A 72,089-nucleotide genomic window follows, 5' to 3' on the forward strand; every position below is an offset into this window, starting at 1 on the left:
AGCATAAAAACACTCCACCACGATGTCATATTACTGCGGAAGCTGGACCCATAAAGAAGACTCAGCACACAAAAGGCTCTTAACTAAAAGAGGCTTATTACAAGGAAAAGACTTAATAAGGGTTTCTGGCCGGAGAGGCTGAGTGACTTCGGTGTGATAGGGAGCATGGGAGCTCTGTCAGAGATGAGATATGTTGGTAACTACTGTAGTCAACAGTAAAACATAGAAACAGGAAAAATCACTCTTTGGCACAACACCAGCAGGTGTGTGACTACAGGAAGTTAGATTTTGACTTATCCAGGTAAATATTGGTTAATATTGGTTTGTACTACTGTACAAACATAATTAAGCTTGACAATCATGACGCATTCACAGCACTAACAGGCACACACCTCCATCTAGTGGTCACAATAAGTTCAAACACATAAAAAGTGTTGGCTACTTCCAACACAGTCCTGGGATCCCTTCCAGGCCATTCAACTACCCACTCACACCTTGACCCATGTGACCTCAGTAACTCAGTTGACAGCAGGGTGGGTCAGCCACTCTCAGGACCACCGCCAGCTCACAACCTTACTAGGGGTTAAATACCCGAGACTCTCCATCAGCTGTCAAAACTAAAGAGGTGAAGCATCTTCATGTACATTAAGAAAAGGTCCACTTGTCTTCAACTCAAACTCTTAAAAGCAGAGCTGGACTGGCCATCGGGCATACCGGGCATTTGCCCGGTGGGCCGCTGGCGATTTTTTGTTTTTATGGGCCGATGGACTTTTTTTTTTTTTTTGGAAGGGTATATATAATGAAAGGTGTTGGATTGGCCAATTGGTCATGATCGACTCTGGGCTGGACCAATTACAGCCGAGGAGGCCGGATGCACCCGCCCCCTTGTTTAGCAATCTTATAGACGAACTAAAGAAAATGGAGAACAAAAAAAGGAAAGGAGGTGTTTATGAAAATATCACTAAATCTGTCATTTATTAATTTTAATATTAATTAATGATCATGTCTCACCTCTAGTGTTCTTGGTCTTAATTTAAGGTTTTTCTAGCGATTGACAGATCACGTGACTTTCGCGCATTGCATGCCGGGAACTCGAGGCAAAACAATCCAAGTACCGCATCAAATGCAAGCATTTGCAGCACCGCAAAACGTTCATTCTCCGGTTCCAATACCTTCTTGGTTTTCTTTTTGCCGCACAAAAAGGAATGTACAAAACTAAGGAGAACAATGCCGGACCGTACAAAAGACAGACTCGACGAAAAAGGCAAAGAAAAGATACGAGGAAAAAATCAAAGGAGTGAAAGGGTCAGACCCTTACGAGCACACAGAGTGGACAAAAGACGTTAGCCTGCTGCCCAACTTTCACCACGCTCAGATTTATAATTATACGGTTCTTGGAGTGAGTGCATACACTCATGAAGTTTAGTAACTTCAGGTCACTGCAACAAGCCCAGGTACAGTTTACCGACGGATGGGTACAGGACCTTGAAATGCACCGTGTAGAACGAAAGACCATCGTAGAACAAAGGTAAGTTTACCAGTCTCACAAATCGTCGTCATAAATACACATTCGTTAACCGTTTATTAATATAACCTTTGAGCTCAACGGTAATTAATTAGTAGTGGAAATAATTTCTGGTACGCATTACAGAAATGTAGCAGTGACAATAATATTGTATGTTGTAATCGCACTGGACAATTAGTGATACAAAACAACTGTTTTATCCTGTGAATAAAAGTATATGTTTTTGTCAGTGTACCGTGGTAATAACAGAAGCGAAACGCAATATTGTGTCAGGACAATTCACTATTTATGCACAATAAATAAAGAAGCATAGCGCGACAATTTCTGTTCAGCGACAGACTTGATTGTAACCTATATCACCAATTATGTTAAGAAAAATGACATATTAACTACTACAAAACACTGACCTTTGTGGGAATGCTTGGAGCAGACTAACATGTGAGCAGGAGTGTTCTGAGACGTTATATTTGGTATATCCAGACCATCCGTCGGCTCTTACTTCAGAAACATGGCTTAAAAAATTTCTCTTCAATGACGTAATCCGATAAAAAAAAAAACGATCTCTTTACCCGTCGGCTTCCCGTGGCTGTCAGGCGACCGGCTTTTGCAGTTAATAATACAACAGCTTCTTGCCATTTTTGGGGTTTCTTTTTATCGCTGTGTAACTGAGTTTAACTGAAAGCCTGCGTGCGCTAGTACCTCTTGCCTCAAGTTCCCAGAATCCTTTGCGGTTTTACCCCTGAATGACGTCACATTTTCAATCTCTATCCTGGTGGGCCGGTCTCTAGTCAAAATGCCCGGGCTGATTTTTTGTCCCAGTCCAGCCCTGCTTAAAAGTACCATGACCTGGATGACCAAGAACCTTCACAGACATAAAGTCTGTGGCTAGGGTTGCCAACTCCCTGAAAAATAAATAAGGGACACCTCGTGGCCAGGGCCGGGCGACCCAGTTGTCTTCACCCTTCCCAGTGTGGTGAATTTTGTAGCTCTTTGTTTTGTGTGTGAAATTATTTTTTTAACCATTTGACTTGAATTTGATTTAAGTAGATGCATATTCTTTGTGATATGAACACATGGGAAACAAATGATCATTTAGCCATTTATTTTTAGCTCAAAATGACAACATTAACACAATAAAACAGGTGTCTTTCTTAAACAGAAGCCTGTCATGCTTAACTTTTGAGAATATAAGTAAATCTTTCTTTAAAAGAACTCTGTCCTGCTTAACTTAAAATTATATAAATTAATAGAAAACAAGAGAACAAAAAACATTCTTGTAACAGTGCACATATAGTGTATTTAGTGCAATTGGCTTCAGTAGAGGTATTATTTCAGCTTTTGCTCCCGTTTGTAAACCTGCTTGTTCCCATGATTACACATCATAACTCATCATCATTATTCATCTATGTATTACTTTTATGTATTAGTCATCTATTTGTTGTAATCATCTATCCTTGCAGTTGTTTATTACACAAAATAAATTATATTATCACACTTCCGGCCACATAGCGCTGATATTCACTGCACATGCCCATATTAACCTTAACCAGAGGGTTTAAAAAAAACAAACCAGTGTTTACACACCATATCTGCTTCTGCCGTGGCCTGGTGGACAAAAAAAAATGGTTAAGGGGTCCCCCTATGGAGTTAAATCAGGGCCATAATGTTTGTGTAGTTAAAAGAAAAATTTGAAATCGAAAATATGTAAACTGAAAGCAAACTTGTCCCTCAGTGAACGATGGCGTCGTCTTCCAACAACACTGCTGGCGCGAACAATCAGGTGAGTGTTTAAGTTTGGAACAATTACACTGCAGTCTGTGAATACTACGAATTTAAGAAGTGGCTATTGTTACGGTTAATTTACACACACACACACACACACACACACACACATATGTATATATATATATATATATATATATATATATATATATATATATACAGGTCCTTCTCAAAAATTAGCATATTGTGATAAAGTTCATTATTTCCTGTAATGTACTCAGTGGCGTGCACAGACATTTTGGGGGCAAGTGCTCCAGGGGAAAAAAGGGCACTTTTTGCATATGTGGAAAACCTTTTCTTTTATAATAAAAAAAAATCGCACAGGTTAAATGCAATTTGACTTTTATTTCAAAACATTCTCTAAAAATCAAAAATCACACCACAAAAAGATAAAATCTGTATCCAACTCTAAACTATATACATACATATTCTCAAGTGTCCATTAAATGGAGTGTACTGCTCTAAAGAAGCATCCTTCTTGGTGCCATGTCTTTGTAGATGTTGATGACCTCGTTGTAATTGATCTCCACATCTTTCTCAATGGCCAACAAGAGGAGATCAGACAACCTTTCTTCTCCACATAAACTTCTTAGTTTATTTTTGATTATTTTTAGCTTTGAAAAGGATCTTTCAACTGTCGCAGTTGTCACTGGTAGTGTTGCGTAGATCTGAATCATTTTGACAAAGGCAGGAAAGATCAGCTGGCCATTGTTTTCCCTCAGTATCAGAAATATTTCTCTGAGGTCTTTTGAACTAAAGCTGGAGTGGAAGACCTTCACTGGCGTGCACAGATAGAGACGAGGTGGTGCTGAAGCACTTGCCCTTTTGCCCTCAGTCCAAAAAAGTGCCCTTTTGAAAGACGTGATTTTTTTTTTTTTTTTTAAAGCTGCGCGATTTAAAAGGTGTGAAAATAATGGCTTGATTTGTGCCCTTCTTCAAAGACACCCGAACCCTGTCGCTTTTCACTGTCACCGTGTCACGTGAACACGCTTGCAGTTCATTTGTTGTGAGGCGTGTAGCAGCGGCATGACATAGGACTACTTGGAGTAGGCATAGTAGGCTAACTATAGCGACTGGGAGCCACGGTGGACAACACGGCAGCTCTTTCCTTCCCAACCAGTCAGGTAACCCATGAATCGAGTGAAATTATTCTGTTTGCCCTCTAAGACCAACCTGCAATTGTTTTGTTGTGAAGTAGCCTGTCAGAAACTGCACATGACAAACTTTGCCAGCTTGCCCCCTCCATCCATCCATATGGATAAACAAAAAAACGACACATTTAAAATGTAACCTAAACCATTTAGGCAACCCCACTCTCCATCAATTCCGACCTTTTTGCATACACTATTGAAAATATCACGTTATGCTATAGGCTACATGCCGTTAGGCAGAGGGCTCTTTGAGCCCATTTTTCGTTACAAATTTTTAGGATGATCTCACGGAAATCTGTGAATAAATACAAAGTTTTCAAACTGAAGTCAGTGACGGAAGACATCACACTTTTAGAGATGGAACTGCAGAAAACCTAAAACCTTGACATGATTATGAATAATAGAATTATGGACGTTTCTCCGTTTTTGTGGATTAGCCTTTCCATAACTAACGTCAACTACTGTCCTACTTTGGTAAGATTGAAATTAATGTCTTTGACTGTCTTTAGTAGGTGTCTCCTGTGAGAAAGTTAGAACACCGTCCAACTGTCTAAAGATGCAGTCTTTAGCCTAACTGGTTGTTACTGACTCAGCGATGCTCGCAGAACATTTACGCACTGTGTTGTGACCTGATTGTGACAGAACAGTGACGTTGTTATTGGTAGTTTGAAGGGTACGGTGTTGGGGTGGTGCATGTTAAAAGTTTTGAGAAGCACTGGTTAGACATGTTAATTTTTTTTTGGTGTAACATATTGGCAACATTAACACATTAATTTGCTAAAGGAAAATAGGCAGTTCCCAATTGCCTGTGAAAACGACCATTCTGCCCTGTTCTTGTAATGACCACAGTCAGTCTTATTCGTTCTCATACATTTTGGTCTATTTATTTACTAATTTCAGCAAGCATAATGCCTAGGAAAGAGAGGCTGAGAAAGGAGAAAGAAAGGGATCTACAACAGGCAGCCCAGGAAGCAGTTCTCTGCTCTCCTGGATGAAAGCAAAGGAAAATGAAGATGAAAGGTCAGAGTCAAGGGCAGAGTCAGGTTCTATTTTAATGTTTTAATGTAACCTGCTCCTTGCAGTTAATTCTATTGAAAAATCTTAAAAGCTGTTCACACTTAGTTTTTAATGAACTTAATCAGCAGGCATTGAGCTAACTATTATTTTGTACCTACGAAAGTTATTTCTATGTTACAAGACTTGCAGTATGGGTTATTATTAAAACTATCTGTTTAAGCTTATTATTATGATAAATAATAATACTATTATTATTATTATTGTTCCATTGTAGTCAGTCACAGCAGGAAGCAGCTCTATGCCATCTACCAGCATAGCAGAAGAGGAGATATAGAAACAGATGAAGCCGCGACCAATGCAGCAACAGGTTCAGTTAGGCCTACAGACACTGATGTAGTGCTCTCTGAAGACCACAATGAGGAAGAACAGATCGATCACATAATGTCAAAGTTAGCAGCTTTACAATACCCAACAGATCCAACACACATCCATACATTTAAAATAAAGCGCAATGACAGATACGTTTCAATGTGCTGCAATGTGGGCCCATGTCAGCCTGATATACCTTACCCAAAAACTGAGGGGAGATCATTCCAGAAACAGTGGTTTTCTGCTAATGTGTGGCTGGAATACTCACCCACTGCTAATTCAATGCATTGTTTTAGTTGTCGGCTTTTCCTCTCGGATGAAAAATATAAAAGCAGAACAGCCTGGACAACTGATGGCATCAGAAAGTGGAGTACTGCTCTTGAAAAATCAAACAACACTCCAGCGCAGAGATGCACATGACAAGCATGGTTAGATGGATCAATTTCAGAAAAAGGCCCTTCAGTCTGCATTTGATGTTTCAGACGTAAAAGGGGTGGAAGTTAGAGAGCGAGAGAGGCAGACAAACAAAGAAATCCTGACAAGATTAATTGACCTAACAGTGTATCTTGCACGTCAGGGACAAGCATTCCGAGGTCATGATGAGAGTGAGTCCAGTGATAACCGTGGCAATTTTCGTGAATTAGTCAATGTATTTTCCCGCTACGATAGTGTGCTGAAAATGCATTTGGAAAAAATTGCCACAGTTAAAGCCACCAAGACAAGGCCCCAGGTGTCACTGCTTTCCAACAGAAGTCAAAATGACATCATTGCAGCACTAGGAACTTACATCAGGAAGGAGATACAACGTGAAATAAAAGAGGCTGAAATGTATTCCATTCTACTTGATGAAACCTCTGATGTTTCACACAAAGAGCAAGTGTCATTTGTTGTGCGATATTTTCATCATATGCAAATAAAGGAGAGATTCATCGAAGTGTGCAATGTTGATACAACTACAGGCCAGGAGCTGGAGAATACAGTGTTCTTGCTTATGCAAAAGAATGGCCTAGAGATGAAGAACATGTATGGTCAAGGCTATGATGGAGCAGCCAACATGAGTGGCATGTATAAAGGTCTCCAAGCTAGAATCCGTGCACACAATAAGAAGGCCCTCTATGTGCACTGCAAAGCCCATTGCCTCAATTTGGTACTAGTGGAGGCATCAAAGTCCAGCAAGCATTTTGTGACATTTTTCAACTTGGTGGAGAAATTGTATGCCTTTTGCTCAGGCTCCCCAAAGCGTCATGCTGCCTTGGTCAAATTTCAGGAGTCTCTCTTTCCTGGACAACGTGTTATGGAGCTCCAGCAGCTGTCAGATACTCGATGGGCTTGCAGGAAAAAGCACTGAAGGCACTTCAGAGAAATTTGAAAGCCATTTTGATGCTTCTTGATGACATCAGTGACAGTGACCCACCTAACCTGGCCCAAGGTGATGCTCAGATGTACAGAAATGCCATTAATTTTATGTTCATTCTCTGCATGGAAATCACCACACCAGTATTCAAGTCACTGCTTTGGCATCAGATTCTCTGCAGGAAGAAGGGTTGGACCATTCCACTGCCTACAAGGTAATTGATGGTGTGCTTCACACATTGCAAACCATGAGGTCTGAGGAGAAATTTGGAGAGATATTTAGATGTGCATCAGAGAAGGCAGAGAGTTTCAACATTCCAGTACCTACCGTGGTGCCTGGTCAGGAGAGAAAGCGGAAAGTTCCAGTGCGTTTCCAACACAGCACCACAGTGTCTCAAGTAGGTGCTCAGTTTGAGTCAGTGGAGGCATATTTCAGGAGTGGTGTATATTTCACCTTTCTGGACATCATGACTGGGGAACTGAACAGGAGGTTCAAAGGGGACAATACTGGAAGCCCAACGGCCAGAATCATTCAGTCCTTCCAGCCCTTAACTGTGCATGCTAACTGGGTAGGCCCACCAAACCCAGAAGCCATTGAAGCTGTCCACATCCTCTGTGAATTCTATGGAGAAGATGAGGACCAGCTCAAAACAGAATTAAAGGTCTTCCACTCCAGCTTTAGTTCAAAAGACCTCAGAGAAATATTTCTGATACTGAGGGAAAACAATGGCCAGCTGATCTTTCCTGCCTTTGTCAAAATGATTCAGATCTACGCAACACTACCAGTGACAACTGCGACAGTTGAAAGATCCTTTTCAAAGCTAAAAATAATCAAAAATAAACTAAGAAGTTTATGTGGAGAAGAAAGGTTGTCTGATCTCCTCTTGTTGGCCATTGAGAAAGATGTGGAGATCAATTACAACGAGGTCATCAACATCTACAAAGACATGGCACCAAGAAGGATGCTTCTTTAGAGCAGTACACTCCATTTAATGGACACTTGAGAATATGTATGTATATAGTTTAGAGTTGGATACAGATTTTATCTTTTTGTGGTGTGATTTTTGATTTTTAGAGAATGTTTTGAAATAAAAGTCAAATTGCATTTAACCTGTGCGATTTTTTTATTATAAAAAGAAAAGGTTTTCCACATATGCAAAAAGTGCCCTTTTTTCCCCCTGGAGCACTTGCCCCCCAAAATGTCTGTGCACGCCACTGAAGACCTTTAATTCTGTTTTGAGCTGGTCCTCATCTTCTCCATAGAATTCACAGAGGATGTGGACAGCTTCAATGGCTTCTGGGTTTGGTGGGCCTACCCAGTTAGCATGCACAGTTAAGGGCTGGAAGGACTGAATGATTCTGGCCGTTGGGCTTCCAGTATTGTCCCCTTTGAACCTCCTGTTCAGTTCCCCAGTCATGATGTCCAGAAAGGTGAAATATACACCACTCCTGAAATATGCCTCCACTGACTCAAACTGAGCACCTACTTGAGACACTGTGGTGCTGTGTTGGAAACGCACTGGAACTTTCCGCTTTCTCTCCTGACCAGGCACCACGGTAGGTACTGGAATGTTGAAACTCTCTGCCTTCTCTGATGCACATCTAAATATCTCTCCAAATTTCTCCTCAGACCTCATGGTTTGCAATGTGTGAAGCACACCATCAATTACCTTGTAGGCAGTGGAATGGTCCAACCCTTCTTCCTGCAGAGAATCTGATGCCAAAGCAGTGACTTCGAATACTGGTGTGGTGATTTCCATGCAGAGAATGAACATAAAATTAATGGCATTTCTGTACATCTGAGCATCACCTTGGGCCAGGTTAGGTGGGTCACTGTCACTGATGTCATCAAGAAGCATCAAAATGGCTTTCAAATTTCTCTGAAGTGCCTTCAGTGCTTTTTCCCTGCAAGCCCATCGAGTATCTGACAGCTGCTGGAGCTCCATAACACGTTGTCCAGGAAAGAGAGACTCCTGAAATTTGACCAAGGCAGCATGACGCTTTGGGGAGCCTGAGCAAAAGGCATACAATTTCTCCACCAAGTTGAAAAATGTCACAAAATGCTTGCTGGACTTTGATGCCTCCACTAGTACCAAATTGAGGCAATGGGCTTTGCAGTGCACATAGAGGGCCTTCTTATTGTGTGCACGGATTCTAGCTTGAGACCTTTATACATGCCACTCATGTTGGCTGCTCCATCATAGCCTTGACCATACATGTTCTTCATCTCTAGGCCATTCTTTTGCATAAGCAAGAACACTGTATTCTCCAGCTCCTGGCCTGTAGTTGTATCAACATTGCACACTTCGATGAATCTCTCCTTTATTTGCATATGATGAAAATATCGCACAACAAATGACACTTGCTCTCTTTGTGTGAAACATCAGAGGTTTCATCAAGTAGAATGGAATACATTTCAGCCTCTTTTATTTCACGTTGTATCTCCTTCCTGATGTAAGTTCCTAGTGCTGCAATGATGTCATTTTGACTTCTGTTGGAAAGCAGTGACACCTGGGGCCTTGTCTTGGTGGCTTTAACTGTGGCAATTTTTTTCCAAATGCATTTTCAGCACACTATCGTAGCGGGAAAATACATTGACTAATTCACGAAAATTGCCACGGTTATCACTGGACTCACTCTCATCATGACCTCGAATGCTTGTCCCTGACGTGCAAGATACACTGTTAGGTCAATTAATCTTGTCAGGATTTCTTTGTTTGTCTGCCTCTCTCGCTCTCTAACTTCCACCCTTTTACGTCTGAAACATCAAATGCAGACTGAAGGGCCTTTTTCTGAAATTGATCCATCTAACCATGCTTGTCATGTGCATCTCTGCGCTGGAGTGTTGTTTGATTTTTCAAGAGCAGTACTCCACTTTCTGATGCCATCAGTTGTCCAGGCTGTTCTGCTTTTATATTTTTCATCCGAGAGGAAAAGCCGACAACTAAAACAATGCATTGAATTAGCAGTGGGTGAGTATTCCAGCCACACATTAGCAGAAAACCACTGTTTCTGGAATGATCTCCCCTCAGTTTTTGGGTAAGGTATATCAGGCTGACATGGGCCCACATTGCAGCACATTGAAACGTATCTGTCATTGCGCTTTATTTTAAATGTATGGATGTGTGTTGGATCTGTTGGGTATTGTAAAGCTGCTAACTTTGACATTATGTGATCGATCTGTTCTTCCTCACTGTGGTCTTCAGAGAGCACTACATCAGTGTCTGTAGGCCTAACTGAACCTGTTGCTGCATTGGTCGCGGCTTCATCTGTTTCTATATCTCCCTCTTCTGCTATGCTGGTAGATGGCATAGAGCTGCTTCCCTGCTGTGACTGACTACAATGGAACAATAATAATAATAATAGTATTATTATTTATCATAATAATAAGCTTAAACAGATAGTTTTAATAATAACCCATACTGCAAGTCTTGTAACATAGAAATAACTTTCGTAGGTACAAAATAATAGTTAGCTCAATGCCTGCTGATTAAGTTCATTAAAAACTAAGTGTGAACAGCTTTTAAGATTTTTCAATAGAATTAACTGCAAGGAGCAGGTTACATTAAAACATTAAAATAGAACCTGACTCTGCCCTTGACTCTGACCTTTCATCTTCATTTTCCTTTGCTTTCATCCAGGAGAGCAGAGAACTGCTTCCCTGGGCTGCCTGTTGTAGATCCCTTTCTTTCTCCTTTCTCAGCCTCTCTTTCCTAGGCATTATGCTTGCTGAAATTAGTAAATAAATAGACCAAAATGTATGAGAACGAATAAGACTGACTGTGGTCATTACAAGAACAGGGCAGAATGGTCGTTTTCACAGGCAATTGGGAACTGCCTATTTTTCCTTTAGCAAATTAATGTGTTAATGTTGCCAATATGTTACACCAAAAAAAATTAACATGTCTAACCAGTGCTTCTCAAAACTTTTAACATGCACCACCCCCAACACCGTACCCTTCAAACTACCAATAACAACGTCACTGTTCTGTCACAATCAGGTCACAACACAGTGCGTAAATGTCTGCGAGCATCGCTGAGTCAGTAACAACCAGTTAGGCTAAAGACTGCATCTTTAGACAGTTGGACGGTGTTCTAACTTTCTCACAGGAGACACCTACTAAAGACAGTCAAAGACATTAATTTCAATCTTACCAAAGTAGGACAGTAGTTGACGTTAGTTATGGAAAGGCTAATCCACAAAAACGGAGAAACGTCCATAATTCTATTATTCATAATCATGTCAAGGTTTTAGGTTTTTCTGCAGTTCCATCTCTAAAAAGTGTGATGTCTTCCCGTCACTGACTTCAGTTTGAAAACTTTGTATTTATTCACAGATTTCCGTGAGATCATCCTAAAATTTGTAACGAAAAATGGGCTCAAAAGAGCCCTCTGCCTAACGGCATGTAGCCTATAGCATAACGTGATATTTTCAATAGTGTATGCAAAAAGGTCGGAATTGATGGAGAGTGGGGTTGCCTAAATGGTTTAGGTTACATTTTAAATGTGTCGTTTTTTTGTTTATCCATATGGATGGATGGAGGGGGCAAGCTGGCAAAGTTTGTCATGTGCAGTTTCTGACAGGCTACTTCACAACAAAACAATTGCAGGTTGGTCTTAGAGGGCAAACAGAATAATTTCACTCGATTCATGGGTTACCTGACTGGTTGGGAAGGGAAAGAGCTGCCGTGTTGTCCACCGTGGCTCCCAGTCGCTATAGTTAGCCTACTATGCCTACTCCAAGTAGTCCTATGTCATGCCGCTGCTACACGCCTCACAACAAATGAACTGCAAGCGTGTTCACGTGACACGGTGACAGTGAAAAGCGACAGGGTTCGGGTGTCTTTGAAGAAGGGGCACAAATCAAGCCATTATTTTCACACCTTTTTAAATCGCGCAGCTTTAAAAAAAAAAAAAAAAAATCACGTCTTTCAAAAGGGCACTTTTTTGGACTGAGGGCAAAAGGGCAAGTGCTTCAGCACCACCTCGTCTCTATCTGTGCACGCCAGTGAATGTACTGATAAACATTAGACTTTCATATATTTTAGATTCATTACACACAACTGAAGTAGTTCAAGCCTTTCATTGTTTTAATATTGATGATTTTGGCATACATAACTCATGAAAACCCAAAATTCCTGTCTCAAAAAATTAGCAAGGCACCGCTCCTCTCTTTCCCTGAGTCCTTAGCAAATCTCCTTCTCACGATGACGTTTTCATCGAGGCCAAGGAAAAGAGTTTAGGAAAAGGAGATAGGCGCTAATTTCGAAATAACACCCCACGTGGTTACGTTGCGTAGCTGAGTCACGTGACCGCACAGTAACAAATCGCCACAGAGCCAGGAAAAGGGGGCGGAGGAAGTGTGTGTGCAGGAGAGGACTCGAGCAGAGAGAGCTGCTTTTGCATGAAACGGGAGTAAAGTAGTGAACTTACAGGAACATATACCACTACCAACGTTTGGATCGATATCTGCATCGATCTGCACCCTTGTCTCCTGGATTGTAGCTGAGATCAGCGTGAACCATGTGGGTCTCTGCTCCCTCAACTGTTTCCTGTTTGGAAAGACTTCCAGCTTCATCACGGAGTTTCTCTCGGTTTGTGGGCTCATCTAAAGGTAAGCATCGAGCTAACTTTAATGTGGGTTCAGTTTATGTTGAGTTTAGCTCTGTTGAGAATAATAGATTGCTTGGTATACACTGGAGTTAGACAGACTGTAGAGTTTGTGATTGTCTGCAACAATATAATACGGCGGTTGCTAGAGGGAAAGAATACATACAGAATAATAGTCTTTGAATATGAACAAAGGGTGCAGGGCAGGAGAACAGCCAACCCCCAGGACAGGAAGCCACAGGTACAAGTGTGGGGGAGGACAATCAGCCTTTAGAATAGGACTTCATAGGATGATCTCCAGATGCATCATTTTTTTATTTTCTTCCAGCGCAAATAAAGACGTCCTATTCTTCACCTGGAAGTAAAAGTCTCCAAAAGGTCGCTACCATCAAAAATCCGTGAAATCGGCGAAGTGTGTTCACAGTTTATTGTGAACACGTTGACATAGTGAGAAACTGTTTGCAGAAAAACACCAACTAATCATTAGCTCAGCATGCTGGGAGAAGATGATCCATCTTGCTTTGACTGCAGCTGTAACCTGACGTATTCCAGCATGATTTGTAAAAAGAGTTTTGATAAACACAAAGCTGGACAGCTTTTGTTCTGAGTCTAAGAAGCTTAGAAAGAAAGTGACCGGACTTTTCGTGTGGCTAGGTGCACACACGCACACACACACACACACACACACTTTATGGATTTTTTGAAGCTGAGCTTTTATACATGATGAATTGCTCTCTTCAGTTGGGTGTCTTCCCTGCTGCCTTTAAAACGGCGGTGGTGAGGCCCCTTCTGAAGAAGAGCAATTTGGATTGTAATGATTTTAATAACTACAGACCTGTATCCAACTTACTATTTTTAAGTAAAATTTTAGAAAAACTTGTTTTTGCTCAGATTAATGATTTTTTGAATGACAGACAGATCCTGGAGATATTTCAGTCTGGATTCAGGGTGAACCACAGCACAGAGACTGCTCTCCTCAAGGATTAAATGATATTAGATGTAACTGGGACTCCCAAAAGCTCTCAGTCCTGGTGCTACTGGATCTAAGCGCAGCCTTTGATACAGTAGACCACGCTATTCTTTTAAACAGACTGAAACACATGGTGGGCCTCTCTGGTGCTGTACACAACTGGTTCACTTCCTATCTCTCAGACAGAACTTTTATGGTGTGTATGGATACATGCTCCTCTAAGATCCATAAAATGACATGTGGTGTGCCTCAAGGGTCGGTTTTAGGCCCTGTACTTTTTAATTTGTATATGCTCCCTCTTGGTGGCGTCATCAGGAGGCATGGAGTGAACTTCCACAGGTACGCTGATGATACTCAGCTGTATATCTCCGTATCTCCTGATGACACCAGACCAATGGATGCCCTTTTTAACTGTATTCTAGATATAAAATCTTGGATGGCAGAAAACTTTTTACAGCTTAACCAGGACAAAACTGAAGTTTTAATCATTGGTCCTGAGGCTCAGAGAGAGAAACTCTTGTCTAAATTACAGGCATTTTCACTATGCCCTTCGCTACAAGTGAAAAATCTGGGTGTTATTTTTGACTCTGAGCTTGGTTTTATCTCACATATTAAACATGTAACCAAAATTGGATTTTATCATCTAAAAAATATAGCCAGAGTCCGCCCTATTCTCTCTCGGGCCAACACGGAGATGCTGATGCATGCTTTTATTACCAGTCGCATTGATTACTGTAATGCCCTGCTCTCTGGTCTCCCCAAAAAGAATATTTCACCTTTGCAACTTTTGCAAAACTCTGCAGCTCGTGTGCTGACGAAGACCAGAGGTGTCTGTCTGTGTGTGCGGGGGGCGGGGGTGTTTTCATGATGGTTTATGTTAATGAGAGTGTGGGGAGTGAGTGGGAGGGTGGGGTGGTGTGGGCTGCTTTTAACCATGTAAAGCACTTTGTGCTACATTTTTTGTATGAAAAGTGCTTTATAAATAAAGATTGATTGATTAAAGATTGATTGACATATAATACGTATATATACATACATATGTGTGTGTGTGTCCCAGCTGAGTAACAGGAGGAGAGTCTGGTGGTGCAACAGAGGAACAATTTCAGCCATTTGGACTCAGCTCAGCCACTACAGAGGAAACAATGACTTCAACACAGAAGGTGAGAAAAATATCACAGTTATACTGTTATTGAAACTGTGTGCACAGCTGGTTGGTTTTTAAAAACCCGTTAACAGCAGCTTTATCTTTTGCATCCTGGGCTCATCCATATATACAGAATCTACATTCAAAATCAGAAACGACAGAAGTTACAAGAAAATACAAAGATCATATTTTATAAGCACACATTGAAACAACAATATCATCAGTTGAACTTGCAATTTCGTAAAAGATTTTCAGAAAAGATTTTCTTCATTGATCAATATTTCTTCAATAATGTCATTTTAATTATACCTCTCATTGTGTCACATCATTGTAATGTGATACTGCCACCAGAAGGTGGTGGAAACACACCTACAATGTGTTTGTTGACATGTTTGATTCCACTGATGGAGGGAGTTTCAGTTTGTTCCACGACTGCATTTAACTCACTGCCTCTGTTTGTATCTCTGTCACTGTAGGACCAACATGGAGCGAGAAGTCAGCGCTCTCAGGAGGCCGACAAACGTCACAGAAGAAAGGGAGAGAAAACCTACAGCTGTGATGAGTGTGGGAAGGATTTTACCCAGGCTGGACACTTAAAAAGACACCAACTCATCCACAGTGGAGTTAAACCTTACAACTGTGACTTGTGTGGAAAGTCTTTTACTGAGGCTGGAAGCTTAAAAAAACACCAACTCATCCACAGTGGAGTTAAACCTTACAGCTGTGAATTGTGTGGAAAGTCTTTTACCCAGGCTGGAAGCTTAAAAAAACACCAACTCATCCACAGTGGAGTTAAACCTTATAGCTGTGACTTGTGTGGAAAGTCTTTTACCCAGGCTCAAAGCCTAAAAACACACCAGCTCATCCACAGTGGAGTTAAACCTTATAGCTGTGACTTGTGTGGAAAGTCTTTTACTGTGGCTCAAAGCCTAAAAACACACCAGCTCATCCACAGTGGAGTTAAACCTTACAGCTGTAAATTGTGTGGAAAGTCTTTTACCCAGGCTGGAGGCTTAAAAACACACCAACTCATCCACAGTGGAGTTAAACCTTACAGCTGTGACATGTGTGGAAAGTCTTTTACCGAGGCTGGAAGCTTAAAAAAACACCAACTCATCCACAGTGGATTTAAACCTTACAGCTGTGAGTTTTGTGGAAAGTCTTTTACCCAGGCTGGAGACTTAAAAAAACACCAACTCATCCACAGTGGAGTTAAACCTTACAGCTGTGACTTGTGTGGAAAGTCTTTTACTGTGGCTCAAAACCTAAAAACACACCAACTCATCCACAGTGGAGTTAAACCTTACAGCTGTAAATTGTGTGGAAAGTCTTTTACCCAGGCTGGACACTTAAAAACACACCAACTCATCCACAGTGGAGTTAAACCTTACAGCTGTGAGTTGTGTGGAAAGTCTTTTACCGAGGCTGGAAGCTTAAAAAAACACCAACTCATCCACAGTGGAGTTAAAGCTTACAGCTGTGAGTTGTGTGGAAAGTCTTTTACCCAGGCTGGAGGCTTAAAAACACACCAACTCATCCACAGTGGAGTTAAAGCTTACAGCTGTGACTTGTGTGGAAAGTCTTTTACCGAGGCTGGACACTTAAAAACACACCAACTCATCCACAGTGGAGTTAAAGCTTACAGCTGTGACTTGTGTGGAAAGTCTTTTACCCAGGCTGGAAGCTTAAAAACACACCAACTCATCCACAGTGGAGTTAAACCATATGGCTGTAAATTGTGTGGAAAGTCTTTTACCCAGGCTGGAAGCTTAAAAACACACCAACTCATCCACAGTGGAGTTAAACCTTACAGCTGTGACTTGTGTGGAAAGTCTTTTAACCTGGCTGGAACCTTAAAAAAACACCAACTCATCCACAGTGGATTTAAACCGTACGGCTGTGACTTGTGTGGAAAGTCTTTTACCCAGGCTGGAAGCTTAAAAACACACCAACTCATCCACAGTGGAGTTAAACCATATGGCTGTGATGAGTGTGGAAAGTCTTTTACCCAGGCTGGAGACTTAAAAAGACACCAACTGATCCACAGTGGATTTAAAGTGTACAGCTGTCACTTGTGTGGAAAGTCTTTTACCCATCGTAAAGGCTTAAAATTACACCAAATCATCCACAGTGGAGTTAAACCTTACAGCTGTGAGTTGTGTGGTAAGGCTTTTGCTCAAAATAGCAGCTTACAGAGGCATCTAGTTACCCACTCTGGAATTAAGGCGTACAGCTGCGACTTTTGTGGAAAAAGGTTCAGCGACAAACACTACCGAAATATTCACCTGCGGAGTCACACTGGAATTGATGTTTCCTGCTGTGATCAGTGTGGGAAACTGTTTGCAACAGATGCACAGTTACAACAACACATGTTTAGCCACACTGAGGAGAGACCTTACAAAAGTGACCTGTGTGAGAAGACTTTTAAAGCTCCACATCAGCTGAAGAAACACCAACAGATCCACACAAGAAAGTAACTCTAGAAGTGCAGTTACTGTGAGGATGTATATATGTTTTATCTTGTAATTGTAACCTGAGTGTTTGGAACAAGTCCAGTAAGCTCAGTGTTATAGTGTAAATAGTAAAACGTAATTGCACGTTGGCAGAGATGCTTTTTATTTCAGGCGACGTTCAGGATAAAAACGTTGAAGGAATTCCCTGATTTACACTGTCTTTTTTTAGAAATGGAGCAAAGCACATGGATCCATTTCCACTGTAACATCCAGTTTCACCAGTAGATGACAGCACATTTTAATCCTCTGAGGTTTGATGCCCCAGTAGTAATGTCTCCAACTCATAATGTGAACAAAATAACAACATATAATGGTTTTTATATAACCATTTTTAATAAATGTAATTAATGTGTTTAATAAATGTGACTTGTGTCTGCTTCAGGCTTCACTCAGAGGTTGAACAGGATGAGCTCTGAGCTGGTTCAGTTCAGTCTGAGTCACATGTTCATCATGAGTTTGTAATTCATCACCTCTGTGCTTATGTCTCAAACTACTGGCTAAGAAACTGAATATTTTTCAGAGGGAGGGACAGTAAGTAAAACAGGACAGTTTGAAATAAATACACTGATGACATTTTCAACGTTTCCCTGTAGTGGCTCTGATTTAAAGTCTGAACAAACACACAGTTCAAACAACAGGGAACATGATTTCAAGCTTTACTGGGAACCAGTTCAGATACAAATCGCACAGCTTCCATACTGCTCACACTTTTACTGCTTCTTCAAACCTGGAGCCCACAGATCTGTGCTGATCTTTAACTTTGATCACATGATTTCTTGTAGTGTGGGTTTAGGGTTTCTTTCTCTCAGCTTCAGTTCTTACGTTGAGTTTGTTACTTCTGCCCCGCTGACAGCCAAATCCATCTGTTCTCCGATTGGAGTGTTACATTTGTGATTGACATGACACTGACCAATCTGCTGAAAGGAAGAAAAATTGGGCCGAAATTCATACTAAGTTAAAACTGACACAGAACCCAGGAACTTGAGTGCAGAGTTTTACACATAGCTTTTTGCTTTTATATCTGTAAGCAGATCTTAACAAAAAATAACTTATGTAAATAGTTTTTACACACACAAATTCTCATCTATAAATACACAAACATAACATTTTGAGATATTTTACAGGTTTACAAAACTCAGTTCATAACTATGTATTATGATTTACAAGTAAAAATATAAATGAACCCTGCAGACGTTCTCTGGTCTCGAGGAACTCACTCTGCAGGTTTGGGAGAAATATAGGAGAGATGGAGAATGAACTCAACCTGGGCGTCTATTGTCTTCTGTAGTCTGGGAGATGAGTGGATGCAGTTTTCTCTGCGGTGGGGTCGGGTGGGCTGCCCCAGATTCTGTGGGGCTGGGCGGTGCTGCTGCTGTGAGCCCCGCTCCAGATGAGCCTGGGCCCCCTTGCCTTGGTGGATTCAAGGGTATGGGGCTGCCTACTGGGGTCAGCGGGCAAGCTGGACCCACGGAGGTGTAATTGAGTAATTTAGTGGACGTCCCCCTCAGTGAGAGAGGCAGATATGAGCTGAAACAATCAAACCAGGGACGCTGCTGTTATGGAGCTTCTTTTCTCTTTAATGTATCAAAGAGGTGTGACACACAGGTACAGCATACAACCATGGAGGGAGGAAGAGGTTGTATGCAGCTGGGCTGCACCTGCTTTCCACTTAGATCCTTGTTTCCTTTACTCCTCTCCTTACATCTGAGAAGGAGTGAGTCGTGATTAGTTTAGGATGCATTGTAGGAAAAAAGAAAAGGGAGCATTTAAAACAATCAGTGAGTGTTTACGTAACTGTAACTACTGACTGATGTTTCATGTGTCATTTACTAATATCAAAGTTTCATTAAAGAAAAGAAGAAATCTTTGTTTAATAAACTTGTAATAAAAAGGAAGACGTGTTCATCCTCCAGCTGTGGCCTTCTAGTAAAACTGAAGGTTAAACTCTGCTGCTAAGGACACATCTGAGCTTCCTCTTATCTCCTCCTTCAGACGAGGAGACACAAACACATCAGAGAAGAAGAAAAGCCCTCCGACTCCTTGTGTTTCAGTGTGAACCAGGAATCAATAAAAGTCACTTATTAATAAATAGCTGAAAAAGAACATGTGCAAGAAGGGTGTAGCTGTTGCAGTAAACAGTGTGTTAAGTGGATGAGTTGTACAGGCAGATGGCCACAGGCAGGAATGATTTCCTGTGTCGTTCAGTGGTGCTTTTCGGTAATCTCAGTCTCTCACTGAACGTGCTCCTGTGACTGACCAGCATGTCAAGGATCCTAGAAGCAGCTGCAGATGTTCATATGTTACAGTGGTGTACATCAGTCTGCAGTCAGCTGTTCTACACTGTGCTCTTTGAATTTGTCTCTGTAGTTTTCAGTGTTTTACACAGAGAAATGAGGCCCAGAGTTCCTGTAAATATCATAATGATCTGAAATCATTGTTACATCTGAGATCTGAGACTGAGGACGATGGAAACACACGTTCACTTGTGCACATTAAAAACAGTGAAATGAAAGAGCATTCAGGAGGTTTACATAAAAACCTTTATTGACACAGAAAACCTGAAGAGAAGCAGAGCATGAAGAAGTTGACATCATTCAGCTTCATATATCTGTATGTATCTACAAAGCCAGGATTAGATTCTGCTGCAGACACAGACAGTCCTTCCTGTTGGACTTCTTTGAAGTGCGCTGCCTGGCTGCACAGTTGGGTCACTGTAAAGTAAATTCTCTGCAGACTGCATATATTTACATATTAGTGTTGTAGCTGGAAGATCTGGTAAACTGGATTTACTCAAAGATTATGTACTGATCATGAGATCATAGTTCATAAATTCATGTAAAAATTTAGGAACAGCCTGGAGATGAATAGACTGTAGTTCAGGGTCCTTGACAGACAGCACAGACACACTGTTGGTCTGCATCTGAACATGTTGATCATCAGAAAAATGAGAAATAACATCAAACTCTGGATGCTTGACATGTACAGACGTCTGCTGGATGTTCATGATAGATGCTCGTAAATCTGACTGTGTGAATCAGGATGTGCACTCTGTTGATCAGCAGGACGCTTGTTTGAACCTCAAGACTGTTTTCTGTAGATCAAAAAAACTAAAAACAGAAGCAACAAGAAGAACAGCAGTAACTGACAAGCCAACGATCAGTCCAACAGATCCTCCTGTCTGACCTGCAGGTGAGAAACAGGTGTGAGGTGTCAGCTGTCAGGTAGGTGATGAGTGAAGAACAGAACAGAATCCATTTCCTCTTCAAACTGCTGTCAGACATTATCTACTGCACTCTGATCACATCACTCAGACCAGCTGCTTTCTACAAAGTCTCAAAACATATGAGCTCTCTTTCTGAGAGACTCTTTAAAAATCAGACAATGTGATATCCTGGATTTCTCTTTTACATTCTGTTTCTCACAGCTGAAGTGAACCTACACTGTTCCAAAAAATAGTAATGTCAAAGTATCTTACTGCATATTTTACAGTTTTGTACTGTCTTTCTAGAATATCATTCAATTCACATAAGTAGACTGTGATCTTACATGTCAAAGGTAAAATAACATAACATCACTGTAAATATAGTAAAACACAATTTACTTGTTTTTTAAATATATTTTTTTGTATATATGCATATTTAGATTGTAAAAATACTTTCAGAAATGTATCATAATTTCACAAATATTTTTCTGTTATGTGAGAGAATGATCTGTTAAATTCAAATGTAATACTATGGAAAGATATATAAAAAGATCGAAAATGAATGAGAATAATCAATAATTAAAGGAGTATTTGAATTAAAATTTTGCTGAAAATTTCATGTCATCTGGGTCTGATTCAATAATTCAGAGGTAACAAGTGAAAATATAATTAATAGGAATAAAAAAAACCCAAAACATATAAAACATTGCACGGCCACGCTGTGCTAATTATACATTTTCAAAAATAAATGTAGAGGTAGGAATTGCAATTAATATAAATCTCAAAGTATTCACAACATTCCTGAACAGAAATAGGCCTCTGCACCTGGGGTGAGGGTGTGGCCATGAAAACAATGTGACATGCCATTGGATGTTGGGACACATAATAACATGACGCTAAGCATCGGCCAATGAATGTGAACTAACAACAACAATGTCGCGGGTATAGCTGCGACCGTAGGAAAGAATCGTGCATTTTACAGTTTTGTTCTGTTCTTCTAGAATATCATTAAAGTTACGTAAATAGACTTTGACTTCACATTTCAAATGTAAATTAACGTCAAATCACTGTAATGTAATGAAACATAATTTCCATGATTATTAAATGTATCTGTCTGTACATATGCATATTTAGATTGTTAAAATACATTCACAAATGTATCATGGTTTCACAAATATCTGTCCGTTATTTGAAAGACTGAACTGTTGGATTCAAATGTAATGCTATGGAAAAGTATATAACATGATCCCTATAAGCTTGTGTGACATCACATAAGTATTATTATCATTGCTACTTAGGGCGATCGTGGCTCAAGAGTTGGCGGTTCACCTTGTGATCAGAAGGTTGCCGGTTCGATCCTCGAACCCTCTCGGTCGTTGTGTCCGTGGTCAAGACACTTCATCTACCGCCTGCTGGCGATGGCCAGAGGGGCCGATGGCGCGATACGGCAGCCTCTCCTCTGTCCCAGAGCATGCAATCAATCCATTATTATTTAAACCAACTGTTAACTGTATATTTCTGTACATTTACGTATTATGATTCATATTGCCACATTCATTGACCTTGTTCATAGGTAATTTCATTGTTTGATCACGTTAAAATGTTCCTAATTTAACATCTAAAAGCACTTGGAAAAGGCAGAATCCCATGTAACATTAGCGCAGCAAACTCTATTTTCATTACTGAAAATAACCGTATTTTTATAGGACAGTTATTTTCTGTTATTTTATGGTAGTAGTATTTTATTTTTTAACAGTGTATGCTAAAAATTACAGACTTCTCTCATCTTTTTAAGATGTACCAAAACTTGTTTGTTTATCTGGAATCAATAATTTGTAAAATCCCAGCAAACACTTCCATTTTTTAAACTCCAGACACCAGATCAATTTAAGAGTTTTTATTTGATTCCAGGACCAATTTTCAATTCTCAGAAACAACAACTGTACACAGACCATCCATCCAGTTAAACCAAGAGATCATAAGTGCAATTAAATATAACAACATAATAATTAAGTATAATCCGCAGCAGCTTCTGTGCGTGGCCCCCCAAGTGCTACATTTTCTTTCCCGATCCCCCTCCATTACAATCGCTCTGGGGCAATCATCCATCCAGTTAAACAAAGAGGTCATAAGTGAAATTAAATAAATACCACTTCAATGTTTACTGTCGACAAGAGAGAGAGGAGCACTGTGCTGTAAATGTAACTTATAGTCAAGTGAATTAAATATGATAACATAATAATTAAGTATAATCCACCTGCTTTCATAGAGAAAAATAGAACCAGCTCTAAATTTGTTCTTTTCTCTTTGTTCTTCTTATAGCACAAAATGTTTTTGTTGCTTTGACATCCACCAGGTCATCCATTCTGCAAACAAACATCAACAACCAGGAAGCAGCTTCACCTCTGATCACACACACACTCAACTCTACTCACTCACCTGGAGGAACAACATTCAGGGAGATGATGTTGACCTCCCGTGAGAGTGATTCTAGAACGAGTGCACGACACTCGTATGTTCCAGTGTCATTAATCGTCACATCCTTCAGAATCAAAGACACGTCTCCATCCTTCATCTGTCTGTCCTGGACATCCACCCGGTTCTTAAAAGATGGATGCTGGACTTGTGGAACAAAGTAACCATCATGGTACAAAAGCACATATTCATCTCCCAGATCAGCTCTTTTCCACTCTAAAACTAGGATGGTGATGTTACTGTGTCGAACTCGACATTGCAGAGTGACGTCCTGTCCAGACTCAGCTGTGATCATTTCCTGATCTGAAAGAGGAAACAACACAGAGCAGAGAGGTTAAAGGTCAAAGTACAATTATGATCAGAATGATTGACTTTAAATATTTTGTTTATTTCCTTTGACATTTGAGTTTTTAGTCATGTTGGATTTAATGAATCTCTGAACATCCAGCAGGTCACCAGTGACCCACTGAGGTGGAATTTTAGCCTCATGCTAAACATGCAAAGTAACAGAAAATACAAGATGTTAGCTTCCACAGAACAACAACATGTGCTGATAATAAGTGAACATAATGTGTGAGAGAAAGCAGCCTCTCATTATAAGACACTGTGAGTCTCTGCATGCTGCCTTTATGGAGCTACAGCTGTTTGTATACACTGAACAAAAAGCTTTGTAGCTGTATACTGACTCCTGACACTACAACACATCACACTTCTTTGTCTCTGTCACAGCTGGACTACAGATGTTAAGTGTCCACACAGACTCCACCCAGCCTCGTGTCTCCTTCACACACTGAAACAATATGAAAATAATGGTTTTGTTAGTAAAATGCAAACCAGCTGATGTTTATTTGTATTTATCTCGGAGACAGTTTAGTTTCTAGAAGTTAAATCTCAACACAAGAAAGAAAACACGACAAACAGAAAAGCAGAGCGGAGTGACGTAATTACAGCAATTACGCAATTACAGACGTATCTGTGTTCTCGAGTTCTGCTGATCTGACTCTTATTTTGTCATAAACCCCCTTTTTTTTTTGGTATTTTAGTGAATGACAAAACCCGAGTTTCAAACCTGTGTCCGTGGGATTTGAAAAGAAAGTTTCCAGTAAAGCTGAAAATGACAGATGACAGTAACGGATCTCGCCGATCCCCCATTCTGTGACTTACAGAGCAGCAGGCTGGTAGAAAAAATGTGCAACACCAAAAAGAGACGATTAAAAGTGTTTCTACACGCAGCTGTTCTTTAACCAGCTCCACGGAATAAAATCAAGTCCTGACAACTGAATTTATTATTCAGAATATACAAGAGAAAGACTTTATTAGACTTTGAATGACTCCATCCAGTCTCTGCACACACGGACAAACTGAACCAGTATGAAAGTAACTCTGCTGCAAACTGTTCATCTCACAGGAAAATCTCCTTCACTTCTATAGCAGTCAAATAAATATTAATATTTTACCAGGCCCGGCCCTAACCAATCTGGCGCCCTAGGCAAGATTTTAGGTGGCGCCCCCCTACATCGGCAGTGTAGTGTATGTACTCACAAGAAACCGAATAGCTTTGTCTTTGACCTTTTTTTTTTACTTAAAGAAAGCAAATTCACAATCAGAATAATTAACAAGATAAAAAATATATGAATAAATAAATGAATACAAAAATAAAAATGAATATATGAAATACAATAAATTTTACATACATAAACACAATAAAACGTGTCAACAAGTTGGATAAAATAAATTAAAAATACAATATAAATAAGGCACTGCACAAAACAAGATATTAAATAAACCAGTATGACTTTAACAACTATATTACAAAAAAGGGGATCCTACAGAGTTCTCTAGTTGTGCTTTTTAATACTGCATTAACTAGAATGACTTACAAATTACTGTACACCACCCCCTCATCAACCTCACATCACCTGCTACAGCCTTACTCTCCTAGTCTTTCTTGCAGCAAAGTCATCTACAACATCATCATATGACAACTGATTTGAGACCACATGATTTATGCTTATGATGGAAAGTCCACTGAGACGTTCTTGCATCATAGTAGATCTCAGGTAGGTTTTAATGAGTTTGAGCTTAGAGAAGCTTCTTTCAGCAGCAGCCACTGTAACAGGAAGAGTGGCAAAGATTCTCAGAGCAACCCACATGTTGGGGTAAATTTCTGCCAGCTTCTTCTCATGCAGGAAGGTCAAGAGTTCCATGTTTGTCATGTTCTTTGATGGCAATGGTGGGAAATTCTGCATTTCCATTGCAAGTTCTGTGCCATTAATGTCCGGCTGGCTGTCATGGGTCAGAGTAGTACTCAGTGTTTGGCACTGCTGTAGCAGCTCTTCTTTTTGTAAGTTGTGGAAATTGAGGAGTACTCCAAACTTGTTGTGCTGCTGAGGTGGAGGCAACAGGAACACCGCTTGATGCTGCTGCAAAACTGGTGGGTTGTGCTGCTGAGGTGGAGGCAACAGGAAGACCGCTTGATGCTGCTGCATCATGGCTGGGTTGTGCTGCTGATGCTGCATCACTGGTGGGTTGTGCTGCTGAAGTGGAGGCAGCAGCGGTAGATGGCCCAGGGGTGGGATTTAGAAACTTCAACAGTGCATCTGAAGAGAGGAGTATGTGACACCACTGAGTATTAAAGTCTAATAATAAAAACATATGATTCCAGGAATAAAATGAAATGATATAATATAAATGAAAAACCCAAAGAGATATATGTATGATGTTAACTGATATGCAAATTAGATTAGATTCAATTTATTGTCATCATTACAGTGAAATGCTGAATAGCAGAATGCAAAGTAACAGTATAATATCATATGAGAATGTTATGTTATGATTATCTTTGACCGAATCACAGCAGTGCTCATATTAAAAAACAGCATTCCCTCTCATGTGATATTGCTTAATTAACATTAATGATGTGCACTTTAACAACTAGGGTTACAATATATACAGGGGTGGAAAAGTGACTATTACCTGCAGGGTAAACGTTAGCTAACCAGAAGGCAATAACAATGTAAACAAAAAACACCTGCTTAAAAGATGAATACAAATGAGGAATGGTGGGAAAGGTGGGAGTACTGTAATTACCTAACGTTACATTATTATTTTCCATAACAATTTAGCCCCCTCCACAATATTAACTGACGTTAAAACAGTTAACTAGCTATTTATTGATTAGCAATTAGCGAATCATGTAACATTAGCTTAATGCTAAAAATTTAGGTTACTATCACATTCAGACAAATAATTTCATGTAGGCTAACGTTACCTACCTCTGTCTTTTTCTCGTTTCTCCTCCTCTTCTTTTCTCTTTTTTCTTCCCTGGGCACCTGACAGTTTTGGCCGTTTTGACATCTTGTGTTGATTTTTTGATGTGGTGACATCCAAAAGGAACCATGATACGGGAAGGGAGGGGCACCGTCTTGGGGGCGTAATGTTGTAACAAATAATATTTCTATTAAATAAGCTTTACTTTGCATTTTAATTAACGTGGGATTATTTTTGTATTTAGAAATAATAGTACCAACTTTTTCTTTTTTTTCAACATTTGTGGCACTGGCGTGGCGCCCCCTGATGGACGGCGCCCTTAGCATTTGCCTATACGGCCTATGCCACGGGCCGGCCCTGACTACGAGAGTTCAAAATCAGGACTACTTAGGACTTAACCAAAACAGAAAATCAAAACTAGATGATAGTAGCACTAAAAATCATCATAGACCTGCACTACACTTATTTTTTAATTCTACCAAAGTACAGTATTTAGATTCAGAAAAGTTTATATAATTATTTAGCCTTGTTGTGCAAACAAGCCTGCATAACTTAATAAATATAGAATTTGAAAAATAACAAACCTAAAAAGAAACACTAGGTACGAGATACATGAGTACCTATGATACGGTGATACTTTTGGTAAACAACCATTTGACTAACATGTGTGTCTCACCTGCTTTTGTTCCATCTCTGTTCTGTCCTCATTCTCCATCCCCCTCTCTGTTCCTCTCTCTCCTCTCTGTTCCTCTCTCTCCCTCTTTGTGCTGACAGTCAAGCCAAACACCAACATCATCAAATACACAGTGGAAACCAGATATTTACACACTCTTCAGATCAAAACACAAACACTTTTTTAATTGTAACATCAAATCAGACTAAATGTTTATTCTTTTAGATTGATAAATATAAAAAACACATTTGTTAACTTTAAGAGTAAAGAGAGAAACTATCTGTATTTCTTAATTGTAAATGGCACCAAATTGTATTCAAAATTGATCCACACTTATGGAGCTCAATTCTTTTCCTCCTGGTGTTTTGGTTAACATCTCTTGATTTTCCCATGTCAAAGAAACAGGCTCTGTGTTTTGCCTTATATGCATCCACAGGTGTGCCACCAATTTACTCACATGGACTCTACTAACCTATCAGAAGCTTCTTCAGCTCAGAATGGAATCGTCTGGAGTTTTCTTATTAATTAACAATAAACTTAGTGTATATGTACTCCTACATTTGATGAAAGTGATAACAAATAGACAGCTCTGTCTCTCTTTATTCTGACATTTAACTAATTCAAAAGATATTTCAACATTTATTTCTCCAAAACAAAACAACTTTACTCTAAACTCATTATGTACAGTAAAAAATGTTCTTGTGTTTTCCATAAAATGTATGTAAACATCTGGTTTAAACTGAATATACTACTGTGTATTGAAATTCCTCTTGTTTTGCATAGAAATATACTGAACAAAATACAAAGCATACTATATAAAATAACATCTACATTAGTTTTTTTTTTTTGAAAGAAGCACCTTATGTCCATTCTTGCATATCAGTACATTACTGAAACCGATTTATTTAGCCGTGGAGGGTAACAACTGAAAATATGAAATAAACACACATGTAAGCTAAGACTCTCTAAAGAAACAGCGTTGTTGTTGTTCGGCTTTTTATTTTGCCATTTGTTGATTCACTTGAAGAGCAAGTAACGTAATATGGGTCAAGTGATCAGTTTGATATTGTAACGATGGTTAAATGTTATTTTACAGTGACATGTTGGTTATCTCTGCACACTGTTGTTATTTCTTTAAGATTCATGTTTGGTTGTGCTGCAGGGAAAAGGGGAGTTAATGTGTGCAGGAAGGGGAGGGGGGGTCCTCGTTGTTGTTGTTGTTGTGTGTGACTGTGCGGGGCTGGAGTGGGGGGTTGTATGAGAGCACTCTCCCCTGAATAAACGGACAAACTGAGACCAACGTCTGGTTCTTGAGAACGTTACACTGGTGTCAGAAGTGAAGAACGACCGCCTGAACCGCCTGACACCCTGTTGCTGGCGACGCTGACCGTCACGAGACCGGAGGATGTTGCCGGACAAGATTAAGAGGGAGACGGAGGAGAGGGAGGTTAGGCCGCGCTCGCCTGCCCATAGAGTGAGGGAAACGGCGCTGCGGCTGTCTGCTGAGGCTGGATTTTCTCCAGGTTTGGCTAGGCTCGGGACATTTTCGCACCGTGGCCGCGATTCCGGTGGGAGGGAGTCGACCTCGCTTGGCGCGCTGTCACGTGATGTAAACAAACATGGCGGCGCCCAGCAAGCTGCCGTGAACATAAAAACGCCTAAGTTCAGCGGCAAGACGCCATGGGAAGTGTTTATTGCACAGTTTGAGCTGTTAGCTGTTGCAGCTGGCTGGTCTGAGGAACATAAAGCTCTCCAATTGGCTTTGTGCCTGTGTGAGGATGCAGCTGCATGCCTGCTGCTGCTGACCGAGGAGCAAAGGGGAGATTATAATGCTCTGGTTGGGGCCCTTCAGAGACGTTTCGGGCAGTATAACCAACCGGTGCTGCTGAGGTCGGAGTTCCACAACAGACGCAGGTTGCCAGGAGAGCCCCTTCGCATTTTGGCCCATAAAGTCGAGTGTCTCTGCCGGAGGGCATATGACAGCATGCCACCATCAGTGCAGGCGGAGTTAGCTTGGGACCAGTTCCTGCAGGCCCTGAGCCCTAAAGAGCTCCGTATGCAGACTCAGCTTGCTCGACCGGCCACGCTCAGTGCTAGCGTTGGAGAGGGAGATGCTTGCAGGATCCTCTGGGGGCGCTGATGACACGCTTGTGGTGAGGGCTATGTCAGCACCTGCAGAGCGGATGGAGATGCCGGCGGGCCCGTGCAGTTTGGTTCAGACGGCTTCTCTGGAGTCGCCTTCCCCTCGGGCTGGCCCACGCCGCCAACCACAGAGCTGCTGGGGATGTGGACAAGTCAGACACCTCATCAGGCAGTGCCCCAAGCTTGCAGCGGTTCAGGGAAACGCCCACGGGCCCGTGTAGGTGGGAGTACACGGGCCAGGGAGAACGATATCCCCACACCGCCGCCATTTCCACCCAGTGCGGTCATCGCTATGGGCTGGACCCAGGTTGGCGACTTTTGCCATGTTCCAGTGATGATTGCGGGGGTGTCCTGTACGGCCCTTCTAGACACGGGGTCCAATGCAACGCTGGTCCGACCCGATGTCGTCCCAACCGGGGCTGCTGTGCAACCGACTAATGTGCAACTTAAGACTGTGACCGGTGATCTGGCCCCAATTAGAGGGAGGGGAGTGTTCCAGTTTAAGGTGGGGGACCTCGGTGTGCCTTATGCTGCCTGGGTGGCTGACGTGCAGGACGCCTGCATCCTTGGGCTGGATTTTTTGCGAGCCATTGGTGGTGTACTGGACTTGGGCAAAGGCTTCCTCATACTCCCTGATGGGAAGAAGGTGCAGCTTATTCCTCCCCCGGTCTGCCCAGCATCTGCCGCAGCATCCACCTCCACCTCGGAGAGCCCCGCAGACCCGCCAGCAGAACAGCAAGCGGGGAAGGAGGAGAGGCTCTCAGCAGTGAGGAGCATCTGGTCCAAGAACTGTGAGGGGCTGACTCCACAGCAGCAAGAGAGTCTATGGCAGGTACTAAGAGAGTTTAGTGACATTTTTGCCCTGAAAGAAAGTGATGTTGGCTTGACACACTTGGTAGAGCACGTCATTGAGACCAGGGATGCCCAGCCTATTAAAGTGCGCCCCTGCCGCCTGACCCTGGCTCATCAGGAGGCTGCTGACAGAGAGTTGTGTGAAATGATGAAGGCGGGCATCATAGAGCCATCTGATAGCCCGTGGGCCTCCGCTGTGGTGATGGTGCCTAAGAAAAACAGCCCAAGGATGCGTTTCTGTGTGGACTACAGACCACTCAACAAAGTGACAAAAAAGGACTCTTACCCCCTTCCCAGGATTGACGAGTCTCTCGATTTAGTAGCCGGATCCTCCTGGTTCTCCACCCTTGACCTGCGGAGTGGCTACTGGCAGGTGCCACTGTCCCCTGAGTCCAGACCGAAGACAGCCTTCTGCACCAACAGGGGACTATGGCAGTTCAAAATCCTGAGCTTTGGTCTTTGTAACGCTCCTGCTACCTTTGAGAGGCTGATGGACAGTGTGCTGGCTGGTGTCCCACGGCAACGGTGTCTGGTCTACCTGGATGACCTTCTAGTACACGGGAGCTCCTTTGATGCTGCCCTGGATGCCCTGAGACAAGTGTTGGGGAGGGTGGCGGCTGCAGGCCTGAAACTGCACCCCGACAAGTGCCACTTCATGAGGAGGGAGGTGGAGTTTCTGGGCCACAAGCTGGGTCAGGAGGGCATCGGCACTTTGGAGGAGAAAATTCACACCATTACTGAGTGGCCCACACCAGCGGACCAGAAACAGCTCAAAAGCTTCCTAGGACTGGCGTCTTATTACAGGAGGTTTGTGAAGGGCTTTTCCTCTATAGCTGCACCATTCTTCCGCCTGCTGCAGAAGGATCGTGACTTCATCTGGACCCAGGACTGTCAGCAGGCTTTCAACACCCTCCGCAGCAGCACTACTGTGTCACACGACGAGAGCTGCTGGCCGTGGTGGCAGGGGTGAGACACTTTAAGTACTACCTGTGTGGCACATCATTTGTTATCAGAACTGATCATGCCGCCCTCCAGTGGCTGATGTCTTTCAGGGAGCCAGAGGGACAGGTGGCTCGCTGGCTGGAAGAGCTCCAAGCCTTCAATTTCACTGTGGAGCACAGAGCAGGGACGCACCATTCTAACGCAGATGCCCTCTCTCGCCGCCCATGTGCTGCAGCTGGCTGCCGTTACTGTGAGAAGCGACAGGAGACAGAGCGGGAACTCACAACAATGGATGGAGCAGCACAGCTCACCTGCAGGGCTCTTCTGGTGGTGGATGCAGTGGAGTGGAGGGCACGGCAGGAACAAGACACTGACCTGCTGCCAGTCCTGCAGTGGCTGGAGAAGGAGGAGCGACCCCTTTGGGATGAGGTCACTGGTTTTTCCATCTGTACCAGGGGGCTGTGGGCCAAGTTTACAGCTCTCAGGCTGAAGGAGGGGGTGTTGGAACGTGCCTGGAAGGATCCTGCCACAGGGGAGGAGAGGTGGCAGGTTGTGGTGCCAAGGTCGCTGAGGTCAGCTGTGCTGGAAGCCTGCCATGGGAGCACTGGCTCCGGCCACTTTGGGGTCTCCAAGACCCTCCGCCGCCTCCGCCGCCTCCGCCAGGGCTACTACTGGGGCCAGCAGCGGAGGGATGTGGAAGACTTTTGCCGCAGCTGTGATGCATGTTCCTTGCACAAAGGGCCACAGGACCAGTCCCAGGCTCAGCTTCAGCAGCAACCAGCAGGAGCTCCAATGGAGCGAGTAGCTGTGGACGTGATGGGCCCATTTCCTCGTACAGACAGAGGAAACTGCTATGTCCTTGTGGCCATGGACTATTTCACCAAGTGGCCGGAAGCATATGCCATCCCGGATCAGGAGGCTGAGACTGTCACTGATGTATTAGTGGAGGGGATGTTCAGCCGCTTTGGAACAGCAGAGACCCTCCACAGTGACCAGGGGCGTAACTTTGAGTCCAAGGTATTTGCTGCCATGTGTGAACACCTTGGGATTAAGAAGACCCGCACCACCCCACTTCACCCCCAAAGCGATGGACTGGTGGAAAGGTTTAACAGGACGCTGGCCCAGCAGCTAGCCATCCTTACCTCAGAACACCAACGGGACTGGGACTACCATCTTCCCATTATCCTCATGGCCTACAGGTCGGCAGTGCAAGACTCCACCCAATGTACACCTGCCCTGCTCATGTTAGGGAGAGAGCTGAGAACTCCTGCAGAGTTGGCTCTTGGGAAGCCCCCGGACGCGCCAGAGTTACCACCAGACCGGGACTACGCAAGGAGGCTGCAGGACCGGCTGGATTCTGCACATTCCTACGCCCGGGAGCAGCTGGCGAAGGCAGGCCTGCGCCAAAAGAGGAATTATGACATCACCACTAAGGGGAGGCACTTCCGTGCTGGGGAGCTGGTGTGGGTCTACAGCCCAAAGAGAAAGAAAGGATGGTGTCCTAAACTGGATAGCAGCTGGGTGGGGCCCTACAGCGTCCTGGAGCGAGTGGGGGAAGTTGTTTACAGGGTGCAGTTGCCTCCTAGAGGGAGGAAAGTGGCGCTGCACAGAGACCGGATGGCCCCCTATAGAGGGCAGTCCCTCCCCTCCTTCCCTGAGGGACGTGTACAGAGCTCCCATGACCCTGCATGGAGGGACCCCCGGCCGGAGCTGCGTTCCCCTCCCTCGGACTCTTCACCTCAAAGCCCCGAAGCTCTGTGTACACCCCAGGGGCTCAGGAGGTCAAGGAGGGAACGTAGGCTACCACCCCACCTCAGAGACTGTGTTGTTCCCTCGGGGACGAGGAACTTATTGCTGGGGGGGCAGTGTAACGATGGTTAAATGTTATTTTACAGTGACATGTTGGTTATCTCTGCACACTGTTGTTATTTCTTTAAGATTCATGTTTGGTTGTGCTGCAGGGAAAAGGGGAGTTAATGTGTGCAGGAAGGGGAGGGGGGGTCCTCGTTGTTGTTGTTGTGTGTGACTGTGCGGGGCTGGAGTGGGGGGTTGTATGAGAGCACTCTCCCCTGAATAAACGGTGTTATGGGTCCGAAATTGAGGACGAGAGTAAAACAATGATGGTCCAGAAGAGGTCGGTCAAACAATTGATTTTAATGAATACACGCAGCGTGGGGAGATGTAAACTGCAAAACATCAGTTGTAAATCCCCGTCCGAAAATACACTTCAGATTGCTTTTATACCATCAGGGTATTATAACGCCCCCTCTTGCGTTTACAAGCACATTATTTGCATCTTAAGAACATTGTTTGCCTCCTCTACAGATAATGATCTATTCTAAGAGATAAATGCAGACACAGAAGTTCCCCTTTCTGGCATCCTCTTCCAAATATAGTGATGATCTCAGGCCTTTGAGGTCCCCATGGACTTGTCGTCCCTCTGTCACCTGTTACTAGGCAAACTCAAATGCAACAAGAAGCTGAATACATTCAGGCCTTTGCTCAGCTACTATTTTACTGTAACAATATACTCAGCATATAAGCTTTTAAGATTATAGATTTAACTCAACGATTTAAAGTGGTTGTAACTGCACCTGTAATAAACATGTTAATATTTGATTATGATAACACCTGTAATACAAATTATAACATAATGCCAGCAACTTCAATAAATGCTTGGATGAAATGATAATTAATGCAATGATAAAGATGATGGTTATGTAAAATAATCCCTGTAATTCCACAACGGACAAACTGAGACCAACGTCTGGTTCTTGAGAACGTTACAATATCAATCTTTCGTGATACACCGTCATATTTACATTATTTGTACAGTACGAATTATTTGCTTTGGTACCTTCTGGGTCTTTCCATCTCAAATCCTCATGTGCCTCCTGCTCGATTTCCCTCATTTGCTTTCAGATGTTATGCTACAAAAGTTTAACATGTATAAAGATTAATGTGAATTTTTTTTTTTTTAAGTCAAACACTTTTCAAGATCTGTCTTTTTAAAAAATGGTCAGCATGTCTTTTTTATTTTTTATTAAAGAATGTTATTTGAGCATGAGTATCTCCCAAAATACATGAAATTAGGTTAAAGAATGAAAAAAACATCTTGCAGTCTTGTAAAGTCTCTATATCAGTTTATCAGTAGTACATTTCACAATACACAAAATAAAAAACAGATTATTTTTTAACTTAAAATGTTTTGCTACAAAAATAAAAATGTTTTTGTTTGTTTTTCTTATTTGAATTTCATGCTGGATTGAGTAAATATGACAGGTTCTACCACAAAAACAAAAATATTTTCAGACAATTCAAACAGAACAAATCCTGGAGTTTTCAGATGTACTCTAATTACACATGAAAAAAAAAAAGATATTTTTTATATTTTTCATTTCTCACGACCTGATCAGTCCTGTGGGAGTCTGATAATACAGGTGAAGTTTACAATAAATTAGGAGAAATTTAAAACTCTAGTACAGAAAAACAATTAAGAATAATAAAAGTTGCATTAGTAGCTCATTTCATGTGAGAAGTCTTACAGGTCCAAGTCTGTCGTCTGATACAGGAACCTAACAGTAGCCACATGAAGCAGCAGTAAGAAAAGCATGTAATGCAGAGCTTGGAAGGAGACTCGCCCAGTTTTAAATGCTTCTGAATGCCTCTGAATGTCGATGCTGCTTCCTGTGCAGGCAGACCTGCCCCCTCTCTCCTCTATTAACCATGCTGGGTTATAATGTTGTGGCCTGGAAGATGGGCCACAAGGGTCTGTTGATTTTTTAAGGCTTGAATAGTAGGAACCCATAAGTAGATTAAGGGTTCATAAAGGTTATTATTTATACATAAGTTTTTACTATTACAGTTTCACTGACTTAAAAAGGGAATGTCCACAATTTAGACTTTTTGAATGCAGGATGTTTTATTAAAGCAATTCTACAACTTATATCTATGATATTAGCAAATCTAATATACAGAGGGCCAAAAACTTTAAGATCACAATACAACCAGGCAAAAATGATCAGCCAAAAATTATACATGGAATTTCTAAGTTAGCTGTGGTTAATCCTCTGTTTTTTCTTGGTGTAATTTTCTTCTGTCAAGTACCAGGGCCGGATCTTCTGATCCTCAGATGCCATATAATTATTACATCACAACCCTTACATTTTCTTATCCATATGCTGTACTTCATTGTACATTTATCTCCCTCATGCATGAGTAACACAAAGAACTTTGCCTACTTGTGTCTTGCTTTTGCTGTGTAGTAAATCGTCCTGAACGTTCCAGCAACATTAAAATGTTGTTTTATGAAACATACACACACACACATACATGAAGAGAGAGAGAGTATGCATTGTATGCAAACGGCTACTAAAGTGGAGAGAATGTTGTCTCCGGGAGTTTAGCTGGTTTGATTTAGAGAGGCAAGGTATGGTGGGTGTGTTCCGGTTAAAGAACACAGAGGCAGCTTCCAAGTTTAGGAGATTTATTCAGCTGTGGTCTGTAGTAACATACACAAAGCAACTATCAGTACAGCACACATAAAACATTCAACATGCCCAGACATTATTCTAGCACAGAGATAGCACAAGGAACTGTATTCAACACTCATATATAACAATAACAACAATTACACAAGATTTACAATTAGCATTAACTAGCTTAGTAGCTTATTAGCGTATTAGCATATTAGCATAGGATAACATTAGCATAGTCACGAGGGAACAAATACACATAATAGCAGCTGACATCCTCAACATCATGTAAACAGAACTCACCTTCTGGCATTCACACACAGCAATAAACCAAAACCACGAGATGCTGGTGAGAGGACACAAGGAAAAATGCTGGCTATTAGCAGCTACAAAGGCAGACTAGCAGCACACGGCACAGAGTGGTGCATTCAAGGAGCGTCAGCATAGATATGGTGAGTTCAGTGACGTAGGACATATCAATTTCCACAGCGCAAACACTATCTATAAACAAACCATAACACTTCAACCAAGCAAATAACGTGTAAACAGTGGGCTTTCTAACACAGCCGCCCCCAACTGTCTGCACAGACAGTCGAATCCAAGGTAGGAAGGCCACTCAGGTACGTGGATCCTTATCATCTTCAAGCATAGGGAGTGAGACCAAGCGGGCTACTGGTCGAATATACGTTCGATCTTTGACCTTAACGGCAGCAGTCCGGACGCGTCCATCAGCTCCAGGGTAAGTAGTCGTTACCTTACCAACAGGCCATAAAGCTCTTGGGAGCTGAGGATCAACTATGAGCACCACTTGGTCCGGTTTGAGGCACTCGCATCCTTCTGCCACTTCTGTCTCTCTTGCAAGATAGGCAGGTAGTGACGGATGAATCGGGACCAGAAATGGTCGACAAGAACTTGACTATGTCTCCATCTGCGACTCCTGATAAGGTTACTGGGATTGTAAACCACTTGAGGGAGTGATGCATCATAGCGTCCCATCAGCAGGATGTTAGGTGTGATGGGGTCTGGATCTGCTATGTCTGATGAGACGTAGCCGAGAGGCTTAGCATTTACGATGCCTTCCACTTCCACAAGGACCGTACGAAGCACAGCTTCAGGGACCGTCTGCTCCTTGAGTACGACCTTAAGAGCAGTTTTCACGGACCTGACCTCTCTCTCCCAGGCGCCACCGAAGTGAGGAGCACTGGGGGGGTTGAAACAGAAAGCAATCTGCTGCTCTGCCAAACGCTCCTTCAACTGAGGCGCCATGGTCTCAAAGGCCTCATGGAGCTCTCGGGCTCCACCGACAAAATTTGTCCCGTTGTCACACAGGAGCTCGAACGGCTTGCCTCTTCTGGCAATAAAGCGCCTTAACGACATCAGAAAGGAGTCAGTGTCAAGACTCTCGAGGAGGTCTAGATGCACACAACGGGTCGTCAGGCACTTGAAGACTATGCCCCAACGCTTCTCTGTTCGACGTCCAATTTTCACAGTAAAGGGTCCAAAACAATCGACTCCAGTCGAATAAAAGGGTGGTTTATACAGACGCAGACGAGCTGGTGGCAGATCTGCCATCTTTGGGATGGAAGGATTGGCACGCCAAGCCTGACATTGCCTGCAGTCCCTCTGATACCGTCTGACTGCTTCCCTCCCCCGGAGGATCCAGAACCGGCGACGTAGTTCAGCCAACACTCTTTCTGGTCCAGGATGAAGGAGGGTCTCATCAAAATCCTGGATGATGAGCTTAGTCAGAGGATGTTTTGGGTCTAGTATGATTGGGTGGATGGTGTCTAGCTCCAGCTGCTCAACCCTTCGTAACCTTCCACCAACTCTGATGAGTTCCGTATCCTTATCATATTCGGGTGATAAGGAGTTCAAACGGCTGTTGGTTCGCAATGGTCTGCCAGACCTGAGTGCCTTGGCCTCCTCTGGGAATGATTCTGACTGGGCCTTCATCAGGAGGAGTTTCTCAGCTTTGATGTAATCGTCTGCTTCACTGTGCGAGCTTGAGTTTGGGTCAGCCGCCCCATGTAGGGACCACGCTGTTGTCTTCATGAGATCCTTCCAGGTGGAGAACATGCTGATTTCAGGAAGTTGAGGGCAGGAGTTGACCCTAACCTGTCCACAGAAATATGATTTCTTCAGCTCACCATCCTCTGGCTCTGGATATGCTGGTGGACTGGTCGGCCAATGCTCCTCGGATCGCCGTAAAAACTCAGGGCCTTGGTGCCACCGGTGTGGTCGTGACAGATCCTTCAAGGTCTTGCCCCGGGTAATGTCATCTGCAGGGTTATTCGCGCTATCCACATATCTCCAGGTACTCCCATCTGTAAGACTCTGGATCTCTGCCACCCGCGTGCCCACAAAAACTTTATAGCTGCAAGATTCTGACTTGATCCAGTGGAGAACGGTAGTGGAGTCCGACCAGAGAATAACCTTTCGGATGGGCAGCGTGAGCTCAGCTTGAAGGAGACCAGCTAGTTGTGCACCAGTGAGAGCGGCACTCAGTTCCAACCGCGGCATGGACAACTGTTTCTTTGGAGCCACCCAGGATCTAGCCATTACAAAGGCGACATAGACTTCCTTCTGAGCAGTTTCTGTCCGCAGGTAAGCGACAGACCCATATGGTCTCTCGGAAGCGTCGCAAAAGATGTGAAGATCTCTACTTGAAGCAGATGAATCAGCAGATGCTGGTGCATAACATCTGGGGACTTCCACGTGGATAAGATCAGGAATCTCCTTTTCCCAGGCAAGCCATCTGTCACGAAGGCTAGGTGGCTGGATCGGGTCATCCCAGCCGAGCTGCTCCTTCCAAAGATCCTGTACCAGAATCTTGGCCCGTGTGGTGAACGGTACTATATAACCTAGCGGATCGTACTGACACGCAAGTGTTTTGTAGACGTTCCTCAGTGTGGGTTCAGTTCTCTCCCCCATTCGATGTCTGTATTTGAAGGAGTCACGAAGGCAATCCCATGTCAGTCCCAGAGTTGGCTCCCAAAGGTCCGTGCTAGACTGAGAGAGCCATAGGTCACTACTCTCAGACCTGACATTGGATGGAAGATGTTCAATGACAGCAGGGATGTTGCTGGCCCATTGACGTATCTCAAAGCCCCCGGTCTGGAGCAGCTGGCGCAGACTGTCAACTAGGACCTTAGCTTCCTCTTGGGAGTGGGTGCTGCAGAGGCAGTTATCCACGTAGAACGACTGCTCTACACAATCGACGAGGTCATGATTGGACCTACAAGTGTCCCAGACGTGCTGCTGCAGTGCATAGATGGCGCAGCAGGGGCTGCATGTAGTGCCAAATGGTAGCACTTGCCATTCATAGATCTTCGGCTCTTCATTCCTCTTCATGTCCTGCCAGAGGAAGCGTAGCACTGGTTTGTCTGCGGGCAAAAGGTGTATCTGGTGGAACATACCTTTGATGTCGCCACTCACAGCAACTGGATACTGCCGAAACCGAAGAAGAACTCCTAGCAAAGATGGACCTAGGGCAGGTCCAGGGAGGAGAACAGAGTTGAGAGACTTCCCTTCGTACTGGAAAGAGCAGTTAAAGACGATCCTGTCCTTGTTATTGTGTCGCACCATGTGGTGAGGTATGAACCAGGATTCTGCAGTGGTTCTAGCTATCTCATGTGGCACCACAGCTACATAGCCCAACTTCTCCAGCTTCTGAATCTCCTGACAATATACTTCGGCGCATTGTGGGTCTTTGACAAGTCTCCTCTCTGTACTGCACAGACTTGGCAAGACTGCTTCCATAGGAGCTTGAAGCGTGGAGGAGTTGGCGCGACGAAGCAGTGGTGTGGCATACCTCTGTGTCCCATCGACAGTGACCCTGATGGTGGATGTCTGGAGTAGGTTTAGAGCTTGCTGATCTTGCTTCGATCGGGTTACCTGCTTCTCGCTCACATAAGGCAGCGTATCAATCTGCCAGAGACGCTCAACATTCCTGAAAAGCTCACTGGTTGGCACAACTGTTGCTGTGAACAGGCACTGCTGCTCAGTTGCAAGAGTCTGGTCGATACTGATGGGACCTTGGAGCCACCAACCAAGCTTGGTATGGACAGCGATGGGTCCCCCTGTCGGGCCCAGATGGACTGGTTCTGTAGGTGCCAGGAGATGAGGCATGTCAGAGCCGATAAGCAGCATAAGTTGAACATGGTCTACCAAAGGTAGAGGTAAGTCACGCAGGTGTTTATAGCGGCGTTGGAGAATCCTCACCGGATAGGAATGTTCTGAGAGACCAAGGGCATCGGCGGTGAATGCCTTTTGTATATGATACTTCTCCCCAGGTTTGTAGGGGGAGGACACTTGGAAGGAAACTGAGGCACCACGAAGCTGCACTACCTCTTGGTGGACAGTCCGCAGAGTAAGTGTCTCAGGCTCTGAGGTGAGGTTTAAGCGTCGAACAGCTTGTGGTAAAATGATGCTTCGTTCTGATCCATCATCAAGTATTGCATGAGTCTCCAATGTTTGGTCCCTGTTGTACAGCAAGACCTTTACAACCTTCAGCATCACCTTGGGGGAACGGTTTGGCCTATCCAAGTACACTGTTGTAGTTGGAGCAGTCATCATGAGCACACTCTTCTGGATCTGCTGGACCGCATCATGCAGTACTGTCAGGTGTTGCTCTCTGCAGGTATTACAGGGTCGTTTGAGGGTGCAAACCTCCGGCTGGTGAGTTCTTCCACATTTCCAGCACCGCTGTTCCTCATTTAACCACCTCACCATCTGGTCGGTGGTCAGTTTCTCAAACTCTATACAAGCGTTCAGGAAATGCTCCTTATTCTCGCAGCGGGGACAGTATGGTTTTGGTCTGGATGAGGACTTTGGTTGGACAGAACTCCCTTCTGAGCTGGGGGTTTCCCGGGAAGTCAGGAAGAAGGCTGTCGATTTCTCCTTTGGTTTATTGGGAAGACGCTGGTCTTTCTTTGTTGGCTTATAAGCTTCAGGACTATAGAGTGAAGCAGCTCTACCTGCGATGCGCTTCGCTTGGGATTTCATCTGCAGCCAGGAACTCAGATCAGGCAGGGTATAGGTTTGGTCAGTACCTGTCCGAAGAATGCCTTGGTTCAGGCAATGCTCTACAAACCCATCGCGATAACTGGGTGGCATCTTACTCAATAGTCGGTCGACATGAGACCCACATCTTAGCTCAAAGCCGTTCTGGCCCTCCAGTGTCCTAAGCATCCCTACTAGAGATTGGACAGACAAGGCAAATGCATCAAAGGCTTCTGCGTCGCCGAATCTGATGGCTGGAGCATTCAGAATTGTGCCCAATTCACTTTGGACTAGCTGACGGGGTTGCCCATACTTGTCCTGCAGGGCGTGCATGGCCGTGGTGTACGGCGTTGGGTCATGTATGCCTTAGCTAGCTGGATTGCACTAGGTAGCCGTAGGTGCCCAAGCAGCACTTGATATTTATACTGCTCATTCAGGTGTGGATGACTGTTCAACAGGTTGTCAAGGGCCATTTTCAATAAGGCAAAGTCACTTTCACGGCCACTCTCAAAGGAGGGAATCATCGGTTTGGGAATGCCATACCCTGTGGCGAGGAAAGGGTACACATTAGCTGTCGGTAGTTGATGTAGCTCAGACTTAGTCCTGGCGGGAGTGCAAGATAACTCGGCTTCAGCAGGGTTGGTGCAGGCTGCACGAGCGTACTGTGATGGCTGAACTGAGAATGGAGTAGATGCCTGGTAAGAGGTATCAGGTGCAAAGGTAGTAGACCGAGGTCCAGCTGGAACAGTTGGGTGCAGGACTTGGGGCATGCATTGAGAATGTAATGGATGCGAGGCCATGGTTACTGGAGGTGGAGCTACCACGGGCGCTGGAGGCTGAGTCACGGTAAGTGTTGAGGGTGGAGCGACTAGCGGTACAGGAGGCTGACCCACGGGACTGACTGAAGGTAGAGCTGCATGGGTGCTCAAATTACTATCCTCCGATGGGCATGGTGAGACTCTGGAACCATTGGGTTCTTGTGCTTTCTCTTTCAGGAGAGAAGTAACCATCTTGGCTATCTCCAACTCGTTTATCCTCTTCTTTAGCTGTCGTCGCCTCTCCAGCTGTCTGGTCAACGACTCTTGGGTTCTAATGGCTTCTTCCTGTAGCTGTTGGGCCTCTCTGGCTTGAGCTTGAAGTCGTTGACATTCACATTCGACTTGTTCATCCTCTTCTAGGTGCTGCTGGAATTCCTCAAGTTCCATCTGCTTTACTCACTCTTCGAGCTGGGCTGTTTCCAGGTCTGATAATGCGTGGGAAGGGAATCTGCCTATCGACGAGCGTGATGCCCTTGTGGACCTGGAGCTGGAGCTCCTCTGGGATGAGCGTGTTTTACCTCTATGTGAACACTGGGAAGCGGTAACCGCTTGCGTGGTTTGGGTTTGTCCCTCAAGAGGGAGTGTTGAAACCTCATAATCGGTCAGGTAAGCAGGTGGCCGTCGCTCTCTCTGCGAAACACGTGGGGGTGCTGAGTCAGCCTGGACATCTGTCTGTTCCATACCTTGATCAGTACTCTAATCCGGCTCGAAGGACCATAAAGTGGAGAGAATGTTGTCTCCGGGAGTTTAGCTGGTTTGATTTAGAGCGGCAAGGTATGGTGGGTGTGTTCCGGTTAAAGAACACGGAGGCAGCTTCCAAATTTAGGAGATTTATTCAGCTGTGGTCTGTAGTAACATACATAAAGCAACTATCAGTACAGCACACATAAAACATTCAACATGCCCAGACATTATTCTAGCACAGAGATAGCACAAGGAACTGTATTCAACACTCATATATACACTGCAAAAACTCAAAATCTTACCAAGAGTATTTGTCTTATTTCTAGTCAAAATTATCTCATTACACTTAAAATAAGACAGAATCAGCTAAAGGGCAACATTTCAGTAAGCTAAAGGAACTTGTTTCAAGACAGTAAATCTTAAAACTAGAAAAAAACTAGACAATTTTCACTTGTTTCATTGGCAGATGTTTTTGCTTAATACAAGATATTTTAGCTTGAAATAAGTGAAAAAATCTGCCAATGAAACAAGTGAAAATTGTCTAGTTTTTTTCTAGTTTTAGCATATTAGCATAGGATAACATTGGCATAGTCACGAGGGAACAAATACACATAATAGCAGCTGACATCCTCAACATCATGTAAACAGAACTCACCTTCTGGCATTCACACACAGCAATAAACCAAAACCACGAGATGCTGGTGAGAGGACACAAGGAAAAATGCTGGCTATTAGCAGCTACAAAGGCAGACTAGCAGCACACGGCACAGAGTGGTGCATTCAAGGAGCGTCAGCATAGATATGGTGAGTTCAGTGACGTAGGACATATCAATTTCCACAGCGCAAACACTATCTATAAACAAACCATAACACTTCAACCAAGCAAATAACGTGTAAACAGTGGGCTTTCAAACAGCCATCATAATTCATCATACAATGAGAACAGGACAAATCACCAATTGACAATGACTAATTAATATTAAAATCTAAATCTAATTAATCTAATTAAAATCTCTAACATCTTCTTGGAGCAACTGTAGCCCACATAATTTCCTTAGGGATTAATAAAGTATTCTGGTTCTGATTCTGATTGTTTCAGGATGACCTGCCATTATCCAATGACACATCTGCTTACAGTGGCTTGCAAAAGTATTCGGCCCCCTTGAACTTTTCCACATTTTGTCACATTACAGCCACAAACATGAATCAATGTTATTGGAATTCCACGTGAAAAAAAAACAAAACAAAAAAACAAAACAAACAAAAAAAAAAACCATAGATCTGGAGTTTGACTGGGCCATTCTAACACATGGATATGTTTTGCTTTAAACCATTCCATTGTTGCCCTGGCTTTATGTTTAGGGTGGTTGTCCTGCTGAAAGGTGAACCTCCGCCCCAGTCTCAAGTCTTTTGCAGACTCCAAGAGGTTTTCTTCCAAGATTGCCCTGTATTTGGCTCCATCCATCTTCCCATCAAGTCTGACCAGCTTCCCTGTCCCTGCTGAAGAGAAGCACCCCCAGAGCATGATGCTGCCACCACCATATTTGACAGTGGGGATGGTGTGTTCAGAGTGATGTGCAGTGTTAGTTTTCCGCCATACATAGCGTTTTGCATTTTGGCCCAAAAGTTCCATTTTGGTCTCATCTGACCAGAGCACCTTCTTCCACATGTTTGCTGTGTCCCCCACATGGCTTGTGGCAAACTGCAAACGGGACTTCTTATGGTTTTCTGTTAACAATGGCTTTCTTCTTGCCACTCTTCCATAAAGGCCAACTTTGTGCAGTGCACGACTAATAGTTGTCCTATGGACAGATTCCCCCACCTGAGCTGTAGATCTCTGCAGCTCGTCCAGAGTCACCGTGGGCCTCTTGGCTGCATTTCTGATCAGCGCTCTCCTTGTTCGGCCTGTGAGTTTAGGTGGACGGCCTTGTCTTGGTAGGTTTACAGTTGTGCCATACTCCTTTCATTTCTGAATGATCGCTTGAACAGTGCTCCGTGGGATGTTCAAGGCTTGGGAAATCTTTTTGTAGCCTAAGCCTGCTTTAAATTTCTCAATAACTTTATCCCTGACCTGTCTGGTGTCTAAATCCAATTGAGAATCTGTGGCAAGATCTGAAAACTGCTGTTCACAAACGCTGTCCATCTAATCTGACTGAGCTGGAGCTGTTTTGCAAAGAAGAATGGGCAAAGATTTCAGTCTGTAGATGTGCAAAGCTGGTAGAGACATACCCTAAAAGACTGGCAGCTGTAATTGCAGCAAAAGGTGGTTCTACAAAGTATTGACTCAGGGGGCTGAATAATTACGCACACCCCACTTTGCAGTTATTTATTTGTAAAAAATGTTTGGAATCATGTATGATTTTCGTTCCACTTCTCACGTGTACACCACTTTGTATTGGTCTTCCATGTGGGATTCCAATAAAATTGATTTATGTTTGTGGCTTTAATGTGACAAAATGTGGAAAAGTTCAAGGGGGCCGAATACTTTTGCAAGCCACTGTATGAGTCCTGGAAGGAGTTAGCACGAGGAGTTAGAACAAAACTGAAAGGTTTCTGCTCAAACGAAGACCTTGTTACAGCACAAATGGACATTAAGGCCAAAGAAGCATTAGTGCATGAAATGTATGAGCCTATCCGACGTAATCATACTTCTACTCCAGATGTTGTCAAGAGAATGGATGCGTGTGTTGCCCTAACAACAGAAATTTGTGATCTCATTAGTAAACGACTAGAAGATATAGATAAGACTTTTAATGACAGGCTCGAGAAGGAGCGTGTAAGGATGATATTAAGTAAGGAGGAGTATGGATCTGTTTTTGGGAAAACTGAAACAGAAACAGTTATTTCAGAGCATTCAAAGGGCTCAGATTCATACTCCAGAGCCACCTCTACGACTTCTAGCAAACGTGTGGATGCTGAAGCTGACCTTGCAGCTTAACTAGAACAGGCGAAGGCAATGCAACAAATACATGAACAGCAAGCAAAGTTGAGTAGCCTAGAGCATGAGTGGAAAATCAAGGAAGCACAAATGATTGCAGAAATGACAGCAAAGCTAGAGGAAGAGAGAACTAAACTGCAACAGCTACAGGCAGAAAATGAGGTAAAAGTAGCAGCAGCCAGAGTGAGAGCTTACAACAACTACGATGGATTGGAAAGCCTTAAGTATGAGGCAGATGACAAATCACAACTTGATAGCCAAATCATTGAATCTCAAAATCCATTGAATCCACAGGCTGAATCATTTCGACCTCAGTGTGCACCACCTGAGATTTTGCAAAAGCAACAGGAGGTCAGCTTAACACAGGAGCTTGCAAGCTTGTTCGTCTCCAACCGTCTGCCTGCACCTGAACCCACAGTGTTCACTGGTGACCCTTTAAAGTTTATAGACTGGAAGATATCTTTTATGGCATTGATTGGCCACAAACCCCTCCCTGCAGGTGAAAAAATGTTGCACTTGAAAAGTTATCTTGCAGGTGAGGCGCGGAAGGCGGTCGAAGGGTTCTTCTATCGAAACTCAGAAGATGCATATCAGGGCGCCTGGGAGATTCTTCAGGAGAGGTATGGAAGTTCATTTGTCGTCCAAAAGGCTTTCAGGGATAAACTGATGAAATGGCCAAAAATAGCTCCCAATGACCCAGTAGCCCTCAGAGAGTTTTCAGATTTCCTTCAAAGTTGTGCCGAGGCCATCCCTCATGTTAAAGGGCTGGCAATTCTAAATGATTGTGAAGAAAATCATAAACTTCTCAAAAAACTGCCCGAATGGCTGGTACGCAGATGGGGTCGCGTTGTTGTGAATGAACTAGACAGATGTCAAGAGTATCCACCATTTGCTCATTTCACCAGATTTCTACAAAGGGAAGCTAGAATAGCCTGCAACCCCATTGCTTCTCCCTTCTTATTAAACACTAAAGTAACAGATGAAAGGCTTCCTAAGAGAACCAAGGCACTCAGCACCAATGCTCAAGCTAAGCACTCTGCAGGTAAACCAGGGACCTTAATTTCAAAGCAAAGACCACAATGCTTCGTCTGCAACGATGAAACACACGGTGTCGCCAAGTGCCCAACCTTTGCCGCAAGGCCTCCTGATGAAAAGAGGGCTTTCATTCGCGAAAACCGTCTTTGCTTCGGCTGTTTAAGAAAGGGTCACACTAGTAAAGAATGCAAAAGAAGGCACACATGCACTATATGTAGTCGAAATCATCCAACTTGCTTGCACTTAGCGAGAATTGAGGGAGCCAGTGAAATGTTAAACAGTAATTCACCATCTGCAGGAAATGAGATAAAGGAAGTCCGCAATGTCATGTCACACACATTGACAAGATACTCCTCGGCTACGTCTAGCATTGTTCCAGTTTTTGTGTCATTGGCAGAAGACCCCCACAGAGAGATTCTCACATATGCTCTGCTCGACACACAGAGCGATTCAACTTTCATCTTGGGAGATCTGGTCTCTGCTCTAAATGTGAAGACTCAGCCAGTGCAATTAAAGCTCAGTACAATGACAGCAGTAGACACAGTCATAGCTAGTAAAGTGGCTTGTGGATTGCAAGTTCGTGGGCTCCATAGTGAGTCGCATGTTCAGCTACGCCAGGCATACACAAGGCATGTTCATTTGTGCTAACTGCGATATTTAATCCAGCTGCTTCCTCTGTCATTTTCTGTATACACTTTAGGAGTGTAGTCGATAAGTCTCACATTCCTACAAAGGACACCACACTTCAGTGGCCACATCAGAAGCAACTGGCAAACAAGCTGCAGCCACTTCAAGACTGTGAAGTGGGATTGCTGATTGGCTATGATTGCCCTTCAGCACTGGCCCCTCTAGAAGTCATTGTAGGGTCAGAAAACCATCCATTTGCTCAAAGAACTGTGCTTGGCTGGAGCATCATAGGATCAGCAAATCCATATCTTGATAGAAAGGAACATCAGAGCTTTGTGCACAGAGTGGCAGTAAAGGAAATGCCATTGCCTCCGGTCAATGATGTGTTAAAGGTCCTAGAAATGGATTTCAGCGAAAGAAACTATCAAGATAAATATGTTTCTCAAGATGATGTTCATTTTGTAAAACTCCTCGGCAGCACAATCACAAAAAGGAAGGATGGACACTATGAGATGCCACTTCCTTTCAAGAGCAGCTCTCCACCCATGCTGCCAAACAACAAGCGACTGGCTGAAGCTCGTTTGCAACACCTCAAGAGGAAGTTGAAGTCCAACAAGCAGTACCATGACCATTACACAGCATTCATGGAGGAAACCATCAGCAAAGGTGTTGCAGAACCAGCCCCCCCTGCACATGAGGGAGAGACAATTTGGTACATCCCACATCATGGGGTGTACCATCCTAGGAAACCAGATAAACTTAGGGTGGTCTTCGACCGTTCAGCCAAGTTTCTGGGCATCTCTCTGAATGACACCTTATTGACTGGCCCTGATCTGATAAACTCTCTAGTAGGAGTTCTCTGCCGCTTTAGGAGGGAAGCAGTAGCCATCACCTGCGATATTGAAAAAATGTTCCATCAGTTCTATGTCCCACCCAACATGCGGAACTACCTGAGGTTCCTATGGTGGAAGGGCGGTCAGCTGGAAACAGAACCCCAAGAATATAGAATGGCGGTTCACCTTTTCGGTGCTGGTTCCTCTCCAGGGTGTGCCAATTTCGGCCTTAAATATCTTGCACAGCAATGCGAAGCCGATTATCCTTCGGCGGCTACTTTCATTGAAAAGAACTTTTACGTTGATGATGGACTAACTAGCGTCCCATCAGTCACAGAAGCTACAGACCTGATTATCAATGCACAACAGCTGTGTAAGACTGGAGGTTTACGCTTGCACAAATTTAACTCGAACAAGTGGAGGCACTATCTGGTGTTGCGCCTTCAGAAAGAGCAGTAACCACTGGGCCTCTCAACCTTAGCCTGGATTCAACAGCGGAGGGTCACGTACTTGGCATTCAGTGGTCAATAGAAAGTGACACGTTCAGCTTCAACATTGACAAAAGGGATCAACCCTCAACTCGCCGTGGTATCCTGTCTGCTGTTTTGTCCCTCTACGACCCTCTTGGTCTCGTAGCTCCCTTTATCCTGAGTGGTAAATGTATTCTCCAGGAGCTGTGTCGCATGGGCATAGATTGGGATGATCAGCTTCCCGATAGCCTACATTCACGGTGGGAGCAATGGAAAAGGGATCTACACAGACTAAAGGAAATAGCGATACCCAGATGCTACCATCCTCCAGACTTTGGCAACATAGTGAGGGTGGAACTGCACCACTTTTCCGACGCCAGTAACATAGGTTATGGTGCATGTTCCTACCTCAGATACAAGAATGGAAAGGATGAAGTACACTGTAGCCTTGTGTTAGCCAAAGCAAGAGTTGCACCAACAAAGCTCATGAGCATCCCAAGGCTGGAGCTTTCGGCTGCATCTCCGCAAGACTAAGCGTCATGTTAAAAACAGAGCTCGGCATGCAGATTGACGAGGAATTCTTTTGGACTGATTCCCAAGTTGTATTGGCCTACATCAGCAATGAGGCACGGCGATTCCATGTGTTTGTCGCAAATCGTGTTCAGCTAATCCGAGAAACCACAGACCCTGCTCAGTGGCACTATGTAGATACGGCAGAAAACCCAGCTGACCACGCTTCGAGAGGTCTTTGTGCAGGGGACATTCTGTCAACGAACTGGTTATCGGGTCCTAAATTTCTATGGAAACCTGAGATACACCCAGATTTTTTCACCAGATTTGCTAGTCTGTGACCCTGAAGTTAAATCGGTGAAAACCTTTGCCACCCATACCAATGAGCAAAATGACATTCTGAGCCGTCTAAGCCGCTTTTCCAGCTGGACAACGCTCATTAGAGTAGTTGCAAGAATTAAGAGACTAGGCATGAAGTCAGATTGTGTCAGCAGCATTGTGACGGTGGAGGAAAGGAGAAAGGCTTGTAAGCTAGTAATCAGTCTGGTTCCGCGTCAAGCCTTTTTGCAAGACATAAAGACACTTCAGAAGGGCAACTCTCTTCCATGCTCTAGCCCCCTAAGCTGTCTTGATCCCATCTTAGATGAAGGACTACTTCGTGTCGGTGGAAGACTGACAAAGGCAACGCTCAGTCGAGAACTAAAACACCCGGTCATCCTTCCAAAGGAAAGTCACATTACAAGATTAATACTGTCTCATTACCATGCCACCATCTGTCATCAGGGTCGCAGTCAAACTCTAGCAGAACTCAGAGCAAATGGGTTTTGGGTGCTTGGGGGAAGCAAAGCAGTTGCCAAGTTAATACATAAATGTGTGCAATGTCGAAAACTTCGGCGCCCCACTGAGGAGCAACGCATGGCAGAGCTCCCGAAAGAAAGGACTGAAGCCTCCGCTCCTTTCTCGTACTCTGGTATGGATTGTTTTGGTCCATTTTCCATCAAGCGGGGCCGCAAGGAGTACAAAAGGTATGGGCTTATCTTTACATGCTTGTCTTCACGTGCTGTCCATATCGAGATGCTAGAAGACCTATAAACGGATGCATTCATCAATGCCCTTAGATGCTTCATCAGCCTCAGAGGAGCTGTTTGCCAACTCCGCTGTGACCAAGGCACAAACTTTGTAGGAGCCAGAAATGAGTTCAGAGAGGCTTTCAAACAATGTGACATGCAGGCACTGGAGGCTTTCCTGGCAGACAAACAGTGTGAGTTTGTTTTCAATGCTCCTTCTGCAAGTCATGCTGGTGGCATCTGGGAACGCCAAATTAGGACTATTCGTAATGTGCTAAATGCCACTACCGCTCAGTGTGCAGGAAGACTAGACGATGCCTCTCTTAGAACTTTGTTTTATGAGGCCATGGCTATTGTAAATAGCCGCCCCTTGACTGTGGACAGTATCTGTGACCCAAAGGCACCTGAACCTCTTACTCTGAACCATCTTATACTGATGAAGTCCAAAGTTGCTCTACCACCACCTGGGAAATTTGTGAGAGAAGACTTGTATGCAGCGAAGAGGTGGCGTAGAGTACAATACTTAACTGAGCAGTTCTGGGGTAGGTGGAAAAGAGAATACCTCATGAATGTCTCCACAAGACAGAAGTGGCACAAAACCCACCGTAATCTAAAAGTGAATGACATTGTTATCATCAAGGAAGATATGTTACCAAGATGTCAGTGGCAACTGGGGCGTATCGTTGAAACTATCAAAGGCGATGATGGGTTAGTCCGTCGGGTCAAGGTTCAAGTAGGAGTCCAAAGTCGGACCAAGAAACAGGACCGTGCTTTCAAGCCCCCCATTATCGAGCGGCCTATTCAAAAACTGGTGGTTCTTGTTGAAAGAGAATAATAACAACCACGTTATTATCTGAGAGGAACTGACATGCTGACATAAACAATGTAACAGTCCAGGTGGCACCTGCTCTATGATGTTTGTACACCTGCATATTGGTTGAAGTGGTTTCATTTTGTTGTTGTTGTTCAAATCATGTATGATTAGCTAGTTTCTAAATCATAGCATGATTGGTGGGAGTGTAATGAACCGCTGATCTGTACCATAAGTCATCCTTGCGGGGGTTGTCGGAACTGTATGCGCAGTCGCACTAAGGACAGATGTGCATGCCCCGTAACGTGTATGAGCGGTCTGTCGTGCGGCAGGAATAAGTTGTACAAAGTCCATGTAAGTTACGATAATACTTTGATAAGTATGATGTGTGTGTTTAATGTAAGGTATGTTGCTGCGTTTGTATTGTGAGCTATCTGAAAACCTTTTTGTTTGTACTTACGTTACTTACATCCATGTGCTATTTTTTAGCTTAGACATGTGTGTCATGCAAGCTAGCAGCATCCCATGAGAAACGGGCCGAAGTGTTTAAGTGTTCACCGGAGTTTGCACCCTTGGCAAGCGGACTGAGGTATGTGATGAGAGGTGATCTGTTGTTATATTTTATTTAACCGAACTGTGTAACCCCTTGATGCTGTTAGAAGCAACCCTTTTTTGTTTTATTTAATCTGTGACTGTATATCTCAGAATTACTTGTTTGAACTTACCTGAATTAACTTGAGCTCATTGTTGTTATTGCTCATTGTTATACTTCAAAAGGACTGTACGGGTATCAATTTTTTCTTATTTTATAGTTTCACGGTGCTCAATGTCCAGAGAATGAGGCGTGTGTGGTGAGGAAATAAATGGCTGCACCCGTTAGAGACTCTTCTGTCATTCTTGATGCCAAGGGCTGCTACACACGGAGAAACACGGAATAACCTTAAATACACGGCAGATACACAGAGAAACACAGACGACGCGACGAGGAGCACAGGCAGGCACAAACTATAAATACACACACCAGGTAATCAGAAAATGGCACACAGGAGGGAACACAGCTGGAACTAATGGGCATAACGAGACACAGACCTACAAAGTAAAACAGGGAACACACAGACTGTTTTACAACACAAAACTCGGGGACCCGAACAGAGCACAGAGGGAGACACAGGTAGGAAAAATAAACACGACAACCAACCCAAAGAAGTAATACAAAATCAGAATAAACTAGAAAATAATAATCATAGACTCAAAGCGCTGGGTCACCGACCCAGGACCATGACAGGTTTCTTTCTTTCTTTTTTCTTTCTTTAACTGCTTCGATCACCTGCTTCCACACTCATCCACAAACAAGATCCTTTATTTCGACACATACGCACAGCACGATCACGCACAGTCATGCGCTCAACGGCAGCACGTTTACAGGTGTACACACGGGTGCTCACACACACAAACTACACCCTTTTTGCCTCCTACCTCAAAGCACACTGTGCGCTGTCGATCTTACGTGCTGCACAATAATGTTTAATATTTAGTATTTACTGTCATATGCCCATATATCATTGTGATGTTGTTTATTCTATTACTCTCGTTTTCTTCTGCTTGTTTTCTCTTTTCTTTCTCAACAGGTGATCCAGGTGATCGATATATGTATTTTTTGTCTGCTTATTCTGTTGGTTTTTGTTTTTTTGCCCCTTTTCCCCGTCCCTCTTCTCAGCTGTTTTTCTTTCTCCCCTTTCTTTCCCCCAGTCTGTCCCGTATTCAGCAAGTGAAAATAAAATAAAGAATAAAAGGTAAAAAAAAAAAAAAGGAAGCAGCTTCACCTCTGATCACACACACACTCAACTCGACTCACTCACCTGGAGGAACAATCAGTTTGATGATTCTAATGGACTTTAATGAGCGTGTTTCTTCCATGAGGACATGACACACGTATGTTGCAGCATCATTAATCGTCACATTCTTCAGAATCAAAGACACGTCTCCATCCTTCATTTGTCTGTCTCGCAGATCCACCCGGTTCTTAAAAGATGGATGCTGGTTGTCTGGAACAAAGTGACCATCCCGGTACAAAAAGACATTTTTTTGTCTTTAGGTCAGCTCTGCTCCACATTACACTTTTGTTGTTTTTTGGAGCTCGACATGGCAGAGTGATGTTCTGTCCAGACCTAACTGGAATACTTGTTATTACTGAAAGAAGAAACAACACAGAGGAGAGAATTAAATGGGATAATGAAATTTCAGATCTACCTGGAAAGTTGTTCATTTTTCATGAGAAAGCTGTTCCGGCTCAGTTCCAGGTTGAGACGTGTTCACACTCAGCCGCTGTTGTTGAACCAGACATTTTGTTTAAGCAAACTTTCTGTGAGTCTGCATTTGTGCTTCAGTTGCTTAAGAGACTTTATATCGTCGCTGCAAAAAATAGATACATTCATTGATATTTGGAAATACATGAAATATAAAAAATAAACTGCAAATTAATATGTTTGCTGTAAAGTAACATAAAAAAGTGAAGCTGTGAACATACGCACAGGTTCAGGTTCTTGTTGTTGTTTGTTTTGTTTTGTTTTTTACCAAAAACAACATAAAAATGTATAACACCCTGGAGCATTATTACATAGTTATAACTGGAAACAGCTGTAATTACACTCGATCCGAGTCATGATCTCATGATTAATGAGAAAATAAAAACTAAGCAGTGAAGCTAAAATTCTTAGTTTCTCCTCTGAAAGAAGAAAATGAAAGTAACTTAATTTAACTCAGACTGTACTGAAACATCACGATCATTATGATCTATCAGTTCTTTGGACATAAGTCAGCTGGAAAAAATACACCTGTTCATGACTTTGTGTCACTAAGCTGATACTTCGACTCTTTCAAAAATACTGTAATTTTTTTTTTGTATGTTTCACTACAGTGAGTATTTTTTTTAAAGTATTTCCTGAGTCCGACACATTTAGTAGATGATGCCCTATATTTTCCTCCTCCTTTAAAATAACAGTCATTAAGTTTCTCAGGAGTCCTCATGGATCCTCTGACCTCGTGATATTTTTCACTGAGGTCATAAAATAGAGGTTAGAAAAAGGAGTTTTGTGGCGTTTTGGACTATTCAACCCAGTATCATGCCAAAATGTGAAATGGACACACGTGCAAAAGTTTAATGTTGCGTCAGCAAGTTGTTTCACCAGCAGAGGGAGATAATACACTGAGCCGAGAAGTCGGTGGTGGACAGAAAACATACAAAGTACATTTTTAAGGTTCTTATTCCTCACAAACAATTAAGCCAGCCAGCTTATATGTGTGTTAATGTTAATGTGTTTATAATCTCTGTTTAAATGCTTTCTTGTGGTTTCTTTAATCTTGGCTTGAAATAAAATGTCTCCCTTCGCTGTTATTGCAACTACTGAGTGTATCTATTTTCCACATTTTGGAGAGGCAAAGTGTGAAATGGACACTGTGGGCCGGCATGTTTATTACAGGTTTTGTCGTTTATCAGGTTGTAGTGTTGATGAAGATGCTTCAGTTTTGTGCTGAGAGGAAACACAGAATCACAGCAGCTCAGCAGATATCTAAGAAATAAAAGAAGTAAAGGAACCGCCTGCAGTTTTAGTTCAGAGGACAATCAAAGACAACCGACCCACTCGCAATGAGACAAATCATCTAGCAAATAAATAAGCAAGGGAGACCAAACATTGAGGAACAAATCCTTATTTCCTCCCAAAATAGCAGCAAATTGTTCATGAGGAATAACTCTAAACAATTCCCTGAACCACAAAGTAACAGTAGCAGGTTTATCCTTGGCCCAGTTAGTAAGAATACATTTCTGAGCCAGCAATAACAGTGTATCACATGGTTAGGTTGTAAATACATTAGTGTTGTGTCTTTGGAAGGCAAACTAAAAATAAAATATGTCCAGGGGTTTTTTGGATCCAGTCCTTGAAAAGGTCGCCAATCACCCATAACCTGTTGTTGTGTCACAGATCAACCAGACTGCAAGACATACCCAGAACAGACTCTCTGTTTCTCAATGAAGGAGTCAAAAATGAAGTGCATTCTTCTCTATCCAACCTCTTATGTATCTCCCTCAAACACTCATTGTATTATAAATAATTCAGTTATTCTTAACGTGTTTGTCATTTCTTTTTGTTACAAAGAACTAAACTCCGAAGTGAAGAAGGTGAAACAGACCAGGAGTCTTGGTTGTTCTGCTTGGAATAAGAATGTAACCACGTAACCTAACCAAACACTTTTACAATAAACTTTCTGCACCATTACAAGTGCAGCCTTACAAATGTTTAATCACCATGTGGTAACATCTCTGGAGTAGGTGTCACTCATAGGGATCATTTCCTGTGGAAGAAAAGTCCTTTGATCATGAATCACCCGTTTGTGATTGATCACGCGTTGCCAGCACAACCCCTTTCATACACACTCAACTCTACTCACTCACCTGGAGGATCAACTCTCAGCTTGATGATAATGAGCAATTTCCATGAGCGTGTTTTTTCCATGTAGACACGACACCCGTATGTTCCAGCATCATTAATCGTCACATCCTTCAGAATCAAAGACACGTCTCCATCCTTCATCTGTCTGTCCCGCAGAGCCACCCGGTTCTTAAAAGATGGATGCTGGTTGCCTGGAACAAAGTGACCATCCTGGTACAAAAAGACATTTGCTGTCTTCAGGTCAGCTCTGCTCCATTTTACACGTTGATTGTTTTTTGGAGCTCGACATGGCAGAATGACGTTCTGTCCAGACTTAACTGGAATGGTTTTTATTACTGAAAGAGGAAACAACACAGAGCAGAGGGGTGTTTGTTGTTTATTTACTTTGATAGGTGAGCTTTCAGGGCCTTATGGTGGCATGATTGTTATCACTGTTGCCAACCACTGATGGAAAGGAGGTTCTTGGTTCAAATCCACCATCTGCATGGAGCCTTTCTCAGGGTACTCTGGCGTCCTACAAAAATATGCACTTAGTGGGGTTAGGTTAACTGGTGATTCTAAGGTGGTGTGAGTAGTTGTGTGTCTCTCTGTGTTAGGCCTGTAACATACTGGCAACCTGCCCCTCACCCAGTGTTATCTCTGATAGGCTCCAGCTCCCCTTAACTTTGGCTTAGATAAGCAGAAAGAGATGGACAGAATACCTTTTGGTCATTTTCTGTTAATTAATGTTAACCTCCTAACATCCACCATTAATGTTAACATCACCAGTGACCGACTCAGGGTGAATTTTAACCTCATGCTAAACAGTGTCACATTTTCTTGTCTTTTATTTCCAGCATGAGGGATGATGGGAAGATTTGCCGCACTAAAATCACTGAATGAAGCAACAACTGTGTGCAGATTTACAGAACACTCAGTGTTAACCTTCAAGTTACCAGGATAATTCAAAATGCTGCTTTGATACAACAACAAACAAACATCAACAACCAGGAAGCAGCTTCAACAACCAGGAAGCAGCTTCACCTCTGATATCACACACACACTCAACTCTACTCACTCACCTGGAGGAACACTCAGATTGATGTATTTCCATAAATTCCTTTCTGCTATTTTAACACGGCACTTGTATGTTCCACTATCAGCAGTTGTCACATCCTTCAGAATCAAAGACACGTCTCCATCCTTCATTTGTCTGTCCCGCAGAGCCACCCGGTTCTTAAAAGATGGATGCTGTTTTTGTGGAACAAATTGTCCATCCTGGTACAAAAAGACAATTTCATCTCCCAGGTCAGCTCTGCTCCACTCTACAGCTGTGATGTTATTTGTAAGTCGACATGGCAGAATGACGTTGTCTCCAGTATCAGCTGTGATGTTCTTCTGGCCTGAAAGAGGAAACAACACAGAGCAGAGAGGTTAAAGGTCAAGGTACAATTATGATCACAATTATTTACTATAAGTATGATAAATAAAAAACTATAAGTTTTTTGTCATTTTGAACTAATTAATTCTAACATCTTAACATCCTCCAGAGGTCTGTACTGTGAGGCAGCATTTGAGTTTATTCAGGTGAATTCAGGGTTAATAGGGTTTTCTTAACTAGGAAGGTGGTTCACTCCTTATGGCATCACCATGGTAACTTGGTATGGTAACATAGTAATAGAATAGAATAGAATACAATGCCTTTATTGTCACTATACAGTTGTACAATGAGATACAGAGCATCTCCTACTCAGTGCAAACATGCTGGGGCGGGGGGGGGGGCAGTTCTGCAGCGCTATATACATATGGACAGTATTAAGAGAGGGAAAAAGATATATATATATATAAAATGTACAAATATACAAGCCGGTTTTTAAAAGAAGTAATATGTAATAAATAGTGTGTATATACAGTTGGGTTATTGCACATAGAATTGGTATTACACAGTGGTGGTCCATAGAGGAAGTGGGAAGAAAAGGGGGTGGCGGCTGTGTTATCAGTGCATGTGTGAGTTCAGGGTGGTTATGGCTTTGGGGAAGAAACTGTTTTTGAGTCTGTGGGTTTTTGTGCTGATGCACCTGTAGCGCTTCCCTGAGGGAAGCAGGCTGAACACATTGAAACCAGAGTGGGAGCTGTCCTTGATGATGTTTGCTGCTCTGCTGAGGCAGCAGGAGGAATAAATGTCCATCAGGGAGGGGAGAGGGCAGCCGATGATCTTTTGTGCTGTCTTGACCACACTCTGAAGCCTCACTCTATCCGCCTTGGTGCAGCTGCCATACCATACCGTGATGCAGTAGGTAGGTTAGCAGGCTCTCAATGGACGAGCGGTAGAAGGTCAGCAGCAGGTTGGAGATAATCAGGTATGAAACATATGAGTGAAAATAGCATCACAATTCCTGGAAGATTCCTCAGAACTCTGTACGTGAACAGTAGGAGGGCCTGGTTTTGTGCACTGTGGCTGGAAAGCGTAGTTGTAAGACTGTACACCTTTGGAGCAGGAGTCACAAGTTCAAGTCTCACATGGGACGGTATCCAGTAAGGGTCCTGTCTAGACCCCCCTATGCTAAATCAAGCCCTGAGATGGCATGGCCAAGTCTGCTGGGACGGAAGCATTTCACTGCATGTTGTTCTGCTTAAGATTGTGTATGTGATGTGTCACGGCTGGGGCAGCTGTCGTGTGGGGGAATGAATGAGGACCCATGATGCAGTGGAGATGTGAGTGGAGATTTATTTACAATAAAAATATTAAGGGCAGAACTGAACATAAATCTAAACTGGGAAAAACTAACAAACAAACCTGAAAACATAAGGACAGCAGGAGATGTACAGAGATAGCAGATTGTAGTTGTCACAATGGAGAGTAATTCTTCAGATTAGCAATAGGTGGATCTCAGCTTCCCAATTTCAATTAAAGTCAAAAACACAAAAATTACAGGAGAGGAGCAAAGTTCTATGCCAGCTGTTTTATTGAACAGTGTAGCTCAGCAAAACAGAAGGAAAACCAAAGCTCCCCTAGGGTGTTCGCAGTAAGCGCATGCAGGTAGGGACCGACCCCACGGACAGACAGCAGGAAAAAGCCCAGAGGGCTGTCCCCGGCCCCCTTTTAAAGGTACCAGTAGTCCCACCTCCTGCTGCTGAGTAACTTTCCCACGCACCCAGGAGCAGCAGGTGCAGGGTCAAATGCTGGCCAGAGTTCACACCTGGCGCTGGCTGAGTGCCCGGTCCAAAGTGACACCCCTAGGTTAACCCTTTGCTTTACCCTCTGACAATAGGTCACAACATGGTCAAAGGTCACACATTAGTACAGCAAATAGCATAGTTTATAAAAGATAATTATGATATTAATGTGAATAATACTTGGCCTAACTACATCAAATATATGAGTTAAATGCATAACATAAAAATAAAACACTCCAGTGTAGGTTTATAGTGTGTGTGTGTACCGGACAGTGAAGATATGCCTCATGAGTGTGCTGCATGACTTGTGGGTGTGGGTGTGTGTGTGTGTGTGTGTGTGTGTGTGTGTGTGTGTGTGTGTGTGTGTGAACCACTGCATGCCTAAAACTCCACATGAAAGTTATTCAGATCGATATATAAGTACAAAAATCCATCATGTTAGATTTATAGGTATACATGTCATACAAAAATCCACTACAAGATGATGAATGCTGGGCAAAGAGACGCAGAGAAACACAGACGACGCGACGAGGAGCACAGACAGAAACACACTATAAATACACACACTAGGTAATCAGGAAATAGCGCACAGGAGGGGACATCGCTGGAATTAATGGGCATAACGAGGCACAGACTTACAAAGTAAAACAGGAAACACACAGAGTGTTTTACCACACAAAACTCGGGGACCTGAACAGAGCACAGAGGGAAGACACAGGTAGGGATAATAAACAAAACAACCAAACCCAAAGAACTAACACAAAACAGCAGAAACTGGAAAATAATAACAATAAACTCAAAACACTGGGTCAACGACCCAGGACCATAGCATGATGAATTTTATTTGTTTTTAACAGCATCCAATGTATTTGTTTCCCTAACAAGTATCAGTGATAAATAGTAAATAATATAGAATTTTAGATGCAACTTTATTCTGTGATTTTCTATTTTTATCCTCAGTTAGCAGCGAACACATTTACAACAGGTGGATTATCTATAAGTATTAATATCTGATCCTAAAGAGGACACACTCACTGTGCTGACCTCATATTAAATTTTTACAAAGACTGAGTTTGAATCCAGTTTTTGTATTTAATCTTGATCAGCACATAATCTGTGTTGCATTTCACTGTTATATTTTTAATGTTGTTCATAGATTATCAATCACAATTTTATCATCACCTGACTGATCGTGTTGGATTATCCTGATTGCCAATGTCAGTGTAAAATGAATTCAGAAACACACTGGGTGTTGACATGGCTTCCTACTACACAGCTCAGGTCACCAGTGACCCACTGAGGGGGAATTTTAGCCTCATGCTAAACATGCAAAGTGTCAGAAACTACAAGATGTTAGCTTCCACAGAACAACAACATGTGCTGATAATAAGTGAACATAATGTGTGAGAGAAAGCAGCCTCTCATTATAAGACACTGTGAGTCTCTGCATGCTGCCTTTATGGAGCTACAGCTGTTTGTATACACTGAACTAAAAGCTTTGTAGCTGTATACTGACTCCTGACACTACAACACATCACACTGACACACACATTACACTGTCTCTGTCACAGCTGGATTACAGATGTTAAGTGTCCACCCAGCCTCGTGTCTCCTTCACACAGACAGACAAACTGAATCCAGATGAAATTCTTGTTATCTCAGAGAGAAACTCGGTTTAGTTAAATCTCACCTGCAGAGACAAACATGAAGACGCTGAAAAACAGTAAAGTGGAGCAGAGTGACGCAGTTCCAGCAGACATTTCTGTGTTTCTGTATTAAACTCAGAATCTGAGCTTCAGACAAAACTATATGAGATGATCTTTGAGGTTCAGATGAAGCTGAAAGTCCCTGAGTGAGAGAACAGGTCTGTAACTCCCCACTTATGAATCAGAGAGAGACGGTTGGTGGGCTGGACCGGAGCCCTCCAATAGCTGTGAACCAAAGACACATAAAAAAAAAAAACTGGACAGTCTTTAAATAATGACGCAAAAACATTTGCATCAGTTTTTTTTTTTTTTTTTACTAAGACGTTAAAGATATAGGACTCAGTTATATTAAAGAGGAATTATCTGGATTTATTGCAGAAAGATATTTAATAATAGTCATTTGGTTTTGGATCATACTCATATTAATGAATGTACAATGGATAAAAGCTTTATCTTTAATAGACTATTCTTCACTTATTTTTAAGAGTCATTAGCGCTTTATACAAAGGGTGCGATGCTCAGTTAAGAGTGCGCATGGAGAGGCAAAGTTTTCCGTTAAGCACATTTTCGTTCCTCCGTGTCACAAAAATTATGAATAAAAAAAAGTTTAAAAAATATATATCATAATTTGAGGCTCTCTACGCCGCAGTCATCATAGTTTTACTGGTGTAGATAAATGATCTTTTTTACAAAAAAGAATATTTTGACTAAAATAATTTTTGTTTGACAGCATTTAAAAAATACTGACAGTTTTAATTGTATCTGAATTTCCTTTTTGTATTTTTTATGGCACTTTACCCTTTTACTTTAATTTCGTGTACATCGCTTTGAACCGCTTGTCTGTGAAAAGCTCTTTATAAATAAACTTTACTCACTGACTTACTGATGGCGCTCAGGTTTCATATCTCATGATGTAAGCAGAGCACTTCTCCTTAGTTTCATGGCTGAAAATGAATCTGAGTTAATCTGTTTATTACCCTTCAAAGACTCTGAGCTGTCACAGATTACTGGGACACATGTTTAAAAGAACTTACATATTTCGGAGAAAATGTTTTGGGGAAAAACTGTTCAAGGCTGTTGTTTTTTCAGCAAATGCCCACACAGATGTCTGTAAAATGAGATACACTTTGTTTAATTTTTATATGGGAAAATTAACAGAAGAATATCATAAACAATTATTGTAAAGCTAAAGACAAGTTACTAAATGAAAACGACATGATTAGGAACATCTTCCCGAAACACGCTTTCAATCTGATGGGTGGGGCTAAATTATGACGGTAATAAGATGGTAACGAAATTAAAGATCTACCTGGAAAAGCGTTCAATTTTTCACGAGAAAGCTCTTCTGGCTCAGTTCCAGGGTGAGAGATGTGTTCACACTCACTCTGTGTTTTTGAGGAGTTTAAGCGAGCTTTCTGTGAGTCTGCATTTCTGCCGAAGTTGCCTGAGAGAATTTATATCATAAACCATGTGTGGAAAAAATAGATACATTGCTTGATATTTGGAAATACGTCAACTATAAAAAATAGACTGTAAATAATATGTATACTGTAAAGTAACATAAACAAAGTGAAGATGTGATCATACACACCGGTTCAATTATTGCCGAACAACAAAAATACTGAAGAGAACCTATAATGTAGTGTTTATAAAACTGTTAAAGTCTACTCTAATGCTTTAAGTTCAGCTCCAAATTCAATGACAGCTGTGAAAAAAAATACCGAAAGAAATGCATGTTCTGTCATTTTCTTTTATTGTGGAATAAGAATGTAACACATTTGCTTAGTGTTACCTCGTCTCAGGTTTCCAGTCCTGTGCAGCTTCCTTGATTGACATACCTGTAAAGAGGTAATGAGGAGGACAGGAGATATTGTTTGTTATGTTTTGTAATGGCTCCAGAATCTTACACAATAACTGTGATTCATGTCATAAATACTTCAGGCAGAATACGGTACATCACGTATATACATGTGTAGATAAAGATAAAATGCTCTGACTTTCTAGAAACAGTTGATGCAACTCTTATCTGATCTGGGATCATTACACAAACAATCTATAATGAACAGGTGTGCAGTGTGAGCCAAACACCTGCAGCTATAAAACAGGTGTAACCAGGACTAAGTCTTTAAAATCCAAAACTTTTCTGTTGGATTCTAATTTAAAAAGAGCCACTCTGAGTGTCTCCTGTAATTAAACACAACACAATATGGAGAATGAGGTCAGCAGTTTCACTCTTCTGACAGGAAAGATGGTGGAGGAGACTTAGAGAGACATGATCACCCTCAGGCTATGATCAGGGTCGTCCTGCTGTCACATCTTAACTGCCGATGACAGACTCATTGAGCCGTTTTCTGTAGGTGTGCATTTCTCTGCTTTTCCCAAGAGATTTATTCAAATTTCATAGCACTTCTAAGAAAATCAATGAATAAAAAGCCAAAAGGTCAGAGGAATGCAGCACGTTTTAATCTCTGTAAGTTTATTCAGGAATTTTAAAAAATATTTAATAAATGATGACATTTTGACAAGAAACATTAAATTGATTATTTAAGTGTCCTTGTAGTGCTCTCCAACATTCCTTTTTCTATAAACTTCAATGCTTCAGTGTTCCTAAACTCTTTTTCTTGAGCTCAGTGACAATTTAATCGAGGCCAAAGGTGGCTTGCGGAATTCATAAGGACACAGGAAAAGAGAAGAGCGGTGCACTGAGAATCCCACCACCTTGTGACGCCATGTTGGAACTAGAGTGCAGAAGACAAACGGCAAAACACCCATCTTCATCTACCACTGTGTGCTCTCACCCTTCTGCATAAATGAGAACTGTGAAAAGATACGTGCCACTATTCTGAGTGCACGTAAAAAAATTTGAGCGCAAAAGTCAGATTTCTTAAAGAGGGACCAGCTTTGAGACTAAATGAGGTAAACAAGCAAACTCTTTCCTCACATTCACAGCTAAGAAAACATGAAGATGTCTGTAGGTTTTTCTAAGGTAGAAACCTAATAATTGTTTACGCATTGTGAAAAGTAAATTCTGAAATGACAGGAAGAAAAAAGTTACATGTAACCAGGGGCGATTTTAGCCCATTTTTGGGGGTGCTGTCTGTTTTCTTACAGCTGTCTGTTTACTGCTGTCTGTTTTCTTACCCCCAGGTAAGAAAACAGACAGGGAACAGTGACGGGCAAAACAGAAACTGTTAAACTGACGAAGAGAAAAAACCTGATTTTACTCACACAGTCTGGAAGTTGTGTCCTCCCTATATTAAAGCTGCTATACAGAATCTGCAAAACAAACTGGGTTGAAACATTTTTGACCCTCTTTAACAACATTCCAACATAACATTATCATTGATTGGGGAGATTAAAATTAATGATTTTATGTGGTTCGGCCACAACTCTATTAAAACCTCAGCCAGTAATAGGTAGGCCAACTTTTGGACTGTCCAGTTGTCTGTATGACTGCCGCATACAGACCTATGCGGCAGAGAAACACTTATCAGTGTTTCTCAAACTTTTTACAGTGTGTACCACCTGAGAAAAATGTCAAGCTCTCCCAAGTACCACTATGAAAGCATGAAACTCATAAATCTTACAACACAAAATTAGTATTATTAAATTAGTTAAATTAGTATCTGCAGTAAAGATTTTTTCATACATTGTATACACTCTACCTCAGGCAAAGTTGCCTCCATTTTTATAGTTTTTTATTAATATTTTGTAATAATTTATTCTGTTTTGGGAGTGTTTTTTATGTATCTGTATTATATTATACATACACATTAAAAGTGAATCTCTGTCCAAAAAATGCACTCAGTTTACTTCTTACTCAGTATGAGCATCATTCATTATTCTCCCCCAGTAATTAAGGTTAGAATATGTATTTTTTTTTTTATTCCAATCCATTCTTCTTTAGCATCATTTAAATAACCTTTATCAGATTTGATGGTTTTGTTACAGACTTCTCAAAAAAGTGTTTTGCTTTTCTTTCACAAATGTGAGGATTAAATTGTGTTAAAATGTACAAAACAGTGATGTCATGTTTTGTGACGAGGACCCAGGCAGAGAGAGACTTGTTGAATTTAAGAATCTTATGACTTAATAAAGAAATTTGCAGACTTGCACAGAGAGGGTAAAATTATGATGACTGATAGCGGAGATGAAGACAACAGACGATGAGGACAGGGAGGAACAGGAGTTTAAATGCACCAAGGAGACAGTCAGAGAGAACTCGGGACAACGGGAGATATTTAAGGATGCATGGACTCACAGAGACAGGGAAGAAGTCTCATCGTGACGTGTAAAGTTTATCTTGCCTGGCTGGGCAGCTCTGGGTGCTCAGCACCCCCAAAGCTCTGATCCTAGAATCGCCCCTGCATGTAACTGTAAAGTCAACTATGTCCTCCCTGCCTGCCATGGTATCAACTTTAATAACAAACAGGAAAACATTAAAGGATTTACATGTCAGGAAAATGAGAAATAAGAGGCAAGGTCAGTTTTTACTTCAGTAAGAAAAGATTTTATTTTGAAAGTTTCCTCTTGATTCTGAGACAACATATATATGCTCTGATGCTGGTTTGCTGTTTTACACAAAGACCAAACTGTGTGCCGGCCATGGTTTTCTCACAAGAGATCAAAGCACTTCAAGTTAAAAGCAAGAAGTTCATTTATACAAATAAAAGCAGTACACTAATTTAACCTCTTTATGGTTGTCGTTTTTACAAAAAGAAAAAAGAAATGAAATCAAAATTTTCCACTGACACCACTTTAAATTAATTCAATTTCACCCTCAATTCACATGTAAATCCTACAATATAAAATACATGAATACAATGTTCTGTCAAGAATTGGCTCGATCATGGAAACATTCTTATGGTAAATGTCACACTTAGGATTTCCAAGGAAGTCTCTGGCTCATGTAGAAAGCTCAAGTCAGGATCTGAAATGTAATTATATGTAAGGCAATCTGTGGTATGTCTGTATTGTATTCGAACAGCCCGGAGCACATTACACCCACTCAAGACGGCCGTGACATTTCGACTGGATGTGCAACAGCGTGAGTCAGGAATGCTTTAAAGAGTCCTGTCAGATCAAATCAAATCCATAGTAAAAAAAAAAAGAAATTTAATCCTGGTGAAGCTGAATTACAAACACCACCAAGTGTGGTACAACTTTTTTAACCTAAAACCCCCCAAATTATTGTCTAAAATATACAGAACACTTTCTAAAATAGATGAATCAATATCCCTTCCTATTGCAAAATGAGAAGTGGATTTATCGATCAGCTTAGACCAAAACCTTTGGTCTCAGATATGCTTAAAAACCTTTCAATGGATCAGAAATCCCAGTTTGCAATTAATACAATATAAAATATTACATAGAGTGCACGATACTGGTCATAAGATGGGCTATACGTCTTCCAACAACTGCTCACACTGTCAAGCAAATACACTGGACAATTACATCCACACTCTTTGGTTCTGTCCACCAAATCAGAAGTTTTGGCACGAGATATGTGAAGACTTATCAAAGTGCCTGAAATGTAACATTTAATCCCTTTTAGTGTGCTTGCTGGGCAACTTGGATGAGGTCACTACAGAAAAGAACACAGCCCACATTGTTTTTACGGCCGTATGCATTGCCAAGAAAACAGTCCTCATTAACTGGAAAAATTAAAATAACCTTTATTCTAACCAATTTAAAGTGCATTTAAAAACCATCTAATAGATCTCATTAGTCTTGATACAGCCTCTTCCATCACATTTGATCAATCCCTCTGGGCTCCTTTGACGGGGGGATGACTCAGTCTTCCCTGGCACTACATCAAACTGGTTATATTTTAGTGATTTCTTTAATCTACACTTCTGAGTGAAACTGAAATCAGTCTCCAAAAATGTGTTTAACGGTGGAAGACTCATGATTTAACAACAGGGGCAATATTTTTTTACAGACAGCCACATAGTTGACAGTAATCACATTAATATAATGCATTGCAGTATCAATTACTTGGTTTTGGGGTTTCTTTCGCTCGAAAATGAGTGTGATGGTAAAGTGTAAACTGCATCCAGGACAGAAACAGCTGCATTATGCTGCTAATACAACTTTGGCTCTTTGCAATCACAGGCACAGACAGCTAACGCTAAGCTAGCCAAGAACCCAGAGATATGTTAGAACTGAGCGAATGCAGCCAGGTCGGAAATTTAACAGCTGACTACAGCAGTGATGAGCAATCAGTTTGAAATCTCTGTGCTGGTTTTCATCTTTTCTTTGTGCCATTGGCTTTGTGTTCATACCTAAACACTGAAAGAGAGATCGTATCTGTTGGTGTTGATTTGTGTTGGTGTGTGGCGCATTAGCCTAAAGCTTGTGTTGTTAGTAGACAGTGTGTTTCAGGTTCTTTTACAGACTAATGAAAAAGTAATGTAATGTACTGTAACAAATTACTTTCTTCAGCATTTAATTAACTAAGGTACCACATCACTTGTAAGAAAAGTAACGAGTAATGTGTAACACATTGCATTGTTTGTGTAATAATGCTAGCACTGGTTATTACAGGTGCAGATGCAGAAATGGTTCAATCACAGCAAGTTTGTAACAAAAAATAAATGAATAAATAAATCATAACCTCTGTACATGACAAAAACACTGAAAATGTCAAAATTCATGAATGCAAATGTTTATTAACAGAGACGATGATAAAGAACTTAACATTATTTGAATTACCTGCCAGAAACTGTCTGATAAATGAGAAACATGCTTCACGGTAGTGCTGGGCGATATATCGAGTTTTTTAAAAATATCGATATATTTTCATACGAGATATAAGATGTGACAATATCGTTTATATCGATATAGTCTATGTTACGTTATAACTATACTTGTGGAGCCGTAAGTTTGCCTCTCTTCCGTCCATTTTTGTCTCTACGCTGCGTTACTGGGCCTTGTCTCTCCTTCAGTGAACAACTCCCCTCCTCCCCAAAGCTTCACCTGCAGACAACGACAAGATGAACACGGCAAATCTCCGTGTTACCGTGGATTGCCCCATGCTTGGGGCTGGACGGCGTCAATGTGTTAGAGAGCTAACCGCGCTAACGAGCTAACCACGCTAACGCCATGCACGGCCTGAAATCCTTTCATTCTCTCAAAAGTTGACCGCGCGCATTATGTATGAATTCTGGTTGTGCTTGATGACCGCGAACAGTTTTTCATGTGCTAGACGGCGCACAGCAATCTGTCAAAAAATGTTTCAGTACGACTTTGGTGAGCTACGGAGCTGCACCGCTTGATAGATTGTCGGAGCATTACGGCTACCGTAGTGGAGCCTCATGGAGTGATACGTGCTGTGCTTCAAGTAATATTACCTTATTGTGTGTGTATAAGGACCATAAATGGCACCTGTGCAGAGACACGGTTAAGAGGATTTCAAATTGCAGGCTGTCAGTCATGCAGTAGAACTTGGGAGCAGCTGTGAAATCTCTTTGTTATTATGCTCAGAATCTTTTAGTTTACATTTTGACTGCACAATTGTGAGCTTTTTGTTATGCACAAAAACAACATTGTGTTCTTTTATTTATGGAGCATTATTATTTAATAAACGGTGATAATTTATTAGAGTAAATTCTTCATGTACATCTACGCTGTATGTTAATAAAAGTGCCTGTGTGACATCTAGGACACAGCTTTGACTAAACTCTCTTTTTGTTCTTACCTTATGGCTTAAAGAAAATAAATATCGAGATATATATCGTATATCGCCATCCAGCTAAAAAATATCGAGATATGAATTTTGGGTCATATCGCCCAGCTCTACTTCACGGTTCACATCAGAGAGATGTCTGAGCCTGAGTCTGTCACTACACAAATCTTTACTTTAATTATTTACTGTAATTAAACTGTAACAGCTGATCTCTACATGAGGATGTTTGTGTGGTTCAAAAAATAAAAAACACACTCATAAATTCATGTTTATTTGTAACACAGTTTGACTTTGTGTCAGTAAATCTGAGTAACAGCCTGAAGATGAATAAACTGTAGCCCAGAGTCACTGACAGACAGCACAGACACACACTGTTGGTCTGATGTCTGAAGATGATGATCGGTGTGTCTTTCTCCATGGTTGGCATCAACGCAGGATTATGGAGCAGCAGCAGGAGACTCGGAGTCGAGCCGTCAGGAGCTCTGAGCCATTTCAGTCTGCTGCTGGCCTGCAAGAGGCTACTCTGGATTCGGGGTTTCTTGTGTTTTATCTTTTTTGCACATCAGATAACCACAACCAGCAACCGCAATGGCAACTACCAAACCAACGACCCCGCCAATAATTTTCCCCAGTTTACCTGCAGGAGAGAAACAGGTGTGACAGAAAAAGTTAAAAGTGGGAATAACATGTGGCAGTTTGAATGCTGGTGGATTTTTCTGTGCTTGTTCTTTAAAAAACAGGAAACATGTGATCTGACTGGAACTGCAGAGATGTTTTATAATCATCTCTGACATTTTTGACATTTGTTTGACATTTGACAATTTGTTTCTGCTCTAACCTTACCCAAACAATGCTGCTCTAAGACTACCAGCCACAAAGACAACAGCTGGAGAAACATCTGTCTACCTCTGACATCCACCAGCTCATCCATACAACAAACAAACATCAACAACCAGGAAGCAGCTTCACCTCTGATCACACACACACTCAACTCTACTCACTCACCTGGAGGAACAACACCCAGTCTGATGGTTCTAATGAATTTCCATGAGTGTGTTTTTTCAATGAAGACATGACACTGGTATTTTCCATTACAAGCATCTATCACATTCTTCAGAATCAAAGACACGTCTCCATTCTTCATCTGTCTGTCCTTCAGATCCACCCGGTTCTTAAAAAATGGATGCTGGTTGGTGGTATCAAAACGCTTCTTGTGGTACAAAAAGACATTTTTATCTCTGATGTCTTCTCTGCTCCACTTTACACCTGTAACAGGTTTGTTATCTGGAGCTTGACATGTCAGAGTGACGTCCTGTCCAGGCACAGCTAAGACGGTCTTTTGATCTGAAAGAAGAAATCATGAAGAGCAGAGAGGTTAAAGGTCAAAGTACAGTTATGATCAGAATGATTGACTTTAAATATTTTGTTTATTTCCTTTGACATTTGAGTTTTTAGTCATGTTGGATTTTGAACTTCTGAACATCCACCAGGTCACCAGTGACCCACTGAGGTGGAATTTTAGCCTCATGCTAAACATGAGGAGAGCTTTTATTGAGCTAAAACACATTAAAATTTGAGATCCACTCAGTGTCACGACAGACAGAATATACTCTGTTTGAGAATGCATGTCCAAAGGATTTTGTAACTTATCCTTGCCAGTACTAATATTATAAATAAATATGTAGAAGCAGCAGCAATCTTGCATGAAATGAAAAAAAAAATCTGACAGCACCCCTGGACACACACATGCTCCTTTTCTCTGTCTGTCTGTCTGTCTGGATCTCAGCCCCAGATGTCTGCACAGACAAACTGAATAAATCTGAAGATAACTCTTACAGAAATATTATTAACATGTAAACAGGCTTCATTCATTCATTCATCTTCAGTTTCTAACAGTAAATCTCACCTGCAGAGACAAACATGAGGATGCTGAAAAAAAGCAAGGTGGAGCAGAGCGACCCAGGACCAGCAGACATGTCTGTGTTTCTGTATTAAAATCAGAGCTTCAAATCAAATCGGAGCTTCAGACGAGACTATATGAGATTAACTTTGAGGTTCAGATGAAGCTGAAAGACCCTGAGTGAGAGAGCAGGTCTGTAACTTCACACTTAACAGTCAGAGAGAGAGAGAGACGGTTGGTGGGCTGGACCAGAGTCCTCCAATGGCTGCGAACTAATAACCCCGAATGCTAAATTCCTTACAAGTTACCTGGAAAGTTGTCAGGTTTTCATAAGAAAGCTCATCTGGCTCAGTTCCAGGGTGGGAGAAGTCTTCACACTCAGCCTGTGAGTCTTAAGGGCTGTGCTGCTTTCACACAGAAACTGATGATATACATTTAAGTGCACTTTCTATAATTCTTTTTTTTATATATATATAAAGCAGAATTATCCCAATTTACATCATAAACCAGGAGCAGACATGCAATGGTTCAGAGGATGAAGAAACTCTCTGTTCTGCTGTGGAGGACATCAGCCTGAGTCCACGGCCTTCAGCTTCTGCCTGCGTGCGGGTCAGAGTGTGGATGGAGTCAAACAATCCAATAACAATATATTCTGTCAAAAGTATAAAAAAACGAGATCAGAGTTACTACTTCTTCAGCCTGTTTTGTTTTCGTGTTTAAGGACATGGACGTTTTATGTTGGGAACACTTGAACTTGAATGAATTTAGTCTGCAGCGTGCCGATCTCTCTCCCTCTGACCAATGAGTCATAGGAGCCTTGATAGTAAAAGATTAATTCAGGTGGGAATCCTCGCGGTTCACCTGCCTGCAGACGCAGCTGGTGGGCCATCTGTCAGCACTCCATGATCACGTGATCTCTGTGCTGTGAACCACACTTCACAAAACCAACAGACTGAGACATTTAGAAGAAACTAAGAGCCAGATCAGCAGAACTACAGCACACGGAAATGTCTGCTGTAACTGTCACACTGCTGCACTTTGATGCTTGTCTGTGTCTCTGTTTGTTTCTGCAGGTGAGGCTTAACTTGGATTTAAACTGTTTGTCTTTGTGATAAAGGGGAATAAAATTCAGCTGGTTTATATGTTTAAAGCCAAACAACTCTTTTCATATTGGTCCAGTGTGCGTGTAAAGGAGACATCAGGCTGCATGAGTCTGTGTGGACTTTAATCCAGCTGTGACAGAGACAAAGAAATGTAATGTGTGTGTGTGTGTGTGTTAGGATTCTTTATTTTGAGTCAATACAATCACAACGGGCAAGACCGGGGAGACGAAGCAGAAAAAGAAGAAAGAAAGAGACGTTGGGGAGAAAGTTGAAAAATGGAAGGACAGAAGAAAAGAAGGGGGGGAAAAGACACAGCAGAGAAACAACAGCAACAACGGCGTTGTACTCCGAGGAGGAAGAGTCTGTGTCACGTTATGGTCATGTTCTTCTGTCATGTTCTTCTGTCATGTTTGCTGTATGCAGCTGGTAGAAAGGACCCCAAATGCAGACTTCTGGAGGAAAAAATGAACAGAAAAAACTCAGCTTTATTGCTGGTAGCTTCACTCTAAAAAGTAATTCAGAGGCTTAGTAAATATCACTACAAATATAAGTTAGATGAGCCTGATAAAATCTATGAATATCATTTTAGTAATTATTTGATAAGTTTGATAAGTTCAAATAAGAGTCTAAAATGTTAACGTATGTGTTTGTGTTAAATTAAGGTATTTATTTAGATTTATCTCAGACAAAAAATTCAGTATGTGGTTCACAGAATACCTTCTTTGCATGTACTTAATATTTTTGTTTAAAATTGAATTAAAATATTTGAGAAATAGGTATCTATACTCATCAGTATCTTCTACTAAAATCATTAGTTATTCAAATCAATATTATTTATTGTCAGCAACTATAACTAAAAAAGTGTAAGTAAAACACGATAAAGTAGAGTAATTGAGTACCATGAGCCTTTTTCATTGTTTTGTTCATTTTACTTTTTAAATACTCTGAGCTTTTGTGTTTGCTCTCCAGGTTTGCCATTTATCCCTCAAGTATGTAAGACTTTGAGCTCAAAGGGGAAAGGGGTCTTTTTAGTGCTTGTTTATTTGGAGTTATTGCCATGTTTATGAAAGTTAAATTTTCATTTGGAAACATGTTTAACATGTGGTCATTTTTCATACATGTATTATGAAACAAACAACTGCATATTAGTTTGTTTGGTTTTTTAGACTTAGACTACCAGTGAAATACAATAACATTCATATATGAATGCTAGGGGGCGATCGTGGCTCAGGAGTTGGCAGTTCGTCTTGTAATCGGAAGGTTGCCGGTTCGAGCCCCGGCACCGATAGGCTTGGTTGCCTATTGGTGGTGGTCAGAGAGCCCGGTGGCGCCAGTGTCTGGCAGTGCGCCCCAGGGCAGCTGTGGCTGCAATGTAGCTTGCCATCAGCAGTGTGTGAATGGGTGTAAAGCACTCTGAGGACCTTAGGGACTAAGTAAAGTGCTATACAAATACAGACCATTTACAAAATGTAATATTAAGTACAATTTTGAATATGTTCAGTTTACAATATTAAGTAAATGGAACAAAACTGACCATCTATATTTCAGTTACATTGACCAAGCATTTCAGTGTTATTTACTCATTTTTTTCATGTTTGTGTAACAACTACAATTATTAATTTCAACGTCATATGTTTAAGCTTTATTTAATTGATCAAGTATATTGAACAAATTTGACTGGTTTCCAATCTACTCAATATTTTTAAGTGTAAAAGTGTGGGCTCAAAAATTTTAAGTAAATGTCAGTTTTAGTTTTTAGAGTGTGGGAGTACAAAATAAAGTAAACAGACAGGCGGGCAGGCAGAACACACAGTGGAGAGTGAGGGAGAA

At 42.2% G+C, this 72,089-nt stretch overlaps 3 protein-coding genes and 1 long non-coding RNA gene across 4 annotated transcripts; 2 read left to right on the forward strand and 2 right to left on the reverse strand.

The window, feature by feature from the left end:
* Nucleotides 1-3,768: 3,768 nt before the first annotated feature.
* LOC120434351 (zinc finger MYM-type protein 1-like) lies at nucleotides 3,769-9,143 on the reverse strand. Its single transcript, XM_039602266.1, has 2 exons — nucleotides 8,421-9,143; nucleotides 3,769-4,080 (listed from the first exon to the last, which is right to left on the reverse strand). Exons 1-2 carry the CDS (start codon nucleotides 9,141-9,143, stop codon nucleotides 3,769-3,771), a joined length of 1,035 nt encoding a protein of 344 aa, XP_039458200.1.
* Nucleotides 9,144-12,750: 3,607 nt separating this feature from the next.
* Nucleotides 12,751-15,457, forward strand: LOC120438277. Its single transcript, XR_005611762.1, has 3 exons — nucleotides 12,751-12,811; nucleotides 14,835-14,937; nucleotides 15,398-15,457. It is a non-coding gene; the product is annotated as an uncharacterized LOC120438277 (long non-coding RNA).
* A 9-nt stretch (nucleotides 15,458-15,466) lies between these two features.
* LOC120438228 (zinc finger protein 729-like) lies at nucleotides 15,467-17,791 on the forward strand (the record flags this gene model as incomplete). Its single annotated transcript, XM_039608666.1, has 1 exon — nucleotides 15,467-17,791. A coding segment is annotated over one exon (1,932 nt), but the record flags the coding sequence as incomplete, so codon positions are not given.
* A 49,719-nt stretch (nucleotides 17,792-67,510) lies between these two features.
* LOC120438250 (CD226 antigen-like) lies at nucleotides 67,511-69,336 on the reverse strand. Its single transcript, XM_039608697.1, has 3 exons — nucleotides 69,163-69,336; nucleotides 68,262-68,600; nucleotides 67,511-67,893 (listed from the first exon to the last, which is right to left on the reverse strand). Exons 1-3 carry the CDS (start codon nucleotides 69,230-69,232, stop codon nucleotides 67,775-67,777), a joined length of 528 nt encoding a protein of 175 aa, XP_039464631.1. The 5' UTR covers nucleotides 69,233-69,336; the 3' UTR covers nucleotides 67,511-67,774.
* Between the last annotated feature and the right edge of the window lie 2,753 nt (nucleotides 69,337-72,089).

This window comes from Oreochromis aureus, linkage group 3, assembly GCF_013358895.1.
Source record: "Oreochromis aureus strain Israel breed Guangdong linkage group 3, ZZ_aureus, whole genome shotgun sequence".
In the NCBI taxonomy this organism is placed as follows: Eukaryota; Metazoa; Chordata; class Actinopteri; order Cichliformes; family Cichlidae; genus Oreochromis; species Oreochromis aureus.

Excerpts from the sequence above, each read along its gene's own strand:
- LOC120434351 (XM_039602266.1), bottom strand. The coding sequence starts at position 9,143 with ATGGAGCTCCAGCAGCTGTCAGATACTCGATGGGCTTGCAGGGAAAAA. Across the intron at positions 4,081-8,420 it reads AGCTCAAAACAGAATTAAAG|GTCTTCCACTCCAGCTTTAG; the intron begins GTCTTCAGTGGC and ends ACGCCAGTGAAG.
- LOC120438250 (XM_039608697.1), bottom strand. The coding sequence starts at position 69,232 with ATGTCTGCTGGTCCTGGGTCGCTCTGCTCCACCTTGCTTTTTTTCAGC. Across the intron at positions 68,601-69,162 it reads CCTCATGTTTGTCTCTGCAG|ATCAAAAGACCGTCTTAGCT; the intron begins GTGAGATTTACT and ends TTCTTCTTTCAG. Across the intron at positions 67,894-68,261 it reads ACTGGGTGTTGTTCCTCCAG|GTAAACTGGGGAAAATTATT; the intron begins GTGAGTGAGTAG and ends TCTCTCCTGCAG.